The 72089-nt window shown below is 47.6% G+C and overlaps 1 protein-coding gene across 2 annotated transcripts; it reads left to right on the top strand.

Annotated features, from left to right (window-relative positions):
* The first annotated feature begins 41925 nt into the window (after positions 1–41925).
* On the top strand, positions 41926–62465 carry LOC144947856 (uncharacterized). 2 transcript variants are annotated; one of them, XM_078877217.1, is made up of 5 exons: positions 41926–42056; positions 52506–52603; positions 53068–53132; positions 54269–54515; positions 54838–62465. In XM_078877217.1, exons 2-5 carry the CDS (start codon positions 52531–52533, stop codon positions 58155–58157), a joined length of 3705 nt encoding a protein of 1234 aa, XP_078733343.1. In that variant the 5' UTR covers positions 41926–42056; positions 52506–52530; the 3' UTR covers positions 58158–62465. The 2 variants fall into 2 exon arrangements, with proteins under 2 accessions (XP_078733343.1, XP_078733342.1); XM_078877216.1 differs by having other exon boundaries at positions 52506–52753.
* Positions 62466–72089: the final 9624 nt, after the last annotated feature.

Here is a 72089-nt window from a genome sequence, read left to right as displayed (position 1 = left end):
TCTGTACAGATGTATCGACGTACACATTCCTTTGCAGGTATTCGGCCATCCTCTGGGCAATGACCCTAAAGAAGATTTTACCCTCGACATTCAGTAAGGAGATTGGGCGGAATTGGCTGATGTTCACTGCATCCTTCTCCTTAGGGATCAGGACCCTGCCTGCCCTACGCCACACTTTGGGTATTATCTTCTTTTGCCAAGCTGTTCTCATGAGCCTCCAGAGGAACCTCAGGATGTCTGGTGTGTTCTTATACACTTTGTACGGGACTCCATTTGGCCCCGGGGCTGATGCTGCTCTTGCCCTTCGAACTGTGTTTTCCACCTCTTTCCATGTCGGAGGGCTGGTCTCAATTTGATGTTCCGGGGGTTTAATGGGTGGGATATCTGATGGGATGGCCAGATGTTCATGTCGCATTGAGTCAAAGTTTGTTGTTCTCAGGTGCTCTTCTAGGTCTTTCTTTGTTGTTTTTAGAACTCCACTTTTTTCCTTCGTGAAGAGACTTTTAAGGAACTTGAAGGGATCTTTATAGAATCGAGTTCTAGTTTGTTCTTTCTTCCTTCTGCGCTTCCGTAGGTTCTCTGCTCTACGGAGGGATGCCAACCGGGTTTTGATGTCAGCCTGAAGTGCATCGATGCCCTCCTTTTCCACTTCCGAGGCTTTCTTCCACTGTTTCTTAAGCTGTCTCCTTTCTTGAACGAGGCGCTTGATTTATTGTTGCCTCCTGGAAACTGGTGGGGTTGGAACCTTTCTCCTGCCTTTTGCCTCTTGCACTCCAAAGCTTTCTGCCCCGTACTCATAGATGATGTCCCCCATCCTCTCCAACTTCTTCTCCACTGTGCCTCGAAGTTTCTCGAGGGTCAAGGTAAGGTCAGTATTCACTGTTTCCCACAACTTCTTGTCACTGGCGCCAGGCCACTTCACATACGGTCTGTGCCCTGGTAGTCTCCTCTCGACTGCATGTCTGGGAGGCTGGGTGAGTTCCACTCCTGTTGTTGGTTCCACCTCAGTTGTTACTTCGGTGCTTGAGTTTACGTCCTCCATGACAGTGGTACTGATGCACTGCAAACTATGGTTTGCGTCCAGTTGCTGTGCTTCATTCGACTGATTTGATCGCTTTTGCAGAAAGTAATCAATGCGAGGCCTCTGTCTCTCTTTACCCAAACACCCCTTCTTCCCCTGGTGGATCCTCAACCCATGGTGTGATGTAACTTTCCTCCAACCACAGACACATACCTGCATCTGTTTGTAGCCTGCTGTTGCAGCGGAACTTGTGACAGTTGCTGTGGTGTTCTCTTGTGCTATGCTCTCATTACTCGTAGTCGTTTTCGGTCCAGTCGTTACCATGTTGTCAGTCTATGAGTCATCTTCCGCCCCCGCTCTCGCAGACTCTAGGGGTATTCTCGTATGTTGACTTTCTGTAGCTAAAGCGGGTGTTTCCAACATACTGTGAAGCATGGGAAACTACAGAAATGGGAAGCTAACCCATGACCCCAAACGCACCGTACCCAAAAAACACCAAACAATCCACATGCACCAATTCCCGCACTCACTGAACCCCACACTCACCGAACCATGCACTCAATGAACCCCACACGTACTGAACCCAACACTCATCGAATACCACACTCATGAAGCCCCACACTTACGAAACCCCAGAAGCACCGACCAACTCATGGAACCCCACATGCACCGAACCCAACACGCACCAAACCCCACACGTACTAAACAACCCATACTCACCGAACCATACACGCACCAAACTACACATATACCAAACAACTCATCATCTGGCCACATGGCCGACCAGCTCTGAACCAATTCCTCAACCACATCAATTCCATACACCCAGCCATCAAATTCACCATGGAGGTTGAAAAGGATGGCAAGCTACCATTCTTGGATGTTTTAATCTAAAAGAGACCGGATGGCTCAATGGGACACTCTGTCTACAGGAAAGCAATACGGATGCCTACCTAAAACCTGACTCCCACCACCATCCATCCAGGAGAATTCCCTCATCAAAGCACTACACCATAGAGCTCGATGTATTTCTGACCATCATCACCTAACCAGTGAACTGGAACACGTACACCAAGCTCTCAAGACGAATGAATATTCAGACTACACAATCCGTAAATCTATCACCCCAACCGTTGGGAAAAAAACATCTGATGACCTAATCAAAACCATCCCCTTGCCATACATAGCAGGGGTCACCAAAAATATTTCCAAAATCATGAGCAAACACAATATCCAGGTTCGATTTAACAGAGTACGTAAAATTCGTGATCTGGTCGCATCTGTGAAGGATGTGATCCCTGACATGCAATATCCCGGCGTCTACAAACTAAGCTGTGTCTGCGGCAGTAGCTCCATTGTCTCGGACCGTGTTCGTGAACATAAGGCAGATCTGAAACATTGTTGGACCAATACCTCGGCCGTGGCTAATCATTGTTTTATTGCGGTTGGCTCACACGAAATTGATTTATCGAAGACGAATGTACTTTGCAAACCCACTGGCTATCAACAGAGTCGTTCATGAAGCCATTCATATATACAGACATAGACACAATTTAAACCGAGAAGATGGGTACAAACTCAGCATTCACTGGAAGGATGTTAGCAACCAGTTTGTCATAACTGGCTGTAATATTTCCATTTTAGACCTGGCAGACACTTTAATTGGTGGAAGCCCACCGTCAGCACCATCACTACCAACAACTAGCATCACCTCTAGCAGCCCTTCAATTGGTCGAATCCAACCACCAGGACCATTACGGCCCACTCCGTTTATTGATGGAAGCCCACCACCAGCACCATCACGATCAACAACTACCATCACCTCTAGCAGCAACTTTCCTTACATTAACATTAGCTACCCTATTTATGTGGCTGACACTGGAGCTACGCCCATTTTTAAATCCTTTATATTAAGTTCGCTTGCTTGCTTAGGACCGTGCAAATCTTTCGGTCGTTTTTTAACCCACTTCCCGTGATCCAATCGAGCTGACATTTTCCACACAGACTCGTTGTGCGTGACAATTAATGTTCGTGAAAAATTGTTTCCAAAACTTTACACTTTTTAGGACAAAAATATTATATTTAATTACCAATTGCTAAATAGTGCAATGCAATCATCTGACCCATAGGTGGCAGCCATCTCAAGCCAGAGGACGAGAGGACTCTAGCCGCCACGCATATAAAGGATTTATAGTGAAAAACTTTGTTTTTACGGGTTAATTTTTTAACCCTTTATAAACAGTTTGCTTTTAGAGGCTAACCTCCTTTTCCTGATGACAACCGCTTGTGTTGCGATTGAATGTCTTAGTTTTTTTGTTATTTTCTTTGAACCTATCTACGTCACTTCATCGAAACACCCAAAGAATATGAATTGCTGCAGTCACGACAGCTTTAAGTCAAGATTGAACTCACACTCATCAAAACCTACGTGGATCAAACCCCAGACGCACTGAACCCGACATGCACTGAACCCCACATGTATCGAATAACCCAATCTCACCTAGCAACCCACATGCACCGAAGGCCACACTCACCGAAATGCAAACACATTAAAACCCATTTGCACCAAATCCCACACGTTCCGATCGAACCCCAAACAGACCAAACAACCCACACGCACATAACACCACACTATCTGAAGCGCACACGCACCGAACTACACACTCACAGAACGCCATAATCAACCAAACAAACAACAATCACCGAAATTCAAACGCACCAAAAACCCCACACGCTACGATCCCCATACTCATTGAACCCGACACGCACCGAACCACATGCACACCGCATAAACCAGATGCACCGAACCCCACACTCACCAAACCCCAGACACACACTGGCTGAACCCCACAATCAACGAACTCCATACACCCCGAATCACACACTCAACTAACAACCCACTCCCACCTAACCCCGAACGCACCAAATCCCACACGCACCGAAATCCACGTGCACCGAACCTCACATGCACCGAACCCCAAAATCACCGAATTTCATATGCACCGAACAAACCACAAGCACCGAACCCCACGCTGACCGTTCCCTGTACGCACCAAACAACCCATACGCACCGAACAACCTACACGGACTGAACAACCCATTCTCACCATACCCAAACTCACCGAACCCTACACTGAATCCCACACGCACCAAACCCCACACTCACGGAACTCCTTAAGTGCTGAATACTACAAGCAACGCACCCCGATCTCAACGTCTACTACCGATCTCCACGTCTGCTACCGCTCTGCACCTTTACTACCGCTCTCCACCTCTGCCACCACTTTCCATGTCTATTACCGCTCTCCACGTCTTTACCAAATATCCATGTCTACTTCCGCTCTCCACACCTATTACAGCTCTCAGACTCCACTACTGCTCTCCATGTCTACTTCCGCTCTCACCATCTACTACCATACTCCACGCCAGCTATCGCTCTCCACCTCTACTACAGGTTTCCTTTTCTAATTATGCTCTGCACGTCCACACCGCTGTCCACCTTGACTACCACCCTGAATGTCCACTACCGCTCTCCACCTTTACCACCATTCTTCACCTCTACTCCCGCATCTCCACGTCTAGCAGCGCTCTCCACGTCTAATACGGCTCTTCACCTCTACTACTACTCTCCACCTCTACTACCGCATCTCTCAGTCTACAACCACATTCCGTGTCTACTACATCTCCACCGCTACTACCAATCTCCATGTCGATTACCACTCTCCACCTCGAAAATCGCTCTCAGCGTCTACTACCATTCTCCACCTCTACTAACCGCTCCCCACATCTACAACTGCTCTCCACCTCTAACACTGTTATCGACCTCTACTACTGCTCTCCATGTCTACTACTGCATATCCACCATCAATACCACATCTCCCGTCTAATACCACATTCCATGTCTACTTCCGCATCTCCACCTCTACTACCGCTCAATATGTCTACTACCTCGATCTGCTTCTACTACTGCTCTCCACGTCTACTACAGCTCTCCACCTCTAATACCGCTCTTCACCTTTAATACCGCTATCAACATCTACTACCTCTATAAACCTCTACCACTGCTCTCCAAGTCTAATACCGCTCTCCACCGCTACCACTGCTCTCCACCTCTACTACCACTCTCCAGGTCTACTTCCACTTTCCACGTCTACTACCGTATCTCCACCCCTATTAACACTCTCCACATCTACTGCCGCTTTCCACATATACTACTGCCCTCAACGGTTACTACTGCATCTCCATCGCCAATACCGCATCTACCCGTCTACAACCACTTTCCACGTCTACTACCGCATCTCCACCACTATTAAAGCTCTCTACGTCTAAAACTACTCTCCACCTCTACTATTACTCTCCATATCTACTAATGGCTATCCACATCTACTTCCACTATCCCTGTCTACTACTGCATCTCAACGTCTACTACTGCTCTCCACGTCTACCACCGCTCTCCACTTCTACTACCGCTCCCCACATCTACCACTCTACACATCCCTGTACCTCCGGTTTCCACAGTTGTCTGTGCACGGTGTCAAAGAAGTTCAACATACATATTATGCGTGGTAGAAAAGGACGCTGAAGCCAGTCGTGTAAGGATTGACGCCAAACCGTTTATTTAGGGCTTACGCCTAACTCGAGGGAAGGGGTTAACACAACGGCTATTAACTATGCTCCCCAGGGGAAGGGTACTGGGAGTTCCCTACACCCCACCATGCTATCGGGCTCTTCCCACAGCACTGACCGAGGGTTCATCCAACTCGGCCAGCCGGGTAAAGTAGCCCTTTAGCCTGGCTCTCCAACGCTCTATCCCGGAGCCCCCTACTTCCTAACCACTCACTCCTCTGACTCTCGGCGAAGACCCGTCCACGTCACGGGTCTCCCCTCAAATACCCCGGGGGGCATGACGTCACTTTACCCTGATGGCATTCCCCCGAGGCGAGTGTGACCTGACGTCAGCACTCCACTCCTCAACACATATGTTGTGTAGTGAATGACGACGCAGTGACAGGTCTTCAGGTAAGGGCTTGCGCTGGTGTATTAACAATGAAGGTGTTAAGTAAACACCAGGGGTAAGAGTCCTACACTCGGTCCTTCACGTGGACCCTTGGCTCTCTGTACTGCTAGCCTGGGCTGCCTCTTCAGGCTCTCTCACTCGAGTCGGGACGGGGGTTCAGCCAACACCACCCGACCGAGGAGAGCAGCACCTCCCGTAATTACAGCCGGCTTCTAGACTTCTTGAGCTCTACCCTGGCTGTCTTTTCGGCTCTATTCAACCGCTCACCATCCCGGGCTCGCACAACGACCCCGCTTTCATCACGAGGCCCCCCCTTAAGTACTCCCAGGTGACATGACGTCATCGCACCTCACAGCACGTATGACGTCACGTCTCCATACTACTCCTCTACACATACATACATACATAGAACAAACCAACTGATTCCTTACTGAAACCGCAATATAACCATGGAGTTTAATGTAATTAGCAACCATTTCTAAAGCCTTTTATGAATCAAGAAAGACAGAAGAGAGCTTTTTTGAAGTAACCTGAATATAATTCAAACGGTCATGGTAGCAGCTATAGGACTGCGTTGCAGCTCTATAATCTGATTGTCTTGAAAGTATTATTACATTTACAGTCAAATAAAAAATATTTTCAATACATTTCTGAGGAGTTTTGACAAACTGTATATATGTTGAAATTATTTTGCACTGTATGTAACCAACTGTGCTAATCGAAGGTACGGGGCAAGGACAAGCCAAATATAAAAGCAGTCATAAAGAAATGAGTTTACAATATAGAATACGTGAATTACATTAAGGATCGTAATTATGTTGGTTATTTGCAGTCTTTCCAGTAATCACGTAAACGTTGGGCCAATGCTGGTTGAGGTTGGCTCAATGTTGCTTATTTACCGGGTTTGTGCAAAAATTAAAATATCTTGGTGCCACGTTTAATGAAATTAATAAATGTAAAAGGTGCCCCCGAAGGGAGATACAGCTTTAAAGTCTGGCGGAATACCTTGACAACCAGCCGACATCGAGTTCAATGAGTAACAATGTGTATATACAGTGAGGGAAACAAGTATTTGATCCCCTGCTGATTTTGTACGTTTGCCCACTGACAAAGAAATGATCAGTCTATAATTTTAATGGTAGGTTTATTTGAACAGTAAGAGACAGAATAACAACAACAAAATCCAGAAAAACGCATGTCAAAAATGTTATAAATTGATTTGCATTTTAATGAGGGAAATAAATATTTGACCCCCTCTCAATCGGAAAGATTTCTGGCTCCCAGGTGTCTTTTATACAGGTAACGAGCTGAGATTAGGAGCACACTCTTAAAGGGAGTGCTCCTAATCTCAGCTTGTTACCTGTATAAAAGACACCTGTTCACAGAAGAAATCAATCAATCAGATTCCAAACTCTCCACCATGGCCAAGACCAAAGAGCTCTCCAAGGATGTCAGGGACAAAATTGTAGACCTACACAAGAATGAAATGGGCTACAAGACAATCGCCAAGCAGCTTGGTGAGAAGGTGACAACAGTTGGTGCAATTATTCGCAAATGGAAGACACACAAAAGAACTGTCAATCTCCCTCGGCCTGGGGCTCCATGCAAGATCTCACCTCGTGGAGTTGCAATGATCATGAGAACGGTGAGGAATCAGCCCAGAACTACACGGGAGGATCTTTTCAATGATCTCAAGGCAGCTGGGACCATAGTCACCAAGAAAACAGTTGGTAACACACTACGCCGTGAAGGACTGAAATCCTGCAGCGCCCGCAAGGTCCCCCTGCTCAAGAGAGCACATATACATTCCCGTCTCAAGTTTGCCAATGAACATCTGAATGATTCAGAGGACAACTGGGTGAAAGTGTTGTGGTCAGATGAGACCAAAATGGAGCTCTTTGGCATCAACTCGACTCGCCGTGTTTGGAGGAGGAGGAATGCTGCCTATAACCCCAAGAACACAATCTCCACCGTCAAACATGGAGGTGGAAACATTATGCTTTGGGGGTGTTTTTCTGCTAAGGGGACAGGACAACTTCACCGCATCAAAGGGACGGTGGATGGGGCCATGTACCGTTAAATCTTGGGTGAGAACCTCCTTCCCTCAGCCAGGGCATTGAAAATGGGTCGTGGATGGGTATTCCAGCATGACAATGACCCAAAAACACACGGCCAAGGCAACAAAGGAGTGGCTCAAGAAGAGGCACATTAAGGTCCTGGAGTGGCCTATCCAGTCTCCAGACCTTAATCCCATAGAAAATCTGTGGAGGGAGCTGAAGGTTCGAGTTGCCAAACGTTAGCCTCGAAACCTTAATGACTTGGAGAAGATCTGGAAAGAGGAGTGGGACAAAATCCCTCCTGAGATGTGTGCAAACCTGGTGGCCAACTACAAGAAACGTCTGACCTCTGTGATTGCCAACAAGGGTTTTGCCACCAAGTACTAAGTCATGTTTTGCAGAGGGGTCAAATACTTATTTCCCTCATTAAAATGCAAATCAAATTTATAACATTTTTGACATGCGTTTTTCTAGATTTTGTTGTTGTTATTCTGTCTCTCACTGTTCAAATAAACCTACCATTAAAATTATAGACTGATCATTTCTTTGTCAGTGGGCAAACGTACAAAGTCAGCAGGGGATCAAATACTTTTTTCCCTCACTGTATATATCCCCCTGCTTCAACAAGGTGACATATTACAACATGTGCATTTTCAAGATGAAGGTTTTCCTCCCAGCCAATATGATTAAAAACAGATATTATAACCACATTTTGATTGTGAGGATTGTTCATCAACTGATCAGTGAGATGAAACTGTAGCATCTGGCGTGGTAAACAATTCCATTTGTTTGGTTATGTAACGTGGTGGAGGACCTTTCGACATGAATCACCACATACAAAGAATTTTTTTATATGTGTAGTGGTTTAACGCGCACCAAGGGGGGTAATTGTCAACACGTGCGGTTTGGGAATAGTGGGGTCGTATCGGGACATGCTGGTGTTGCTGAGGGACAACGGGTGAGACGGAGACGGCCCGTTAGGCAATTATGGATGCAGGGCAGTGATTGGCCGGTTGTTGTTGTCAGGGACAAGGTGGCGCCCGTAAGTCTGGGAATGGGAACAGGGGGCCGGGGCCAAGGGAGCGGGGCATTGGGGGGACTCCAGTTAATTAATTGGAATTTAACAGGGACGGGGATAAATACGAGTGAGACGGGGTTGTTGTGCGGGGAGCTGGACGGAGACGGTCGGAGTAAAAGAAGAAGATACGAGAAGAAGTGTAGGATAGCAGTACAGTGGAAGAAGTATAGAGTAGCAGTGGAGTAGAAGAAGAAGTATAGGGTAGCAGTAGAAACGGAGACGAGGAAGATATGAGAGGTAGAATGGGGTAGCGGTGGAGCAGGGAAAGAAGAGAAGACGAGAGGACGGATAGGCTAGCAGTGGAACGAGAATGAGAGAGACAGTCGGAGTGAGACGGAGAAGTCTAGAGAGAGCGATGGCTGGAGTGAGATGGAGAAGCCAAGAGGGGGAGACGGCTGGAGTGGGACGGAGAAGCAGAGAGGAGAGTCGGGAGAGACGGAGAGGGAGGGGGAGGAATGGAGCGAGCGAGGCCGGCGGAGCGCGGCGAGTGGGCGGAGAATGCGCCGGGGAGTGGTGGTGAAATGTGCTGAGTTTGATCAAATAAAGTGACGACAAAAAAGGAAAAAATTGTCCGCGTAAAGTTCAGCACTACATCTGGTGTCGGAAGTGATTGCTGAACCGCGCCGACAGAGAAACGTACCGGCGGACTCGTCGGCCGACAGTAGCGATGCAGACGTGGTGCCCCCGTCGGGCAAGGAGGTTGCAACTCCCCGGGTGGACCCGGACGATCGGGTGCCTCCGGGACAGGAGAGCGAACCAGGTGACACAGAGACCCCGAGTCCGGCTCAAGAATGGAGGGCCATTCTGGCCCAGTGGGAGGCCAAGTTGGCGACGCTTGCGGAGGCGTTCAACCGCTTCATGGTGAAGGAACGAGAGTCGCCGACAGTGTCGGGCCAGTCCCCACATGCTCCTGCGCCACCGGTGGTGGCCGACAACGCGGCCACAACTCCCGTCACGCCGCGGACGGAGCTGGACAACACTGAGGCACCGGAGTCGCCACCCCCGTGTTCACGATGCCAGCTACATGTGGAGCGCTTCAAGGCAAAAGTCGGCGACTGGACGGCATTTACGCGGCGCTTTCGAGCGGCGTATCAATCGCTCAATTGGGCGGAGAGCGACGCGCTACGGACCCTGCCGATGGCCCTGGATGACGATGCGCTGGCGGCATTCTACGGCATCCCTGCTAATGTCTGCTCATTGCTGGCGGGGGCATTCACGGCAATGCAGGACATTTACGAACCACGGTCAGTCGCTAAGCGGAAATTTCAGTTGAGAAAGCGGGTGGACACGGAGTCTCCCCTCGCTTACCGCAGTGCACTGTTGGCCCTCAGCCAGGCGGCTTACCCGGCAATGGATCAAGCCGCTCTTGACTCTCTGGTCCAGGAGAAGCTGCTGCTGATGGCAAAGGAGCTGCAATTTGTCTTTGCAGATAGCCAGGAACATTCAAACCAATCTGGATCTTCGTGACGAACCAACGGCGGTGGTGGCGCAGCCTCTGGTGGTGTGCGCCGGAGTGGCCGGGTGCCCGGCGGAGTTGGAGGAGCCGGGTTGCCGCTCGCGAGCCTGCCCCGCCGCCCGGAGATGTACGGAGGTGGCGCGCAGCGGATGTGCGACGAGTGCGGGCAGCGAGGACATTTCGCCCGGGACTGCTGGCGACTCAGGGGCGCTTTTCCAAGGGCACTAGGCGACTACAACCGCGGATTTCCGCCGTTCCGAGGTCCACAGGCAAGACGCGACACATTCAATACACGGCCGTTTCCTCCACATCACCCATCCACGCCATCTCACCTTGTAACCACTCATTCGTATGGGTCACACGGCAATGTTGTATGGGGCGCATTAGTACATCGCGTTTTGGGTGCCGCGCCGGGTTCTGCGGACGTGATGGCGCTTGTTCAAGGGGTGGACGTCAGGGTAATTGTCGATACAGGGGCTTCAGCGACCCTCATCTCTTTGCAAACTTTTCGCTCGTTGCCAACCTGGCCCCAGGCCGTGGAACCAGTTGATGGCCCGTGTAGGACGGCTAATGGGGGTAGCCTGGGAATTTTGGGTCGCATGCTCGCAACGATTCAGATCGGAGAGGTGTGCGTGACGAGATACATTTTGGTTTCCACTGCCCTGGCTGTACCGTGTTTGTTGGGCATGGATTTTTTGCAGAGAATGCCGCTCAAAATCTCCGTAGATAAGGGATGTTTGGAATTGCCATCGGGGAAATGTCTTAAATTTTTGAGAACTCCATCTAAATTCGCAACTGCAAACGCCATGGTGCAGCCGGTACTTAGTTGGAAAACCCGCGGGAGGGTATATTTCTAACGCCTTCGAACGCTGTGTCACGGACGCCCTCCTTAGTCGGGGCTTTTACGATGGTGCCGGCAAATTGCGACCCATTCAAACAGATTGTTAATACGGGGCACGAGCCCGTTGTTATTCAAGAGGGGACTACGTTAGTGCATGCGTCAGCAGCGCAGAACTCAAACGTGGAGGTGTGCTTGGCAGCGAACGAGGGGGATGCACTGCCACGGTGTGACGAGGAACCGGGCTGGTTACCGGATTTATATGAGCAAAACGATGATTTGACATCCGAGTAGCGGTCGTGTCTCCGCAAACGGCTTTTGGAATTTAGGGATGTTTTCAGTTCGGAGAAATATGATGTTGGTCGTACGTCTTTGTTGCAGCATCACATAGAGACTAGAGATGCACCTCCGATTCACCTAAATTCCCATCGTATAAGTCCGCTGGAGAAGGATTGTATTCGGCAAACTGTTGATGAGATGTTGGAACAAGATATCGTTTCTCCTTCCTCCAGCCCGTGGGGAGCTCCCATCATACTGGTTAAAAAACGTGATGGGTGCCTGCGATTTTGCGTCGATTATTGCAAGCTCAATAAGATTTCGGTATCAGATTCGTACCCGCTTCCGCACATTGATGACTCATTGGATGCCCTGTCCAGCACGAAATTTTTCTCGACCCTCGACCTCTTGTCGGGCTTTTGGCAATTGCCCCTGGACGAAGAGTCTAAGCTGAAAACAGCCTTCCGAACACCGCAGGGATTGTTCCATTTCAACATGCTCCCGATAGGGCTACACTCCGCACCGGCCACTTTCCAATGGCTAATGGAACTCGTATTGTCCAGATTGCAGTGGGAGTCGTGTTTGATATACCTTGACGACGTCATTGTGTTTAGTAAAGATTTTGATGGGCATTTGCAGCGATTGCGTGCTGTGTTTGGCCGGGTGCGGGATGCCAATTTGAAGTTTAAGCCCCAAAAGTGCCACTTGTTGAGGAAAATATTTGGGTCATGTTGTTAGCGTATCGGGAGTTGTCACTGATCCGGACAAAACGAGCTGTGTACGCATGTTGCCAGTGCCCAAAACGGTGTCCGAGGTGCGTAGCTTCGTGGGGTTCACGTCGTACTACCGTCGATTTGTCAAAGATTTTGCCACAATTGCGAGGCCGCTGCATATGTAACGGGTTCCGGAGACACTTGTAGAGGTAACTTGTTTATTACAATACAACACTCCAACAGTCCTGATACTCTGTTACAGCCTAGGTACACAGCCTAGGTACACAGCCTAGATACTCTACTCTGGCTACGCTCTGGAACTCGTTCTCACAAGGTCGTAGAGTTGGGAGTTCCAGAGTCCCACCACTGGCTCTCACAGCGTCCCAGGGTCCTCCGATGGCTGGTCTTAGGTCTTGGGTCTTGAGCTACAACTGGCCCTGATCGTCCAGGGAGCTCCGCTTTTATGCCCAGTCCCCAACGAGGGGTGGGGCCCTGTGCGCCCCCAGATATCCCACAGAGCACACACAGCCCCCCCCCCCCCTTTGGCGGCGCCAAGGAGATTAAGCGCCTGGGAACTCAACGCCTGACGCCAAGAGGCTTAAGCGTCTGACCCGCCTGAGAACCCACGCCTGGCGCCAAGGGGATTAAGCGCCTGGCCCTCCCAGGGACCCAGAGCCCCCAGCAGCCCCTCCCTTCTTATGTCACTACATTACCCCCCTCTATGTAGCCTCCAGCCGTCCCGGCTGCCAATAATTAGAAAGTTTATATTAACGAAAGGGAGAGAGAGAAAAAAAATACGCGAGCCTCAACAGGAAAAGAAAAGAGAACAAGAAAGCAACCATAAATACCATAACCAACCTGTACAACTCTACACTATATACAAGCATCAATCAACAAAAAGGTGAAGCAATGACACGTGAACAAACGACCCGCGGCACACCTAGCCCTCCTCGGGATCCGCATAGAAAACGGAAAATTAACAACAACAAATATACAGATTCCGACGCGTTGGATGCACAACCACCGCATGGATGGCAGGGTTCCACACCACCCTGCCAACCTCCCATCCGTCAGGTGGAGAGAAGGCGAAGACCAACATGTCGAGCATCCCTCTACACACACTAATCCGGACGTCTGTCTACGTCCCGGGTCGAGAAGTCGTACTTCAGGGTCGACCCATGTACTGGCAAAGAAGTCGCACTTCAGGGCTGCTCCAGTATCTACATTTTTAAATATATATATAAAATTTACATGACACAAACAAAATAAATCTGCCTGCTCCTGCCCAGAAATGGTGGCCGCACGCGCGAACCGCATCTCCAAAAGGCTTGCGTCCCAGCAGCCCTCAATGAGGACCACCACCGACATTACATGTCAACCGTTAGCACCCCCCGCCTTTCCAACGTGGCGTCTCCATTCTAAAACCGCGCACGTCGGCCATATCGGGGGGCTTCAACCCAGTCTCTCTCCAAGACTCGCATCGCAGCATATAGCTGTACCGACCGAGCTGAGACCCAATCTCTCTCCAAGACTCGCATCGCAGCATATAGCTGTACTGACCGAGCTGAGACCCAATCTCTCTCCAAGACTCGCATCGCAGCATATAGCTGTACCGACCAAGCTGAGACCCAATCTCTCTCCAAGACTCGCATCGCAGCATATAGCTGTACCGACCGAGCTGAGACCCAATCTCTCTCCAACACTCGCATCGCAGCATATAGCTGTACCGACCGAGCTGAGACCCAATCTCTCTCCAACACTCGCATCGCAGCATATAGCTGTACCGACCGAGCTGAGACGACCCATCGTTCACTCCCTGCACAACATGCACCCTAACAACTGAGGGATACAGTCCCAACGTAACGGGACAACTACACCTGAACACCACGAATCTCCAGCCCACTGTTTCAACGCGCCTCGGAGTGTTTCAATCTCCGGGCCGTCAGGGCGAGCCTATTGCTCCAGACGCACCACGGAGGGTCTCAACCTCCGGGCCGTCAGGTCAAGCCATCAGTGATTCCATGACGGGACCACACTCTCCGAGCCATGTGAGCGCACAGCCCACTAGCCTAGACATGCCACGGAGTGTTTCAATCTCCGGGCTGTCAGGTCAAGCCGTCAGCCATAGCATGACGGGACCACACTCTCTGAGCCATGTGAGCACACAGCCCACTAGGCTAGACATGCCACGGAGTGTCTCTATCTCCGGGCTGTCAGGTCAAGCCGTCAGCCATAGCATGACGGGACCACAACCCTCGTGTTAGACACGCAACACCCGCTGGCCCATCCTGGTCAGGATCTGCACCCCAAGATATTTGAGAGCCAGCCTGACAATTCCAAATCCTTGGCAGCATGTCATCATCTCAAGATAAATGCCCCATACAGTCTATACATCGTTAACAATGACAGCACAAGCTATACATTAACAATCACGAACAAAGCTCAATACAAACCATACATTGTTAACAATCACAAGCAAAGTTTCGCACACACATTGACAACACTCACGAGAGAAGCTCCACACAGTTTACCCAACAACAGTCACGACTCCCCGACGACAACGAAGAGAATGTCAACAAAAAAATCATTAATCCGGAGCGCGTAAATGGACGAAGTGTCAGGGGCCTGGTCTCCCGACCTCCAACCTTTGGCCAGAGCAGCAAAGGCGGCGACCAGCGTGTCGGTCGATGTGCCGGCCCCGGCACCGGTTGCAGTAAGAATGGCGCCCTCACTGTCCGGTCGCAGCGCTGATGACGCGGTATGCTAGGTTGAAGCCAGCTGTCGTCCGGCAGTGAAGGTCGCAGCGCTGATGACGCGGCGTTGCTATGTTGCAAACAGCTGTCACCCGGCGGTGAGGGACGCAGCGCTGATGACGCGGCGTCTCCGGGTTGGCCCACGCTGGGCCCGGAAGTGACGTCGCTCCCAGCGGTCATTGCTCTTCCGGTGGAAGTGATGTCATTCCCGGAAGTATCCCTCACATCCGTGGGGGGGACGCCGGTGGCGGGAATGCGGCGGCGTCCACCATGTTTGTGGCGGCAGCAGCGGCGGGCTCGGGCGAGCGCCGCGCCTCCTCTCTCCCTCCCGCCATCGCCCGCGAGCACCACATCTCGCCCAGGAGGGAGGCGGTGGCGCAGAGCAGCTCTGCGAGGCGAAGCAGCGCCTCCTCCATACCTGCTCCCGACGCTGGAGAGGGGACGGTCGGCGGAGCTGACAGCTGTTCAGCCGGCGGTGCAGCGTCGCTGTCGGCCGGCGTTGGCCGCCCCATCGCTGCTTGTTCCTCGACATCTCCGTCAGGACTGAAGGTACGTGGCTTACTTCTTGTCTCCATAGCCACTTCTGACGCCAAATGTAACGGGTTCCAGAGACACTTGTAGAGGTAACTTGTTAATTACAATACAACACTCCAACAGTCCTGATACTCTGTTACAGCCTAGGTACACAGCCTAGGTACACAGCCTAGATACTCTACTCTGGCTACGCTCTGGAACTCGTTCTCACAAGGTCGTAGAGTCGGGAGTTCCAGAGTCCCACCACTGGCTCTCACAGCGTCCCAGGGTCCTCCGATGGCTGGTCTTGGGTCTTGGGTCTTGAGCTACAACTGGCCCTGATCGTCCAGGGAGCTCCGCTTTTATGCCCAGTCCCCAACGAGGGGTGGGGCTGTGTGCGCCCCCAGATGTCCCACAGAGCACACACAGCCCCCCCCCTTTGGCGGCGCCAAGAGGCTTAAGCGTCTGACCCGCCTGAGAACCCACGCCTGGCGCCAAGGGGATTAAGCACCTGGCCCTCCTAGGGACCCAGAGCCCCCAGCAGCCCCTCCCTTCTTATGTCACTATACATACATTGAACGCCAAGGGTAAAAAGTTCCTCTGGGGTGACGAGGAACAGCATTCGTTTGAGACGCTTCGGGACGCTTTAGCAGACGCGCCGCCGCTCGGATATCCGGATTTCACTGAGATGTTTATTCTTGACACAGACGCCAGTGATACTGGCATAGGCGCCGTCTTATCACAGAAAATTTACGGGGTTGAAAGGGTTGTAGCGTACGGCAGCCGCGTGCTGTCCCCGGCAGAGCAAAAACATTGTGTAACGCGCAGGAAGCTGTTGGCCATTGTACACTTCGTTCAGCTGTACCGACCGTACTTGTATGGCAGGGATTTTTTGGTTCGCACTGACCACGTGGCGCTGCAATACTCCTTGCGGGTTGACCAACCCTCGGGCCAGATGGCCCGTTGGCTTGAAATCCTGCAAGGATACTCCTTTACGGTCCAACACAGGAAAGGGGCGCGTCATGTCAATGCTGACGCTTTATCACAATTGCCTCAGCCGTCAGGCTCGTGCAAATGTACTGAGGGTTATCTGCGCTGCGGTCCACCACTGCAGGGCGTTCCGGCTATGGCCACCACAGCCGATTTGGGACCAGCTGATGGGGTCCCCGCCGAGGGGTCCGCCTTACTGGGGTTGTCGCTGGCTTGTTGGACTCGCCTACAGGTGAACGATTCCTCCTTGTCCAGAATGAGGCTTCGGGCCTCCCGCTCTAAAGGGTCGGAGAATCGCCCCTTCCTTCAGCTTGTCGACGATCTCCTCGTACGGTGGGACGTCGTACTGCAAAAACTATGTATTGTTGTTCCGTTGTGTTTGATGGGCAAGCTCATTTGTGACACGCATGAGAAGCTGATGCATTTGGGGGAGAAGACAACCACCCTGACCTTGTGTAATGATTTTTACTGGCCTGGTATGCAAAACGACGTTCACCTTTCCGTTAAGTCCTGCCACGAGTGCGCGCGGCGGAAGGCGCCGGCGCAACCATATCGGGTACCGTTGCAATCGATAAGAGTCTCCCGCGTAAACGAAATTGTTGCCCTGAATATTTTGGGCCCGTTCCCTGTCACCCCGCGGGTCACAAATATTTGCTGGTGGGTGTCGAGTATTTCACTCGGTGGCCTATGATGTGGCCACTGGTGGACCAATCGGCAGGGTCGATCGCCGAGGCTTTCCTGCAGGGATACGTCCTCGATAAAGGTGCCCCAGAGCACCTGCTCACCGATCAGGGCAAAAAAAATTCCTCCCGTCTACTGAAAGAAGTGTGTGACTCACTGGGTACGAAAAAGATTTGGACATACCCGTACCACCCGCAAACCAACGGGATGGTCAAGCGCCTGCATAGGACGCTGACGTCTATGTTGTGCCAGCAGGTTAATTCAGCACAAACTGATTGGGACCTATACGTTCCGGCGGCCCTAGCCGCTTACAGGTTGGCCCCACACACCTCGACGGGGTATTCGCCATTCTAATAGATGTACAATCGGTAACCGGAGGCCCCAGCCCTGGTCAGGTTGGGCGTGAAAGTTAAGGGGAGGTCATCGGCATTGCCTGCCCCCATGCAGGTGGCATTAGACCGTCTGAAGGAGGCTAGAGAGGCTTCGTTGGGTAACACAGAGAGAAGGCAGGCTGCCAATGAACGCCTGCACGGCACACAGTCTCCGCGAGAGCCCTGGCGTGTGGGGGATAGGGATTGGCTGCACTGCCCTATGGTGCCGGTGGGCACGTCGCCAAAGTTCCATCGACTCTGGCAGGGTCCCGTTCAATCGTGGAAACTCGTCGGGACCAGAGTGTATGAATTCGCTGCGGCCGGCGCTTATAGCATGTTCACCCGTCGCGTCTTAAAACATTTGTGTCTCCATATGATGCGTCATCTCCCATCCCGGAATGGCCTGTATTGGATGTGTCCGACGAACCTGTGGTGCGGCGGCATGTGAATGCACCTCAGCAGTCTACCCCCCATACTCTTAGGTTTTTTCGGTAAAGTCACGTAGGTAAAAAATAATAATAAAATAAAATAATAATACATGAAAATAACTAAATTAAATCACGACGTTTCGGAGGCAACACAAGTCTCCGTCTTCAGGTGGGACCGTCACAGCCAAATTTACTGTATCAAGTGAAAAGAAATCCAGGAGACAAGATCTTATATACTGGTTAAGGGGAGGGGGGAGGAGCTTATCTAAATGTGGCACTCAGGAACTGAGAGGGTGGGGGGGGAAAGGGCGGGGCTAGAAGGGAAGGTACAGCTGATACTCCTCCACAAGAATTACGGTCGATGTTGGCTACCAAAACCAAAAATAGCAGCACTGTTAAACGCTGGGGATGTCAACAACTCGGTAAAGTAGAATAGTACCTGTCAAATAAGATGGTACAAATATGCGTAGTTAAATCTTTTTTACATGGTTAATAACATATTTCCAATGATTGCTCAATTTGTACCCATCATCACGGTTGAAGTTATGTCTATGTTTGTATATCTGGATGGCTTCGTGAACAACCCTTTGATGGTAGCCAGATGGTTTGCAGAGCACCTTGGTCTCGGAAAAGACAATATCATTAGAGCCCATAGCGTTGTAACAATGATCAGCAACGATGGAAGAATCAGTTTTGCCGTGTTTCAGATCATCTGACTTGTGCTCGCGGACACGATCAGAGACATGACGTTTGGTTTCCCCAATGTAACAATCACCACAGATGCAACTCAGTAAATAGACTCCAGGGTATTGCAAGTCAGGAATAACATCTTTCATAGATGGGATTAGATCACGAATGTTATGTACTGTACTGAATCGGACCTGGATCTTATGTATGTTTAGAATTTTGGAGATCTTTTTGGTCACGCCTGCTATGTATGGCAACGTGATGGTTTTGACCATCACGTTGCCAAAAAGATCTCCAAAATTCTAAACAAACAAAAGATCCAGGTCCGATTCAATACAGTACATAACATCAGTGATCTAATCCCATCTGTGAAAGATGTCATTCCTAACTTGCAATACCCTAGAGTCTATAAACTGAGTTGCGTTTGTGATGATTGTTACATTGGGGAAACAAAATGGCATGTCTCTGATCGTGTCCGCGAGCACAAGTCAGATTTGAAACACGGAAAAACTGATTTTTCCGCTGTTGCTGATCATTGTTACAATGCTGTGGGCTCTCATGATATTGTCTTTTCCGAGACAAAGATGCTCTGCAAACCTTCTGGCTACCATCAAAGGTTTGTTCACGAAGCCATCCAGATATACAAACATAGACATAACTTCAACCGTGATGATGGGTACAAATTGAGCAATCATTGGAACGATGTTATTAACCAAGTAAAAAAGATTTAACTACGCATATTTGTACCATCTTATTTGACAGGTACTAGTCTATTTTACTGAGTTGTTGACATCCCCAGCGTTTAAAAGTGCTGCTATTATTGGTTTTGGTAGCCAACATCGGCCGTAATTCTTGCGGAGGTGTATCAGCTGTACCTTCCCTTCTAGCCACGCCCACTTCCCCCCACAATCCCAGTCTCTGACTGCCACATTTAGATAAGCTCCTCCCCCCTCCCCTTAACCAGTATATAAGATCTTGTCTCCTGGATTTCTCTTCACTTGATACGGTAAATTTGGCTGTGACGGTCTCACCTGAAGACGGAGACTTGTGTTGCCTCTGAAACGTCGTGATTTAATTTAGTAATTTTCATTCATTATTATTTAATTGTATTATTATTTTTTACCTACGTGACTTTACCGAAAAAACCTAATAGTATGAATCCTTGCAGTCACGAAAGCTTCAAATCTAGAGTCTACCCCCCGTGTGTCTGCAGGACCGTCGCTATTGACTCAGGAGAGGCTTTCTGGCAGGCTCTCTGTCCGTGTGCCGGTTGGCCAGCTGCGACCTCATGAGCCGCCCCGGGACACATGGGAGCGGGATGCGGTCACGCCAGCTGATGACCGCTGTCACGAGGGCGGGCACGCATCGAGGGCAGAACGTAGCCCAGTGCCAACAAGGGAGCGTTCCCCACCCTTGTCCCCTGTCCATCCATGTAGGGGTGATGGACCGGCTGCGGGAACCCGCTCTCGAGGAACGACTTTCCGTTGAATTCGATTGAAGCACTATTGTACTGAATCTGTTGTTGGTGGGACTCTTGTAATTGTGTTGTGGGTTTTTGCTGGATGTTCACCCGTCCACTGGTCGCACGTTACGTTGCTTGTGCTTAGCCGGGACGGCTAATTCTTTATCACGGGGGGGGGGGGGGGAGCGGGGGGGGGGGGTGTTGTATACTAAACCCTTCTTCCAAACTTGATATTTTTATATATTATCTTGTTACTTGATATATAATGAATGGAAACACCCCAAAGCGCAGCAAACTGCAAAACACCAGGTGTTGTTAAGTAATGAACTGGAGGAGGGCTGGGATGACAGAATTTGCAACCTTGCCTCAAGGAAAGATAAATCCAGGGTGAGTGGTCAAACGAAGTGGGTCAGCTCAAGGTTGTGTACACAGGGGAGGGAGCTGATTAACAACCCTGCGTCTGAACGTGAGGGGGCCTTTGACCTGAAATTAAGAATAACACTCCCAGAGCAGAAGGTTGGATGGCCACAGCGAGACGAATAAGAGCGTTGTATATCTCAAGGATGCAGACTCAGCTGAATAGCAAGGCTGCAGGGGTCACCAGAAGTTCGCGTTCGCCTAGTTAAGACGAAAAGCTCAATTATTCTGTATTGCTATTAAAGTAACGTTAAAGTCGGAATTTAACAACAGGATAGGCTAAAGTTATCGATATTCACACCCACTCCAATTAAACCAGGCCACAAGTTACGCCTACTGAACCATCACCATCATTAAGTCAATATGAAATGTTATTTCCATACTTTAATACTTTTTATACAACTCGACCCAAAGCATATGACAATCAGAACCTTCCTAAGTCAAAATTGAATCGCACCCAGACAGGAGCGAATAGTCGATATAAGGTTGAAGAGGGAAGGAAATTAAGAGCACGGCGAACTGCAAACGTAAGCAAAAAGCCGGGAACAACACACCAACCCAGCGACCCACCAGCCCAGCAACAGCGAGTCGGGCTTCGACAGGCCATAAAAGTAGAAATAATAACTCCCGGGGTCAGGGGACATCAGAAGAAGCAAGCAGACAAAAACCAGAACTGACTCCAAGGTTCAACCGCCCTCACCTACAAGGAGTGACGGAAATTAATGAGGCCTTGAGTTAACGGCGTCAGCTGGACAGCAACAACAACGGCGAGCAGAGACAGAGTGAGGCAAAGACTGCGAGGCTATGAAATGCAACTTCATGTCAGTAAAGCCCTGACCAACAAGTTAAGTTAAAGACATCACAATACATAATATCGTACATAACATCAATGTTAACGCTATTCACCGTCAACTATATTCCGCTTATATAACCATGCAGACACCAAGGAATACGAATTCCTAGGATCAAGAAACTTACCCCTTAACCTAAGATATCGGAAATAAATTAATAATAATAAGCCTATGCATGAAAAGACAAAAGTAAAACTTATGAAAAGCCAGGATAGCGGGATAAATCACCACCAGGTCGAAATAAAATACATAATAAAAGAGCGATGTTAAACCCAGGGTCGGAGAGAAAGGGAGATCCCGGCCGTCTTTGTATCCCCGCAGCGCGGGATGGGAGTGTGTATGTGCTCGGGGAGGCACCTCCACTTGGGTCAAGCACCAAGATGGGAAACGACACACCTTAGGTTACATACAGAATCATAACTGGGAAATGGTAAGGGACAAATGTTAATTTAAAACTTTTTAACCATGTCTGTGTGCGTCTGTGAGGGTCGGAGGGAGTGTGCCCCTCCCTCCAGGTCGTGCAACACGGACAGAGGCGCCTGTGAGACGATTTGTAACGTCTGTGTTTTGGTTCATGAAGAAGGCCAGACAAGAGATAATATTGCACCCAGACAGAGAGACGATTTCGAGGCAATTTGTAACATCTGATTGTTTGCTCATGGATTTTATGGAGGGAGTATGACAACGGAATATACCGTGGGTGATGCACACAAGGACACTGACGTACGGACACACACATGGACACACCTACCTACGGACAGATCCTGACACAGCAAAAATCGAAAGAAACCCCGCCTTGTGGGCAGGACCCAAAGGGATTTTTCGGCATAAAAGAAAGGACCCTGAGCATTGGAAACCAGTTCGACCAGGAGGGTCAACTCATCAGCCGAGTTCGACCAGTGGGTCGGCTCAGGAGTTCGACCAGCGGGTCGACTCAGGAGCGAGCTGCGACCAGCGGGTCGGCTCGACTCATCTTCAGCTCGACCGGGAGGGTCGACTCAGGAGCGAGCTGCGACCAACGGGTCGGCTCGACTCTTCAGCTTCTGGGACTCAGCCGAGTTCAGCCGGCTCTCGGGGCTCGACTCAAGCGGCTCCCCATCTCCTCTGCAGGCGGGCAAGACCCGCTTGACAGCTCAACTCGGCCTGCGTGGGTCAACCTCTGCCGAGTCGGAGGTCTCTCTGCAGCTGACGGTCGCGGTTTGGCGACGTGGCGACGACGCTGCGAGCGAGCTGTGGGCGCCACCTACCGACCGGGTTCCGAACTACGACAGCGTATCAACAGGCATCCAACCAATTCACCACGGTGACAGAGGAGCGACTAATACGTATGACGCGCACCGCCCCCTCACCACACGACCACCAGGCGTCTGTTTGACATAAAGAACCGACTCCGAACATTGACTATTCAAGACCACTCTTACCACTCAAACACACTCGAACCCATAAGCCATCCGTGGCTGTGAAGAAAACACTCGAGACCGAGTGATGGCCATCCGTCGTTTATAAGAGTATTCGTAATTTTATCTTTAATATTTAGTGGGCTGTACTCTTAATCGCATAAATTCCCAACAGATCCATCAATACGAATTGATTCTTGGCACCTCCTTCCGCCGAGCCACGCTCACGTGGGGAGTGGTGGCCGTGATCCAGATCCTTATCAGGTGATCTGGTCCCCAATTAGTAAACTTGATATAAGATAACGATCTTCGGAAAAGGAGCACCGTCGCAGGCTCTTACTCCGAGCCATTCTGTTGTCAGATAACCTGCCGATGTATCTGTTGAGATTGGTGCCTTTAAGAATAATAACTGTTTTTGATTGTGTTTTTTATCGCCGTATAATCTTTCAAGTATCTTTCAGTCATAATCGCCGCACGTACTCGCATCCTCTACAGAATATTCAACTGTCCCGTGACCCAAGGTGCTAACAACGTGATAAGGGTTGCGTATGATCAATAAGGAGGGCGGTACTGCGTGAACAATATTGAGTATAATCATTCATTAAAGTTAAGGTTTTTCTTAGCATAGTATTTGCATGTTTTAACGACTCTCTCCCTCACTAACAACCATCGCGTTATGCGGGATCTATGTGCCGTTGTCAAGTGAAATCAGACAATCATTGATGATACTGTATTGATGCCGTGTTGACGTTCCGGGATTGAGAGTTCGCATACTATATCATAGTTGAGGTTGAATTAGTAATAAATTGATTAATACAGAAGTGGTTGTGTGATTCTTTCCTGAAGTCTATGCATAAGATCTGCTTCTGCGTTGAGATCTGAACTTGGTGACCTTAATAAACACACATACATACTCAGTAAATGTTAAAGCGATAACGGGGTGAACCGGGGACCTAAAAATATAAGCGAGAATGAGACGAACCTAGACAACGATGCCGAGTTAATCTAAGTTAATCTTGCATACTTACATCACACCTGCATAACTGCATACGATTAATTGCCTTATTCCGATCGATAACCCACCCTCGTCACCGAGGCGGGGTCTGGTTATCATAACGACTTGCATTATCATAATTACACCCACTCGCATAATTACTACGATTACCTCTCGAATTGGCATAATTAAATGTGCATAATTACATAAATTAACATAGTTCCGGATAATTACACATTTGGCCAAATTTCATTTGATTATTATTATTTTCACTGAATATTCATAACCCACATATACGACATAATAATTTCACCCACGCATGCATACAACACATCAAAATTTTCATACCCAACATATAAAACAGGGGTGATGTAGTGGTTTAATTGTAAACACGTGCGGGTTGGGAACAGTGGGATCGTTGGTGTTGCTGGGGGACAACGGGTGAGACGGAGACGGCCCGTTAGGCAATTATGGATGCAGGATAGTGATTGGCCGTTGTTGTTGTCAGGGACAAGGTGGCGCCCGTAAGTCTGGGAATGGGAACAGGTCACGACAGGGGCCGGGGGCCAGGGTCGCGGGGCGCTGGGTGAACGCCAGTTAATTAATTGGAAATTAATAGGGATGGGGATAAATACGGGAGCGTCAAAGTGAGACGGGGTTGTTGTGCGGGGAGCTGGACGGAGACGGTCGGAGCAAAAGAAGAAGATACGAGAAGAAGTGTAGGGTAGCAGTGGAGTGGAAGAAGTATAGAGTAGCAGTGGAGTAGAAGATTAAGCATAGGGTAGCAGTAGAGACGGAGACGAGGAAGATATGAGAGGTAGAATAGGGTAGCGGTGGAGCAGGGGAAGAAGAGGAGACGAGAGGACGGATAGGCTAGCAGTGGAACGGGAACGAGAGAGACAGTCAGAGTGAGACGGAGAAGCCGAGAGAGAGCGACGGCTGGAGTGAGATGGAGAAGCAGAGAGGAGAGTCGGGAGAGACGGAGAGAGAGGGGGAGGAACGGAGCGAGCGAGGCCGGCGGAGCGCGACGAGCGAGCGGAGAACGCGCCGGGGAGTGGTGGCGAAATGTGCTGAGTTTGGTCAAATAAAGTGACGACATTGGATAAAGTTGTCCGCGTAAAGTTCAGCACTACATATGTTTAAAATATTTGTATTCCACATCCTCCCTCACATCATACATTTGTAATGGGTTCTGGAGACACTTGTAGAGATAACTTCTTTATTACAATACAACACTCCAACAGTCCTGATACTCTGTTACAGCCTAGGTACACAGCCTAGGTACACAGCCTAGATACACTACTCTGGCTACGCTCTGGGGTCCTCCGGCTACAATTACCCTAGGGGAGGCTAATTGACCCGACCGAGCCAAGGTGCGGGTCTGGACTCTGGCTTCCTCGGAACTTGCCTTTACAAGGACGTAGAGCCGGGAGTCCCAGAGTCCCACCACTGGCCCTCACAGCGTCCCGGCCGTTACAAGGACAAGCGGGATGAGGGGGTCCAGGGTCCTAAGCTGGCTGGTCTTGGGTCTTGAGCTGCAACTGGCCCCGATCGGCCAGGGAGCTGCCATTTTATGCCTCGTCCCCAACGAGGGGTGGGGTTGTGTGCGCCCCCAGATATCCCACAGAGCACACACAGCCCCCCCCGTTGGTGGCGCCAAGGGGCTTAACTGTCTGGGGTGACTGGGATCCTAGCGCCTGCTGCCGAGGGCTTATCTGCCTAGGATCCCAGAGCCCCCAGCAGCCCCTCCCCTCTTATGTCACTACACATTGACGTGTATTCTGGGCAGTAGTACCAAGGACATCGACGGTATCAGGCACACGGGACTCATCACAGCAGGCGGGGTGGGGGGATTTTCTTTGGAGGTGGGGGGAGGGGGTTCCCGGGTCATTGTCGTTCTGGGTTCAGGTATTTAAGTCTGGTCTAAGCTTCAGGTGTTTTAAGACTGGTCTCTGAGTTTTATAAATGAACCTCACGTATGTGTATACTCTTCTTGTTCCAGGGCCGAAATTCGGCCGAATGAATTTAGCTGTTGAATATGAGATGGGGGGAGTTCGTGATTCGTCCACATACTCAGGGCCGTATTATACAATAGGTACAGTAGGCACAGTAGGCCCTAGGCACTGTGCCTCGGGCCTACGAAATTTTTTTTGAAAAATAGGCAGTCATGTCAATGTAAATATTGTTTTTTATAAGGTGAGAGAAATACACTAATAATAACAATTTCTGAACAGATATACCAAACAGGAATATGTCAGACTAGAAAAAAAAGAAAAATGCATTTATACTAAAATTCTATTAAGTAGACCTAAGGGCTAAAGTGATAAAAAAAAAATCTAATTTAGCCTAACTAGCAGCCAATTAGCCCAAGTCCCTGCCAATTCCGAAATAATATTTGGCAATCTGGGGAAATACGGCAACTTGTGTTTATATCCAGAAATTTAGACATTTTGTATTTTATAAAAGAAAAACAAGTTAAATGTTTTTACATTCTTTTTTCGCTTAATTTCTTGGCTGGTCATTGCAATTTATTTGCAGTGGTAACAAGTGGTTAACTCATAAGTAAGGCATATTACACCTAAAATAAGTCAAACAATCTTTAAGCTTAAACAAAAGTAAAGCAATATGGAGCTCGCCATGGGTCATCCTGTCAGAACACTGAATGTTATCGATGAAAATGAACGCTATCCTTTTAAAGCTGAGTCATCCAATTTAATAATAGTAAAAAAAAATTGAAGACATTTTCAATTAAATTTGTTGGCTTACTTTTTATTTGTATAATTTAAATTTTAATCTGCTTATCTGCGGCACACAGCAGCACGCTGCCATCGAATGAGGGCACAGACTAAACAAATGAACGTATCGGCAGCAGCAAAATCTGTCCAGCGTCTGAACGAAGTTCCGCGTGAAACAAGCCGAGTGATAGCGGCGGTACTAATAGACACACAACACTAACATGGGACAGCAGCAGCAGCACCGACTGTAGAAACGCATACGAAAGAGCCTCTAAGAACCTTAATCCGGCAGTACACGTACTCAATATGGTTTCCTGGCCGCTGTACTGAAAGTCCTACAAATATTATTTTTAATAGCTATGTTTCTATATACCGAGAGACTGACCTCATTGAATTTGGTGAAAAATATTTGATCGAAATTCACTGTTTACTTACGTAAAATGTATTACTGTTTAAAAATGTACGGACCAGTATTATTTTCTCAAATACGTAAACATACTGTATGTGAATGGTCATAACTTTAACAGTGATGATTAATGACAATGCGGTGTTAGATTGGGATTTAGTGATGATGAGGATGATGATGAATAATAGTGATAATTACAATTGACTCATTGTTAGGTTGTTTAAAAGCGATCTATGGATGTTGAACTTCTTTCGCACCGTATGTAGCCAACCGCGCTCTTCTGAGGTGTGGGGGGAAGGATTTGTTATACAGTACTGTGCTAGGTGCTACTGCTAATTGTTCAATGGCAATGTATATTATTCCATGACATTAATCTCTTGTTGAAGATAAACATTATATAATGAATATTGATTATTTGCAAACTTTCTGATTTAAAAAAATATCTACATGACAGTATTACTGGATAATGTACAGAACTCTATGAACACTGTATATGTTTTATCCATGTAGTCGTGATTGTAGTAGACCGTATGCAAACTAAATACAACACATTCTGTGTTCCAGATCAAACATTTTATGGATAAAAGCGGGTCGTCTAAAATTACCGTACAGTACAAGACGGGCCGGACTGTACTTTATGCAATAGATCGCGAGACGCGTGTTTTCCCCCCTTTGAATATACAGCTGCAAGAGCATCGTCAACGTAAAGCTAAATTGCACGTTTGATACAGTGAAAGCAATGATTTCCACTTATAATACAAGTTGGTAAATCGCTGCTATGTACACCGTGATGTTACACCGCTGCATAATGTCCAATGGTGGGGGTTGCTGCATCTAGCCGTTCCATTGGTTTCCCCATTGACGCAATGTGCGAGCAGCATCGGACTGAATTGACGATTTAAAAACACAATTATATTATAACGCAGTGTTTAACAGACAGAGCGGTGCTTTCTAAATATATGTGGCGAGAATGCTAAATTACTAAGTCCATTTTTCACGTGACCGCGCCTAACGGCGACTGTATCGAGCCGTTCAACAGCGTTGCCCCTCCGTCGAAAATAAGTCGGTGGTGATTGAAGTTGCAATGGAGCTGTAAGATTTGCACCAATTAATCGGTAATACTAATACTACTACCACGGGTACTGCAGTAAATTCTACTGACCAAAGTACAGTGGCGTGTATTTTAGGGAACATCTTACCACCTTTGGACCGCAGTTCATGCGTTTTCAAGTGAAAAGCCACGCGACGACTCCATTTTGTGTTTCTAATTAATTGGTAAGAATTATTTTTGACCTTCAGGTACATTTTTGTTCGTGTGAGGTTTAGAAATACGATACCATTTGTTTTTTTCTTTCACGCATCTCTGGATTTCTATGTATCTCTGTCTCTCTATGTTTTTACTATGTATATGGTTTGGTTTTCATGGCCACAATTTTTCAAACAACACAAATGTGTCAAAAGATAACACGTGCGTTTTCACATATTTATTGATGGCATTCAATAATGTGGAAGGGGGGACTCCACATACTGTATGTGGTTTTTATTACACGATTTTTATTATTATTACACGCTTTTATTTAACTCACTCCGCCTGTTGTCGTATCCTTAAAAAAATATTGTAACTAAAATCTTTACCCACTTCCCAATGTGCTATCGACTGCAAACTTGGTATAGGTATGTCATACTGATGACAATACTATATTCTATCATTAATTTTGTTTTTAAATATATCTTTTTTTAAACAATATTTTTTACGGGTCTAATTGTCCACGCTCAACTCACGTTGCCTTAAATCACCACGGTCCCTTACGCTATGGCAAGCTGCGGGGCCACTTCTGGAGTCGTGGAGTTCTGCCATTACGAGTACGGTACATTTCATTAAAGTGTTTTGCCTCACGGCAGGGGTTTTGCCTCACGGCAGATGGGGTGGGGGGCATTATGTACACAGGAATTTCCTGTTTTTGATACTAATTTTGGTCACGTGACCAGGAAGTTGTGATTTAAAGTTCCCGCTCAACCACGCGGGCGTCGGCCATTACACACATAATTAAAGATGGCAGCACACATCGCGTCCCAGTTAAGCCAGCCGCAATTGTCCATTGTGGGACTTTAAGAAGCATTGTCTGTAAGTTCGTTTATGTTCTTATAATATTGGCAATAATGTTAGAATGACCGTTATAATGATGTAAATGCCTTTATAATGCTGTTAAATTGTTATGATAAATACGAGGCCTAGTTAACAACGTAGCCTGCAACTTTCCTTATTGTGAATGTTACTTGTAATTTAATAAGTCGAGTCAAACTTGTACCCAAATAACTATATTGCGATCCTGAGAGCAAGGATGACGAAATATCTCATCCACAATTTAGTGTTATGTGTAATACTGTACATTTGGCGTGCAGTGTGATGAATACACGATGTGCCTTTATGTAACACAGCAGCTTATGCTCTTGTATAGTTATTCAGTGGTAATGTAGGGGCCTGGTCCATCCAGGGTCTATTGTTGAGAAACATGTTATCTAAGACAATGTTCTGATGCTGTGGTGTTGATTCATTGTGTTGGTGTTTCCGGGTTATAGCAGATGCTGTATCTGTGCTGTTTTCTCACCAGTTTTACCTCGTTAAATTCAATAAATGACATTTGGAGTCGGACGTTCATCCTGGCTCTGAGGGTTTATTGTACATGAGGTTACCTACTCAGCTAGCGGTGCAACGCAGCGCACATCGAGGCCGAGACATAAAGCGTGTTATTTTTTAAAAGTTTTTTTAAAATATTTTATCAGAGGCAGACTTTACACCAGTAATACTTCATGGCAATGGTGTTCTGATGAGTCCAATGGAGTATGAAATCAGTCAGTTGTAAGTACATGCAGCCTTCGACTTACGAACACCTGCACTTACAAACCAGCTCCCATTAAATATTGTTTTACATCGAGTTAAAACGCGAACTCGCACTTGCAAAGTGTTTTGTTCAGCGGAGTGATCCTCCACAAGATTTCGTGAATCAGAGACCTGAGTTAGATTCCCGCTCATGGACAACTCTGGTCCTGGGCCTCCCCTAGATCGACTCATCTTCAAATGAGTACCTGGTGTGGTGTACAAACATCGCCACTGGGGAGACAAAGACGGCCAGGAGTGGTGTTGGCCGCCTACCCCCTCATGTGCCGTGCCAGCCTTCATAGGCGCTGCTTTGCAGCACTTGCCCCAACAGCCCTGTTAAGGCCATACGAAGGATTGATTGTTGTTGGGGTGTTAGTCTGGTGTTTTCTGGTGTGTGTGTGGGAGTCAGTACCCCCGTATATGTGTGTATGCAATTGTCGTGACTATTGCCCTCCTTCTGACAAGCAAGCCAGCATCAGGACGCAACAAAAAAAACTGATTTTTAAAAATTTACTATACAGTCTTTTTGACAGTGTTACATGCAAATGTACAATATTTCTAAACTTTTTTTTCTTACTAGGTCAGGCCCACTGAGCTCTATATCTCTTTTTCATAAGCGACCTGGCCACAAATGGCAGCTCAACGAAGTGGCTTATTATGTGAAAATGTATAAAGTCACGCACGCCCTTTTGGAACCATGTGCTTAAACTTCAACAATGCGAGTTCAACCCCGATGACGCTTGAGAGATCTGCATGGAGTGTAAAAGAACTCGCATACATCTTGTGAAAGACCCAACATAGAAGATCCCTAGGTTTCATCTTCCACGAAGCTCATGGTCCACCCTTAACTGCATCCACTGTACAAACCATGGCAGTAGATGTGGATCCCTGATGCACAAATGTAAAATTACAAATTCTCCAGCGTGCGACTGTAGTCATCCAGAACAGATCATACAACATAAAATGACGTAATTCACGATCCACAAATACGAAAGAAACATCACAGCCATATACTCTGCTGCTCCAAACACGATTATCTGGCTTGACAAACTGAATGTGAAATTGTAGTTGTTGCTGTGCATCTACATCAGCCATGTAGAAGAAGAAAAATAGATCAACTATATAAGTAAAAATAGATAAAGTATATCAGTTCCTGCCGATTTTTCAATACTAAATGCAAGCTTGGGCAAGGCAGCAAAACAACAAAAATAACAACAGTCCCAGAGCACAGCAAGACAACACCGCCCCTCAATAAATTTGCACGTTAAATGTAATTATCAATACACGGGTAAGGATCAAGTTACAAATCATATTAGCAAATGTAGTTGTATCCAGTAACTAATTTTCAGATTCATTATATTTTTTCAGGGAAGATTTACGATGTTGAGGGAGGAAACAAGGTTGTTCCAAAACGGTGCTGCAACAGCAAAAGCTTTATCACCTATTGCTATTCTTGTTTTTGGGATAATAAAAAGCAATTATATAAACGTCTTAGGTTACTTGAATTTGACAATTGGGTTGATGAATTAGCTAAGTATATTGCAGATTTACCAGTAATAATTTTAGGGATGAACAGGCCCAATGTATATTTCGTATTGCATCAAGTGATGTGAGATTGAATTTTAAGTAGAGGTCACAATCGTGGGTCCTGTATGGTACATATGTAGTGAGTCACTTTCTGAGACACTAATAGTTTGAGGCAACACACGTTTATTCTATACCTTTGGACACTGTTCACACACCGGATAACTATAAACGGGTTGGAACAGCCGGCATGCTGTGTGACCCACGACGCCGAAGACGAAGACATAGCACCTTGGGTTCTATTCCACCGACAGACAGCCCTTATCCAGCCTCGGGACTTCCCCTTTATGCCCCCCGGCGTGGCCTGGTTCCGCCCTCGGCCACGCCCCCTTCTGGAACCTACCAGAAGGTTCTGGGCCACCTTCCACGTGTCCCCTGCCTGGCTCCGCCCTTGGCTACGCCCCTTTCTGGAACCCACCAGAAGGTTCTGGGCTATACCTCACGTGTCTCCTCGGTCACCTTTGCCCCACATCCTTTACCCCAGCCTATCAAGTGCTCCACCAGCCGGCCGGGATGCCCCGTCCTCATATGCCCTCTTCTGCCAGCAGCCAGCGCCACGCACCCTAGTGCATGCTCTGCTGGCAGAACGGCTGCCACACCCTGCTCTGCTGGCAGGTCGGCCATTATGCCCACATTCCTTCTCTCTGTCAGTAACCAGCGCTACGCGCCATAGTGACCCATTCTATGTCACTACATCACCCCCCCCCCCCCCTTAACAAACACAGCCGTCCCGGCTGACCTCCACTCCTTGCGCAGCGGGACAACCCACCATCAACCAACAACAATCCCGACAACAACAGCAACAACAACAACCGTGAGCCCCCTTCGCGAGTCAACAATAACAACAACAAAACATTTCCTGAACGCACCGTAATAAACCCAACCCCCAGACTATATACAACACACGACGACCGCTGGCATGCCACAGCCCACAAACACAGGAAGGACCCAGTTCAAACGGCAAACACAGCTCGGCTTGTGTCTGACCACTTTCTAGATGCTGGCGAAATCAATAGGACGATTAGGGCGGTTATTTAAAACGCCGGGCCCCCGGGTGGAACAAGGGCGGGTTCCCCGGGGACCACGGGGATGACTTGAGGATGGTCTATGGGTGCGGCCCCTCCCGGGGGGGAAGAAGAAGCAGGTGTCGGTCGTTCCTCCCTCCTTGGATGGTTTTCAGACGGCTCAATGGGTGGTTCCATGGTTGTCAAGTGCTGGATTCTTGTGGACGGAGGAACAGAAATCCACTGAGGCACAACCTCTGTGGTCGCACACCTGGGCTTGTCAGGCACATTAGACACCCGGCCTTCGGGTAGTGATGTGTGAGTGAGTCAGCGTATGATGAGTGAGTCAGTGTATGATGTGTGAGTGAGTCAGTGTAAGATGAGTGAACCTCCTCCCCGCCATCACGGCCTCCCCGCCATCACGGCCTCCTCCCCGCCATCATGGCCTCTTCCCCGCCATCATGGCCTCCTCCCTGCCATCACGGCCTCCTCCATGCCATTACGGCCTCCTCCACGCCATCACGGCCTCCACCATGCCATCACGGCCTCCTCCACGCCATCACGGCCTCCACCCCGCCATCACGGCCTCCACCCCGCCATCACGACCTCCTCCCCGCCATCACGGCCTCATCCACGCCATCACAACCTGCTCCCTGCCATCACGACCTTCATCGAGACACCCCAATAGAGTGCAACAGTGGTCGGGCCAGCTTCGGTGCGGGGCTTTCGGCGAGCACATTCCAAACACCCCATAAATATATTGTGGACATCTTCCGACATCCCGGGCCAAAAGAAGTCGCGCTTCAAGGTAAACAATGTCTTCTGCACCCCAAGATGCATCAACCGCACATGGGCAGCTCTCGTAACTTTACCCTGCAGAGCAGTCGGCACAACGATGCAGTAACACTGCACTTCTGCATCCCATCTCATGAGCAGCCAGTCTCGGAGGACCACGGGGGAGATACCCCCTGGACCCTTCCTACTGCTCGTTGTACCGACGCAGTGATGTATTCTTAGAAGGGAGGTGTTCTCCCCCTGGAAGCGCCCCCACTCCTCATGTGTAAGACCGATGGTATTGTCGCACGCAACTGTCGCTACGGGTGGTGGAGCGTCCACCAACGCTACAATGGTGCAAGGCTCTCCTGCACCTACCGGCAACCGTCAAACACGCACACTGGTTCTTCGGCGGCAATCGCGACAAAGCATCTGCATTACAGTGGCGCAACTCTTTCCTGTAGGTGACTGTGAAGGAGTGGCCCTGCAATACCTCCAAACATCGTAAGAGCTGAGCTGCCCGGATGGCTGATCAACTCGCAGCGCATATTGCAGGGCCGCGTGATCCTTGCGTACCACAAACTGTCCAGAGGTACGGACGGTACTGCTGCCCAAAATTCACGATAGCCAACAACTCGCGGCACGTAACACAATAGCGCTGCTCTGCGGGGGACAACACCCGGCTCCTATAAGTGACTACGCTCTCCAACACGTTCTCCACCTGTGACAAAACGGCGCCTATTCCGGTGTCGCTGACATCCGTGTCCAGCACAAATGGCAAGGAGAAATTGGGGTACCGAAGGGGAGGTGTATTAACGAGACCATCGCGCAATGCAACAAATGCGGCCTCCTCCTCCCCCCACTGAAACCTCTGACCCTTTGCAGTGAGAGCAAACCCGGGCACAAAGCGGTGGTAGAATGACACGAGCCCAACAAAACTGCGGACTTCACCCACCGACATTGGGGTTGGCCATGTGCGCACGCACACAGTTTTGTCAGGGTCCATGGCAATCCCGGCCTCGCTAACAATATGACCCAGGTAGCGAACCGGCTTTTGCAGTAGGTGAATGCAGCTTAAACTTCAAATTTGCGGCCCGCATTTTAACAAACACCAAACGTAGCCGCTGCAGATGCTCCTGGAACGTGCATCCAAAGACAATTGTGTCATCCAAATAAATCAAACACGAATCCCATTTGAGTCCCGATAGCACTAACTCCATAAGTCACTGGAACGTGACTGGAGCCGAGTTGAGTCCCAACAAACCTTGCGGAGTGCATAACATTGTTTTTGGTTTGGAACTTTCATCCAAAGACAACTGCCAAAACCCTGACAAATCCAGGGTGGAGAAAAATCGCGCACCCAACAGACCATCCAATGAATTGTCCATCTGTGGGAGCGGGTGCGCATCCGCCACGGAGACCTTGTTCAATATTCGGAAATACACACACGGACTGATGGAAGGAGAAATTATATCAGCGGCCAACATCTCATCGACCGCCTGACGCACATGGTCCTCCTTCAGACTAAACCAAAATGAATTTTGACGTATGGGAGCAGCTCTACCCATATCCATATGATGATACATCAGGGATGTGCGGCCATTATCTAATTTAATTTGACTGAATACATCGAAAAATTCCCGGAGCAGTACTCGCAACTCGCCCCTCTGCTTCCACGACAAATTCGGATTCTCCGAACACAACGCATCCATCCATGAATCATCCGAAACCGCTCCCCATTCCACTGAAGCCACAACATGAGCGGCCACATCACTGGTCTTTCCACAACATACAGCCATCACGTCGGCCAAAACCGTACCCGCCTGTATAACCGTGGTACTCAACCCAGCATTCAACACCTGGAGGAAGGGTTCCTGATCCCCCCTCACTATCGTCTGGGCCCTCACCAAAGTGAGACCACGAACCGCTCTGTTTGAAGGGGTTAAAAGAACCCCCCTCCCTCAGTAACTTCCCAATCGAGCTGCTTCCGCAGTCGAAAGGGCACAATAATTTGTGCACCCGGGGGAGCTCGCACAGTTTTGCTCACCAGGGCCTAAACCGTAGTGTTAGCCATACACAACTGACGTGGGGAAGACAAAAACTCCAATCGATGTCCCGATGGCAGTTCAACACACCCCTGGTCAATCAAAATCTTGAGGGGCATCTTCTTTAAAAAAAATCAGTCCCCAACAAACAAGGCACCGCCAGTGACTTCGAAACCAACACTGGCCCCGTCATTTCAATATCACCAATCCATACTGTCACCGATATTTGGCTCACAATACCTAAACTCCCACCATTAGCGGCGACACATGGACTACGGACTGGACTAAGACAACCCAATTTTGGCGGCAAGGACCTATAAATAAATTCCGAAATGATCGTGGCGGATACTCCCGTATCGATGAGCACCTGCACATCAACACCCTGCACGGTCCCCACATCCGCGGATGATGCCGCCGCCACGGCCACGACCCGATGCACCAACGTGGTCCACTGCCCCAGACGCCGCGGCCATCCATCACCCTCCGAAACCCGACAATCATGTGCTGCGACACGACAAGGAGTGGCGACGTGCGAACCCGACACGGTCTGCAATGAAGATATCTGAAATGGCTGTGTAGGCTGGGTGTATGATGCGCCGCGACTCGCCTTTAGGCTCAGAGGAGCGGAGGTCGGCGGGGTGGAAGACGGCGCAGGTACAACGAACTGTCCCTGCTCGGCATGGCATCCCTTGGAAATGTGGCCCCGCAGACCACACTTGAAACAGGTGATGGGAGCCCTCCATGGTGGAGTGACGGTTCTCCTTTGCAGTTCCCGCTCCTGTCGCCGTCCTGCATCGACTTTCCCCCGCGGACTCCCAGCCAGTGATGCACAAATTTGAGGGGGCTCCTTATCCTCTGGCTCTTTCACTTTCCCCCACTGTCCTACACAAGTGGCCACCCCCACTGTCCTACACAAGTGGCCACCCCCACTCGCCATCGCAAATTACAATGTGCCTGTATGCATCGAGCCACTTTAATCGAAGTAAGGTCGTCCTCCTCCGTGGCAGGCAGAAAAACGTTAATTTTCCGAGCCAACCTCCAACAACCTCTCCAACACCAGGGAGTCCAACCCTGCGTGCTCCATCTTGGGGATTGCGGCTTGGGCCAGCGACATCAACGCGCTGCGGAAGGTGAGAGGCGTCTCGATCTCCCCCCGTCTTCGCTTTGCAAATTTTTGTCGCACATTGGACGGCGGATCGAAGATAGCTGCCATCTGGGCGTACATATAGCATCAAACCACCTTTTAAAGGCAGCCCCATCGCTCCCCGCGGCTGCAAACTCTCGTACAAATGAGGGTGAGCATCTCCACGCGCCAAGTCGGCGGCGAGTCAAATTTGGCGAGAGCCATTTCCCGCCCAGCCGACAAAATGGCGGCCACTCGCGCTCGGCTAATAGCGGGGGCGGGGCTGCCCACTCTCCCTTCTCGAACCACCACATCTTCCTTCAGCTCCTCCATGTCCATCTCCGCCACCAGCGCTGCGGCCGCAGACAGCAGATCCGCAAGGTGCGTATTTCGTATGCGGCGTCCTCCTCCTAACGGCCGCAGCGTGGAGTCGCAGTTTTTCTCCCGCTGCTCCGCCGGGAGCACCTCCTCGGGATGATTTTCCGGGGTCCCGGGTCCCAGGGCTATCTGGAGAATCACTTCCCCGCCGTCTTCCTCGTCCAAAGACACCACGGTGAGTGTCTTCCTCCGCGTCAACATCGACATTCTAATTTTTACCTTCCCTAATTTTATCATTTGTCATTAACACTTCTGGCACCAAATGTAGTGAGTCACTTTCTGAGACATTAATAGTTGGAGGCAACACACGTTTATTCTATACCTTTGGACACTGTTCACACACAGGATAACTATAAACGGGTCGGAACAGCCGGCACGCCGTGTGATCCACGACGCCGAAGACGAAGACATAGCACCTTGGGTTCTATTCTACCGACAGACAGCCCTTATCCAGCCTCGGAACTGTATAAACCCCAATTTTTTTATGTGGGTTGGAATGTATGTGTTGAATCAATGAGTAAACCCACGTTTTGATGCACTCCGTTTGTTCAGTAATGTTGTTTCTCATATCCGTAATAGGTGAAGGGAATGAAACTGAATTTTGGTTTGAATAATAGAGCATGATCTTTGTTTTTTGGGGATTTAGGAGTAGTTTTAGTGATGACAATTCATATTGAATTAAGTCAACCTCATGTTGGAGATTATGTTTGACAATGTTTCAGCCGTAATGTTTTAGAACGCTAGCTGCCCAAAATTTGGAGAAGGCCCAAAGTGATCGCACTTCCAAAGACAGGGAAGGACCTGAATGTTCCATCTCGTTACTTTCCCATCTCCCATCTGAATATGCGTTTAAAACTATGGAAGCGATAAGTACTCAAACGAGCTGTATTGGCTTCCAGGTTCTGAATGAATACATTATGAGGTCGGGCTCATCACACACAAAGTACCTACCACAAATAAACCATAATACCTTGCTGATCTCAAGGGGCATAAACAATTACATGAACTCTGGTCAACCTCTCATAGGCTTTTGGCGAGCCATCGAACAAAGATGGTGACTGCATCGCGTGCTTTCAGATGCCCTTCTGCAGCTGTCTGCAACACTCTTCTGATTTTATGAAGCCACTGTGCCCTTTTGAATCTCGATTGAAAACGAAATTCTTTAGAACATCTTCTTGGTTCTTTCGGTAAAGTCACGTAGAAGGGAAATAATAAAATAATAAAGATAAAACATTAAATAATTCTCACGTTTCCACCACAACGCAAGCAGCCGTCCTCAGGTGAAGAACAGGTCTGTCGGGAAGACAGCGTCGTCTGAATGAAACACCACCAGGCTTGGAGCATATATTTAAGCTGGGTTGGAGCGGGAAGAGCACCTTGACAACATAATTTGCATATCAAGAGGAATTTAGCATATTTATAGGAAATGCAGATGTGGGATTAGTCACTACTTGTGAATGCATAGGAGGTGGGCGGGGGGTTTCAAAGTCATATTATGCCCGTGCATTATGCAGGATTAGCAGCTTCAAAGGAAGGGGATAGGGGTAGCATTAATAAAGGGAAGGAATGTTAATAGTATGTAGCTGCAGTAACTAAACCACCACGTAAAAAACTAAAGTTTAAACTACATAGTATCATCAGTATACTAAATATACTCTCCAATAAGCTGAGCTACTAACAGTAAGTAATACATTACAATTCTATGTCGCAAAAAATATAATATGCTTCCAGCTAAACTTTTTTCTCTTACATCACACGGGTCTACCCCGTACTATATACTGCCATAGACAAACCCAACATTAAATTACATACTGTATTACTATACACCACCCTATACCTTCGACTATACATTGTAATATTACAGTATGTATTATTCTACTCACCCTACTGTATACCACACTGCTGTATATTCACTATACAATTACGATACTATATATTACCTTATACATTGTATTAAACATTACAATTTTATACTATGTGTAATGCGAGCAAGGACAGGGTCACGTGAGTGTGGGCGGAGTCAGGGTCACGTGCGGAGGAGGAGTCAGGGTCACGTGAGGGGGAGGATATAAGGGGAGAACCGGAAGGGGATCGGGAGTGGAGACAGAATAGAGAAGGGAGAGGCCACGCGGAGTGCTGGCGAGGAGTGGCGCGATTGCCACGAGGCAGGAGTCACGGCACCGTCGGCCAGCGGTGTTCGTGGAGCAGCGGGGGGTGTCTGCAGAATGTGCGGGAGCACACGGAGCAGCAGGGTGGCTGCTGGGTGTGCGGAGTCACACGGAGCAGCAAGGGGGCTGCGGAGTGCGCGGAGCACACGAGCAGCAGGGTGGCTGCAGAGAGAGAGCGGGAGCGGAGGACTCAGACGACGTGCGGAGGCACGAGGCAGAGAAGGTGCGGGTCGGAGCGGAGACATCGCGGGGTGCGAGCAAGAACCCAATAAAGGACAGGGAGAACAACATCGTCTGAGAGTCCTTTATTACATATGTATTATTATACAATCTGCTATACACTATACCATTGACCGTCGCGTGAAAGATACTAAGAGGAAGCAACGAAATATGTCAATGGGAGAGTGGGGGCATGGAGACTTGCAGTGGAGCAAAGACTCCATTCCCTGCGGAGAATACAAAATATATATAGTCAATGCCAGTGAGTGGACTGCGGTCTGAAAGTCACCATGAACGTGAACACAGTCAGTTAAGATCCGAAATGGTTTATTACGTCCTTCCAATGATTGCTGAGCCAGAATCCATCTTCTCGGTTGAAATTGTCTCTGTTTGTATATGTGGATCGCCTCATGAACGAATCTCTCATGGTAGCCAGATGGCTTGCAGATAACCTCTGTCTTGGAGAAGTCAATGTCATGTGAGCACACTGAATTGTAACAGTGATCTGCCACGGCTGAGGTGTTTGTCCTACCGTGTTTCAGGTCTGCTTTATGTTCACGGATGCGGTCCGAGACATGTCGTTTGGTTTCTCCAATGTAACTGCTACCACAGAGGCAACTTAGTTTGTAGACGCCAGGGTACTGTATGTCTGGAACCACATCTTTTACAGACCGGACCAGATCACGGATTTTATGTACTGTGTTGAATTGGACCTGAATCTTGTGTTTAATCAGGATTTTGGAGATATTTTTTGTGACCCCAGCAATGTAGGGTAAGGTGATGGTTTTGAAAGGCTCCTCAACAGGATCCTTCTTGATGGTTGGAGTGATGGCTTTGCGGATTGTGTAGTCGGAGTAACCATTAGCCTTAAGAGCTTGGCGTACGTGTTTGAGTTCACTAGCAATGTGTTCCTGGTCGGAGATGCATTGGGCTCTATGGTGTAGAGTCTTGATGAGGGAATTATTCTGGGATGGATGGGTGGCTTTCCTGTATACAGAGTGGCTCATTGAACCATCAGGTCTCCTTTTAATTAGGATATCCAAAAAGGGTAGCTTGCCATCTTTTTCGACTTCCATGGTGAATCTGATGGCTGGGTGTGTTTTATTTATATTATTTTATTATTTCCCTTCTACGTGACTTTACCGAAAGAACCAAGAAGATGAATCCCTGCAGTCACGAAAGCTTTAAATCGAAAAAAATTATTTAGAACAATGTTTTTGTTGACTTTGTCGTCCTTCCCCCGTACCTCTGATTAGCGTGGTTGGCTACATACGGTGCAAAAAGTTCAACAACCGTGTGAAAGTCCGTGTGAGAGACCACCCCACTGTGTGTGTACCCCACTCTGTGTGTGAGTGTGCCCCACTGTGGGTGAGTGTGCCCCACTCTGTGTGAGCGTGCCCCACTCTGTGTGAGCGTGCCCCACTCTGTGAGTGTGCCCCACTCTGTGTGTGAGTGTGTCCCACACTGTGTGTGAGTGTGCCCCACTCTCTGTGTGTGAGTGTGCCCCACTTTGTGTGAGCGTTCCCCACTCTGTGTGAGCGTGCCCCACTGTGTGTGTGAGTGTGCCCCACTCTGTGTGTGAGTGTGCCCCACTCTGTGTGTGAGTGTGCCCCACTCTGTGTGTGAGCGTGCCCCACTCTTTGTTAGCGTGCCCCACTCTTTGTGAGTGTGCCCCACTCTGTGTGTGAGAGTGCCCCACTGTGTGAGTGTGCCCCACTCCGTGTGTGTGAGTGCCCCACTCTGTGTGTCTGAGTGCCCCACTCTGTGTGTGAGTGTGCCCCACTCTGTGTGTGAGTGTGGCCCACTCTGTGTGTGAGTGTGCCCCACTCTGTGTGTGAGTGTGCCCCACTCTGTGTGAGTGTGCCCCACTCTGTGTGAGTGTGCCCCACTCTGTGTGAGTGTGCCCCACTCTTTGTGAGTGTGCCCCACTCTGTGTGAGTGTGCCCCACTCTGTGTGTGAGTGCCCCACTCTGTGTGTGAGTGTGCTCCACTCTGTGTGTGAGTGTGCCCCACTCTGTGTGTGAGTGTGCTCCACTCTGTGTGAGAGTGTGCCCCACTCTGTGTGTGAGAGTGTGCCCCACTCTTTGTTAGCGTGCCCCACTCTTTGTGAGTGTGCCCCACTCTGTGTGTGAGAGTGCCCCACTGTGTGAGTGTGCCCCACTCCGTGTGTCTGAGTGCCCCACTCTGTGTGTGAGTGTGCCCCACTCTGTGTGTGAGTGTGCCCCACTCTGTGTGTGAGTGTGCCCCACTCTGTGTGTGAGTGTGCCCCACTCTGTGTGAGTGTGCCCCACTCTGTGTGAGTGTGCCCCACTCTGTGTGAGTGTGCCCCACTCTGTGTGTGAGTGCCCCACTCTGTGTGTGAGTGTGCTCCACTCTGTGTGTGAGTGTGCTCCACTCTGTGTGTGAGTGTGCCCCACTCTGTGTGTGAGTGTGCTCCACTCTGTGTGAGTGTGCTCCACTCTGTGTGAGAGTGTGCCCCACTCTGTGTGTGAGAGTGTGCCCCACTCTGTGTGTGTGAGTGTGCTCCACTCTGTGTGAGTGCCCCACTATGTGTGCGAGTGCTTCGTCTTGTTCTGGGTGCCCCGGGATCGAGCCGCCGCCCGCACCCCGGGAAGTGATCGCAGGCTGCGAGCCGACTCGAATTAAACAGTGAAATAATTAAAAACAAGCGATGAAAACACGACCGATGTAATTTTAAAGCACAGTTATACGTGGACGGACGAGTTTATCGTCGGCTTTGTAAGTTTCGTGAGTTTTTTTATAAGTTGTTTTTCTATTTTTTACGTTAGCGTTTTTTTGCCGAACGCCCACCGCTTCTTTAGAGCTCTCGTCGGTCAGCGTGGGGAGGGGTGCGAGGGGGAAGTTGTGATTTTGTCATTTTTATAGTTTTTTTTAAAATAATCACCCCTGTTTTAATTACAGAATGTGTATAACGATGTCTTATTCTTTGCCGTGAATTAATTTCAAATTTGTTGGAGTTTTATCTGCGAAGAGGTATATTTATTTTTGGCGCGTGTGTTTGTATACTAGTTGTGCTTCTTCGCCAGCCGCCGTCGTTTAACTTTTTTTTTTAAATTCTTACGAAAATCGCAAGCGTTGGTTAAACTAATAATCGTTACAAGTTTAAGGATATTTTAAAGTGAAATGTAAAAATGTTTACACTTTAATTTGTCCATTACATATTTTTTGTGTGTTCTTTACAATCCGGTACAGTCGGACAGGCACGGATGATGGGCCACGATTACTTTAACACGGCGCTTATAAAATAATTACGTGAATAATATTTATATTTTAAAAAATTTAACATCGTTGAACACATTATCGAACACATTTAAATTTAAACAAAAGTAATTAACAGATGTAATACGAGTTTCAATCCCTATAAATCATTACAAATATACATGCAAGCCTGACTGTATTACTACAGTGGACGGTATTACCGCAGGTACAAGGTTATTCAACCGAAAATGTCACTTTTAAGCTTATACGTATTCACTTCGTAATACAACTACACAGCAATAAGATCATGAATATAAAATTTTTTATCAGTTGCAACACGTCGAAAATATGATACACTCCATGGGTTATAGTCACAGTGGGGTAGGGATTAGATACAAACATAACCCTCATCTTAACTTATTCATCTTAACATTCACAAATTGTCACATTTCATTCATCCTTTGTCCTTTTCTTCCTGTCAATGTGTGGTAATTATAGCGATTGTCCCTGCGCTAAGATTGACTCTCGTCACAAGGAACGTGGAGTTTCCACAAATGGCTTAGGACCGCCAGCAGAGATGACCACAACAGCATCTGTTTGTGTTATTACGCGCTTTCTATTATTATTTTACACGCTTTCTATTAACTCACTGTCTGTTGTTGTCGTAACCTCAAATCTTGTAACTCAATTTTAACCCACTTCCCAATGTGGTATCGACTGCAAACTTGGTATACTTATGTCATATTGATGACACTACTATATTCCAGAGGTGGGACAAAGTCATTGTTATGCAAATCCAAGTCGAGTCGCAAGTCATCAAATTCATGACTCGAGTCTGACTCGAGTCCAAGTCACATGACTCGAGTCCACATCTCATAGGTGGGACAAAGTCATTGTTATGCAAGTCCAAGTCGAGTCGCAAGTCATCAAATTCATGACTCGAGTCTGACTCGAGTCCAAGTCACATGACTTGGGTCCACACCTCTGCTATATTCTATCATTAAAAGTAAAAACATATATACTTTTAAACATTTTTTATGTTATGTTGCGGCTTGGGTCTAATTGTCCACGCCCAACTGACGTTGGCTGTAAATGGAGTCGTGGAGTTATGCCATTACTCGTACGGTACATTTCATTAAAGCGTGTTTAAAAAAAATTAATATTACTTATTGCTCGTTTGGTTTGGGACTACTTCTCCCCCTTGTACCGGCATTCAAATCCTAATCTCGGGTTGACTGCCACTTCTCACGAACGTCAGAATCGTCGAGCTCATCGTTGTCATCGCAATGTCGTGATGGTTTTGCAACCGTGTATGAGTTTAATCCTTGTCGCAATCAACGTGAGCATCATGTTCGTAACATCGGAAGTTCGAAGATATAACCTGGGTCACGTTTTTGTCGACTACTGGGTGAAGGCCTTCCCATGCCCGCCGCATCTCTCGCGCTCCCAGAAATGGTCTCCACCTACATGAGATTAACTCGCTTCGTTTATGGTCGCCACGGTGGCTATGATATGCATCTCCCTCGCCTGGTATGCAGGAGATATCGTGGGTTCGATATGCAGGAGATATCGTGAGTTCGATCCCCACCCTGACGCCCTTATTATATATTTGGAGTTTGCATCTCTTTCCCAGCGGTCGAGTGGATTTGTTCTCAGGATCTTGCCTCCACATTTAGAAACGTGTTTCGACTTTAGGAGTATTTACCTGCTATAGATTTGATTTGTTATAGCCAGGTTGCTTCTGGAAAACAGCTATATAGCAGCTCGGTGTGCTTTACCTGGTAAAATAAAATAAGTTTAGTTTTTAGTTTAATATCTGTGATGGTTGTCGTCCGAGGTGTGAATTCTCCTATGGATTCCATTTTGTCACGAGTCTCATCAGGCACCAATTCGCCCCTTGTGCTGTCTCCTGCCCAAGGGCCCATTTTACTTTCCTCAACAGTGAACGTAACGTCCCTAATTTCTGTTGTTTTTCCCCCGGGCAATGTGTTCCTTTTCCTGTCAATGTCATTCTTAACATACATCTGTCCATGCTTCATTATCACTATTCTCTATTTAAATCCATGAGAACCCGTCGAGACTGAACGTCGCCTTAAAGGCTTAAACTGTCATCGAGTGAGTTTGTACGCCTTTTGGCGTCATCTGGTCCAACACCAATGGAGACTAGGCTCTAAGAAAAGCTGTCTCGGGTGTGAACCAATCAACTTCAAAGACAGTGCATATCATTATCAGAGTTGTTTCTTTTTGTTTGCATTTTGACTGTGTTGTGGTTATTGCAAACATTATTTCTTGTATAAAGGTGTCAGTTTTTGTACCAGATGATACAGCTAATCTGGCTGTGACGGTCCCACCTGATGACGGAGACTTGTGTTGCCTCCGAAACGTCGTGATTTTTGTTTTTATTTTATTTTACTTTCTACGTGACTTTACCGAAAAAACCTAAGAAGAAGGGTAAAACCCTATTACTATGTCATCGACCTCTAGTAATTCCAATAAGGCATCTTTTTAATCTGTCAGTTACAATAAATGGTATGGCAATTTAATGGAAGATAGATCATGTAGATATTTTACACATTACCAAAATATAGTCCAACATTTAATTTGTGTATTTTATTAAAGAATCTGTAAACATTGATAATTATGTAACGTGTTTCTAGTATAGGAACTTTACCTAAATTCAAACCAATAATGACGAGATCATGATGACAGTTACGGCAATAAACTTTGTAAAGACGATAGGACTATTTGGACAAGAACAAAATGTGCTTGGATGTCATCGATTAATCTATGACTTTTAACACAAGTGTCCATCATTCTAACCTCGAGGTAGATAGACTGGGACACTGCCAACATTTTTACATAGTAAAGAGGATGTCTTTGCCGGTAACATCGGTAGTTCTCCAGCACTGATTAAAGCAAGTATGACTGCTGATGAGACACTGTATCCATAATAGAGGGGTTTTTTGGGCTTAGATTGTGTAAATATAAATGCATCATTAAACCCGCCACCGCCCGACAGCCAATTAGTAAGGTTTGTCACTTAACAAAACGATGCCAAAACAAAGTTTCGTGTTCAGCACTAACCGGTGTGTTGCAGAGTAAACCCACAATATTTACCATTCGAGTACTGTGATGTTTCACTGGTAATTACAACTAGCATCATCAGGTGACAGAATTGTGGAGAAATCCAGTTTCAGTCTTAAATAGAGGGATAAATGTGATGTCGTCACTTGTGAACCTATTAGGGACAAAGACCATTGGGGCAGGGTTAATGTCATATAAATATCAATGGATATCTATTATTGGTTGTGTTATGAACAGTTTTTGGTTTGCAAAAATTGCAAACCTATTCTTGGCTGCTCGCGTTAATCACCATCGACGTATAGGCGTGCAATTAGACAGTGTATTACTTGACAATATGCTTCGAAGCAGAAATACGTCTTGTAGCTATAAGAACAGTTTAAAAAATATATATTTCTCTCAATTTCAATAGATTTTCCAATTAGTCTTGACCAGTGGTAACTATTTTTGCACAAAAGTTTAAAATTATCAATCAATTGAGTGTGTGTTCTGCAACTGCCTACAGTTGTGTTTGGGAGTATTTAATATTTAATTGGTGTTCTTTTAATCTCATGCTGATCATTCGTCCCTTCTGACCAACATAGCATTTTCCACAGGAGTAATTAATCTGGTACACACCTTCTGTTGATAGGTTTGGCGATACATTGAAGCTATCAACAGATCGCAATACCTAAAATAATAACTTGCGATTTATGGGGCCCAAAAACGGCATAATGTACATACGTTATGTATGTTGATTAGCTGTGAATAACCCAACCAATAATAGATATCCATTGTAATTTACATGACTACAGTAACCCCCCTCTCGTCTTCACACCTCACGTGATGACATCACATTTACCCCTCTCTTTAAGACCGAAGCAGGAGGATTTCTCGACAATTCTGGCTGTCGCCTGATGAGGCTGGTTGTAATTACTGCTGAAACGTCACAATACTCGACTTTTAAATGTTGTGGGTTTACTCTCCAACACGTGAGTGTGCTGAACTAGTAACTAATTGGCATGTTTTGTTTATCTTCTTGGTTCTTTCGGTAAAGTCACGTAGAAGGGAAGTAATAAAATAATAAAAATAAAACATAATAAAATAATTCTCACGACGTTTCGGCCACAACGCAAGCAGCCGTCCTCAGGTGAAACCAGGTATGTCGAGGCGACAGCGTCTGAATGAAACAGCACACGTGCTTGGAGCATATATATAAGTTGGGTTGGAAGGGGGGGGGGGGCGTCTTGACAAAATAATTTGCATATCAAGAGGAATTTAGCATATTTATGGGAAATGCAGGTATGTGATTAGTACTACTTATGTCCGCATCATGCAGGATGCACGGACATAAGTAGTACTAATCACATACCTGCATTTCCCATAAATATGCTAAATTCCTCTTTATATGCAAATTCTTTTGTCAAGATGCCCTTCCCCCCCCCTTCCAACCCAACTTATATATATGCTCCAAGCACGTGTGCTGTTTCAGACGCTGTCGCCTCGACAGACCTGGTTTCACCTGAGGACGGCTGCTTGCGTTGTGGCCAAAACGTCGTGAGAATTATTTTATTATGTTTTATTTTATTACTTCCCTTCTACGTGACTTTACCGAAAAACCAAGAAGATGAATCCCTGCAGTCACGAAAGCTTTAAATCGAAATGTTTTGTTTACTTGACAAACCTTACTAATTCACTGTGTCGGGTGGTGGCTGGTTTAACGTCACATTTATCCATAACAGAGGTTTATATTTGCGCGACATGACCAACATTTTTTAACCTTTTATGGATAATATTGGTTGCAAAAGCCTCCTACGTGTTAAACTGAGACACTATGTTGAAACCAGTACAGAGTTGTCTTGGCTTGAATCAATGCTGCTGAAATGATTCGCTCCCAGGTTGTGTTAGTAATTCTTTTTTTCACGGGGAGAGACGAATTTTTGAAGGGGATGCGTCTAATTATTATTTTTTGCAAAACAGTGTCTGGTTTTCCAATAAGCTTGAAAGAGCAATGTATGAGGTTGTAACCATTTCATAAGATTTCTGGATTTGTAATGTATGTATGCTGAACTTCTTTCGCACCGTACGTAGCCAACCACGCTAATCGGAGGTAATGGCGTTTCCCAATGCCCAATACTCAATACTCGGTCTCCTTTTGTTCTCCCTGTGGATTCGGTCGTTTATTTAAAAACATACTGAAATTACAGCTCTAAATAGTCAGGACTCAGTTTTGCATTTGGCCTTGCACTTTATATGAAATGAGAACTGCCCTCTTCTTCTTCACTGTGATTTATGTGCCAGGACCGGCCCCGTCAGGCAATATGAAGAGACATACTTTGGTCGAAGTTAATATTTAAACCCTTGGCATTTAAGATGTGCCATAACATTCTTATTGTTGGGAGACTAAAAACTATAGGTGATGACTAATGTTATTTAGACTGTAATGCACCTCCACCCATGGAACGATTTTACATCTCTTACAATTTAAAACATTTTCACTCACTTTGTGATGTTTTCTCGAACATTGTGATTACTCGTGCTTTTCAGTCCTACATCCCACCTCATTTTAAGTCCTAGTTTTGATAATCTTTAGAAGTTATAATTTAAACTTTCTGTTGGTTAATTGCTTTGTCAATTAAAGTTACACGGATTGAGGGGTATTTTCTGTTTTGGTAATGTTTGTCCCTGAGAGCCGTTGGTCATGATGGATTGTTCAGTATTTCTGTATTTGTTTTGTGACTAAGATCTCTCGTTAAAAAACGATTTAATCTCATCAGGCTCTCAGTCGTTATAAATACATATTAAAATAAGACAACTTTTCTGAGGTCAGTTAAAAAATACGAATCATATAAACATTTCACTCGGACGTGAATGTCAATTGGTCTTCATTAGTAGTAAACACGTCGGACACCGTTTGGTCGCAAAATGACCTCTAAATTAAATTTTGCTCTGTTAAAGAAGCAAATAAAGAGAGCGAGACATAACGCCCTGAATTACCTCGTATTTAGGTGAACTCTGCTTACAGGAAAACTTGGCCTCTTAACCTAAAAAGCATCCACACTTTGCAGCTAATTATAAATGACAGAGAACTTAGAAACTTAAGTACAAGACAGATTTGTGCTTCCAAGTCTGGTTATTTCAAGCAAGTGACCGAAGAAGTAGAAGATGAGCCCTGTAAATGCTGGGTCGGCCAATAAAATGTGTTCAAAATAGTAGATCACAAAGTCCATTCCCAATTAGTATTTCGGTAAATGATTAAAATTTGTTTTGGGTGGGGAGAAAAGTGCAACATATACCACGCATTGCCTTTTCTACAGCGGAAAAATGCAATTGAATAACCACTATCACGTAAAAAAAAGTCTCAATCCGTAGTCCGATCAAATGGAGTCCGAAGAACCTCCCTGACATCTTTTTTTATTTCAGGTAATTGGATTAAGTAAGTAAATAATACTACACGAAAAACATTGGTTCACTAAATTCGACAAATTCAGCCAGTTCTCATGACATCCTGCCATTCTTTTTGACAAAATTCTGTACTCGAGATTTCTGGCAATACCGGTGAGGCACATTTCCTGGAATATTTAGTCTTTGAATCTCCTTGAGTTCTGCCAAATAGCAGGTCTTTGACTCAAACGCCCTCCATCCTGCCCCATCCTTTGTTTCGAAACGCCAAGCAGCATTTATATTTTTCTAATGATCCTTCATACTAAACTGAACGATTTAAAACTAAACCATTTTTTGTTTTACCAGGTAAGGCCCACTGTGCTATATAGATATTTTTCAGAAGGGACCTGGCCACAAATAATGGCCCAATGAAGTGGCTTATCGCGTGGAAATTTACTCTAAAAGGGTGTTTCTAAATGTGGAGGGAAAAACCGGACACGACCATGGGGAGAACATATAACTGCCAAATATACAGGCATTGGGGTGGGGATCGAACCCACGTCTTGTATACCAGGCGAGGTAGTCAATATCTTGCCACTGTGACGCCCCGTATACTTTGGTCTGTAGTAAATGAGGTAAAAACTGACCTGTAAAAGGATTTCATGAATGAAGAAATTTTATTATTTAAAACTATTATTTAATGTAAGTAAAATAAGTGCATGAGATGCCATCTATTCCAGTGTAAACCTCTGTGGTTTTAAATTTTAAACATGAAGATCTACTGTGGACATGTCCAAATCTTACACGTGTGTGTTTGGATAACATCTAAACGATGATACATACAAAATATTACAAAGAAATGCAAAGTCACACTCTATACAAGCGAGTCACTTTTGTGCCTGCTAATCATCATCTGGCTGCCTCTAGCTTCAAGCTATTAATTGACTGTGGCAATGTGGCTTAAAAATTAGCTCATGCTACATACAATCAAACTAGGCCCGGTCTTCCAATTGATAATTTGGATTTACCTTGAGAAGAGTGTATGATTATGAGCTCTATAAAGCAACCAAATAGAAAAGCGGACAATGTATGCTCCATTTGTCTTGTCTCCACATAAGAAATGCCAAGCCTCATGCTTTCTGGGAGTGAAAAGATTCTCCGGACTGGTTTTGACATCCAATGTCTGGCTACGTACTGTGTGAAAAAGTTTAACATACATACATCATCAGAGTCAGGTTTGCTTGAATCAATGCTGGTGAGCTGCCAGATGTTAAAGGGAAGGATGCATTTTATAACATATGGGTCCCAGTTCAACGCAAAGTTAATTGGCCGGTTATCCGTAAAGTTTCTGGCTATATAATTTTGCCAATTAAAACAACATATTGGTAAATATTTGTCTTTTGGGCTCTGTAATACATTCTTTTCACAGTTATCTTGATAATATTTGCCCGGAAAGCCATAGGCTGATGGACTAAAACATCTATGTTACTCATAATTGGAGGCACATTGTACCCGCTCATGTTTTCTTTCACCCACAATGCTCCACGGCACCGTCTGATGAGTTTTTATACGGTGACATCGCGTTTTGCTTTGAAGGGGGGGGGTCCCATATTCCCCATGCAGTGCGCTCGTGCCAATAATATATACCATTCCGGAAATATTTGTTGAACAACTCTGCCTGCTGATGAGAGCCAGAAAGTCAAAAACCTGTCCAGAGATTGCTTAAACAATGCCGGTTGATAATATTGACCTGGAAAGCCAATAATACGCTAAAACATACGTTTAGTTTATTCACTGGTGGAGTTCTGCTTTATTTGATTTCAAAGTTAGCTGTATTGTTTGCGCTACATGTAACAACCTTAACACGAAAGACACACCTTGAAGTATACGTGTGCCATGTTTCCTAAAAGTAGCGCACACTTCGGCAAGCTATCTTTAGCGTGTGTAGCTCATTGTACGTGGGTTTTGAGTGCTTTGATGCTGCATTAAGAAGCAATGCTACCCAAGTCAGTTCTTTTGCAGCAAGCAATTTTAGTCTTTGTAAATTCATGAACGTAAGTGTTGTTGATTAACCTTCATTGAATGCACACCAGAGGTTTCATCTTTCAATCCCACCATTGCCTCCTTTTCCATGCACATTAATGGTTTATTTTTCTTATCCTTTCATTATAAATCCTGGTTATTGAAGGTTGAAGTATGACGTTTTACTTGATAATTTCTTTACATTCAATTTCATCTTAACTCTGTGCCTCTGTGTTTTTGTTTGTTTTGGACTTTGGTTTCATTCAGTGTTCAATTTGCCACGATTTGCAATTCATACGATGGATAATTTGTGTGTCCTCGTTTAACTCGGAACTGCTTTGAAAACATGCTCAATGGGCTCTCGTCCAGTTAGAAAAGAAGGATTTCTAGTTTTTAATAAAAAATAATAATGATCAACTAATCACTGCACTTGTCTCACTAATTTGTCTCGAAATGGCGTTTGATGCCCTCGCAATACGTTGAGAATATTACGTGTATCATCACATATGAAGCGTGAAGAGATGGCATGACTGAAATTAAACTGAGAGCATATAGAAGAGGGACACGTGGATTAGAGAACATAGGCACGTTAGAGACATTATGATATTGACTCTTAAGGAAAGCAAGTCGGCTTGGATAAAATTTGTATTTTTTTATTTTACTAGGTAAGGCTGACTGATTTATGTGGCTTTTTGTCAGAAGCAACCTCGCGACAAATAATAGCCCAATGTAGTGGCTTATCACGTAGAAATTTATAGCAGCCAAATAGTCTAAATGCATGTTTCAAAATTTGGAGGGAAAAAACAGGACCTGGAGAAAAATACACGCGACCATGGGGAGAGAGTGATGCAAACTCCAATTATGCAGGCGTTAGGGTTGGGATCAAACTCACAACCTCCTGTATACCGGGCGAGGTAGATAACATCGCCATCGCGGCACCCACAAAATGTCACCAACAATGGAGTGGCAGCGGTCGCCCTCGGAGATGGAGCAATGAAATCAACTTGCATTCACGTGCCGTATGGGTTTGTGCATTGCGGACCATAGCTGATGGCTACAGCTAGGGGAAGCCTTCATCCAGCAGTGGCTTGATCATGGCTGATGATGATGATGATAAGAATTGGACTCATTTTCTGTGCATGATTTTGCTTGTCAAATGAATACGCTTTCATTGATCAATTGTTACACCATGAATAATTATTGTGAGTGTTGTAGCGAGGCAGAAATGTTTTGGTTTTGACAAACCGAAACAAACCAAACTGAATCTGAGCACACACACGTACCACTTACATACCTGCACACGCATAAATGCACGCAGATATATGTACACACAACTATGTACGTGCACAATCACAAGCACAAATGTATAAAAACACTCACGACTCGCATTGAAAGATGCACGCAAACCCCCATGCAGTAAGTTCTCTTAGGTTAGTGCCTTGCTCAATACCGCACCGTGGTTCAAATCCAAAATCAGAAATGTATGTATTTGTTTGTTATTAGTCCGTTAGGTTTGGGAGGAAGAACCATGGCTGATAGTGCCACGCCGTCGTCGCCGCCTGTGAGTCTCTACCAAGACTCTGCTGCCACCGCTACTCTGGGTGAGCTGACGGCTGCCGACAGTGCGCCCATGGACCTGTACACAAAGGACCTCCGCAGAAGCATCATCGCCGCTTATCACGAGACGGACCGGGAGCACCACTCGACCATCAACACTTACAGGGCCCTCAGGCAAAACCACATGTGGCCGGGTATGTGTGGTCTCTGTAGGTACTTTACCACGAAATGATGCTTCTTGTTGGAATTATTTTGATGACGAACGATGATGATGATCATGATGGTGACGATGTGCTTAGTCGACAAACGAACCGGACGTGAACTCACAAACTTGAGATTGTAACGTTAAGGGCACTGATCACAACGTCATCTTGTCAGCAGAACAGAACCCCAAAGTACTTTTGAACCTCGGACATTTAGTCATGCGACAGCGCGAGTGGGCTGTGGACGATACGTAATCGTGACATTCACTGCCGATGACTGAAACTTTGGCTTCTTTGTTTTTCAGGCATGTACATGGATGTGCAGGGTTTCGTTTCGACGTGTGGCCCGTGTCATGACAGCAGTACCAAGGTGGGAGTGTTTTTTTAATCGGTGGGGGTCCCATTGTACGTTCTCCGCAGCTCTTTGTGTCCGTCCACCGGCGAGCCTCGCAGCAGCTCTTGAAGCGGTCGCAGTAAAAGCGGCCGCAGGGGTTTTCAGCGTTTGTGGCAGTTGGCAGCGCATTTTTATTTTTCACTGTGTTGAGACGTTTGACAAATTTCTAATCAAGTTCTTGTACGTCTGAAGGTGGGGGGAAAACCCCCAAGCACACAGAGAGAAAACCCATTCGTACAAGAGGATGTAACCCACAAATACTTAATCACAGATCAGCAACCCATTTGCTGTACTCCACTTTCTGGCCACCACGCAACCTAGCAGGTTGGGAGTCTCACAGCGCACAGTGATCTCTGCGTGATCCACTCGCCCCACGTTCAAAATCTGTGGATTACACATGGATAGCACCGCATCTATATATAGAAATAGATCCTGATGGCCACTTCGGATGGCCCGGAGCACATTTGATTAACTCTTTCATGTTGACGGTGTTTGAAGTTTTACCATTTTGTGTCTGTGGTTGTTTGGCCAGCCAAATTATTCCTGTGGAGAAAGGTTCACACAGGGGTGGTCCTTGAAACGGAGTACAATTGATTGGACCTGATATTCAAAATTAAATATTTTTTTAATGCCATATCTAATTTCGTTTATTAAGATTTGTGAATTGGTGCTAGTGTGCTGTTATGTTTGTGAATGTTGTATTGATGCTGCTGTTGTTGAAACGACTGCTCTTGTGTATTCTGCTTCTGTTTATTCCACCGATTCTACTGTTGCTGATATCACTGGTGTTGATGTTGCTGCTAATGTAGTAGACGATGATTACTTTACATTTGCTATAGATGCTGCTGATTCCATTGGTAGTGCTGCTGCTGCTTTAAGTTATTTTGATGTCATTGCTGCTGCTATTGCTGCTAATAACCATGATGTCACTACTGCTACTGCTTTTCGTAATTCTGATGTCATTACTGCTGCTTTTGCTGCTGCTAGTAATTCTTATTATGCAGCTACTATTTTTTATTCAGCTGTTAATGCTGCTCATGCCGCTACTGCCGCCAATAATTATAACGTCGCTGCCGACATTGCCGATGGGTCTGGCTACGTCACTCACGCAGGATGGTGCCAGCAACGACCACAGCTACGTGAGGGAGGAGCACGTGTGCAAGAGCGACCCGTGTCACAGTGCGTCACTACTCGCGGCGCTCGACCGCCAGCGGCAGGACGGCGGTCAACCGCTGAGCGACGTGACGCTGCTGGTGGAGGGAAGTGCGCTGCGCGCTCATCGCTGCGTGCTGGCCGCTTGCAGCGGCACTCTGCAGGAGCTGCTCGAGCGCAACCACGGCTCCGTCGTGCACCTGCCAGGTAATGCGGGTGGTGGCAGCAGTTCAAACAATAACAACAACAAAAAGGGTTCATGCAAAGGCGAGCTGGCAGAGTGGAAAACCCTGGTCGTTCATCTTGGTCCATTAACCGATATCACATGGGTCTGTCCCGTGATCTTCTGCCAGTGAGCGCTCGACAATTCACTGGGCCTCAAAGTGCAGCTAAGCTTTGTTATGAGCTTTGTGGTGACGTCACTGCCGTTCGGTAGCAGGTTATCGTCTGTCACCATTGTAATGAACACGTCGCAGGGTTACTTACGCTAATCTGCACTCCGTACCTGTCGCTCTTTCTACCCCCCAAGGCTTTCCGAAGCACACCTTCCTGCCGCTGCTTGACTTCTGCTACACCTCCAAACTCTCCTACCCCATCAGCCAGCGCTGCGAGGTGCAGACCCTGGCCGAGATCCTGCAGATGGACGGCGCGCTTGGGTTGTTTGAGGCCGGGGCCCCTGCGCGGCACCCCGGTCCCGACGTCTCACGCTCCGCCGAGTGGGTGGCCTCTCCGCCTCAACAGCCGCCTGACGCCACGGTGCCTGACAGGCTGCATCACACAAACCGCTTGCTTGGCCTGGACTCGCCGCCTCGCCCGCCACTCTCGGTGTCGCGTTCGGTGCAGACGGAACCCTGCGACTGGCCTCACTCGATGCACTCGTTCGGCACGGCCGTCGAGGCAAACCCGACCGCCTGCCCATGGCCCGGCCGTCTGGCCGGTAAGAGGCCATTCGACAGGTCCGGCCCAGAACGACCGTCACTCAAGCAGATGAAGCTGGAGGTGGAGAGAGTCTGCCTGAAAGACGTCAGAATATCGAGCGGGGCGGTGCCGAGCTCATTGCCCGTGGTCGAGCCGGGCCGGGTTTCTCCAGAATGGAGCGTTCGGTCCCTTCCGGAAGTAGGGCTATCCGTTCAGACGCTCAAGAAGCACAGGCTGCTGGCTGCTCTGGGCCTGCGGTGCAGCATATTGGAGTCTCCAAAGTCACCGCCGTCGTCCCTCGTGTCGTCGTGCGCGGGTGCGGTGCCAGGAACGTGTGGCTTCAGTGCGAGGCAGCAGCAGGAGCTGATGCCAAATGGTATGTGGCGCTTCAACAAGCTTCTGCGCAGGCGCATGGTGCAGGGATTCATACCGCCGAGCGCCTACCTGCAGAAGAAGCAGGGCAAGGTGCCGCTGAAGCGCAGGCAGGCCTTCAATGAAGGCGCCCATGTTGGGCCAACGCAGCAGTCGGTTCTGCAAGCTCCCAAAGGTGACGCCGTTGTTGTCGCCGCCGCCGCCGTCTTGGCAGCGGCGGCGGTGCACAAGAAGAAAGGGCGACCGCGCAAGACACCGCAGCAGTCGGCTGCGGAAGAGGCCTTGCCCAAGCAGAAGCGCTCCTACACGAAGAGGCAGATGTGGCCGCCACAAATGAGGCACGCGGCCGGGGCGGGCGACGGCATCCCGTCGGTTCCCGCTTTGCCAAGACGACGTGGACGCCCCCGCAAGTACCCGCCTATGCTCGAACCAGTCGGTAACAACGCGGGCCAGCCCGTCCCTCACATTGTGCCAAAGCAAACGTCGGCAAGCCCCGTGCCGAGTGGTAACCGGGCCCCGGCAACTGCCGTCATTGGCGGCAGTGACAAAGATTCGACGGCGTGCGCTTGGAGGAGGGCGCAGATTCATGATTCGGTCTCTTGCCTGGGTGAGGCAGACGGCGTGGCTGGCGAATGCGTGGTCGTGCCGCTGGAGCACTGTGCCGGATTGAGGGCATGGTCCGGGGCTCTCGCGGGAGCAGTGGTGGTCAGCGAAGGGGAGGCGCGGGCCGATCCAAATGGCGCGCAGTCCTGCGAGGGTTCGGAGCCCCCCGCGAAGAGGAAGAGAGGCCGTCCTCGTAAAGCGACACTGCTGACACCGTTGGGAGAGAGGTGGTCGTTGATTGGGAGCGGTCGCTCCGAAAAAAGCAGCCACGAGGATGGTGCCGAGTTTGAAAATTCGCGAACAATTGGTGAGACAAATGGAGGAGCGTTTAGCTCTAAAATAATTGCGAGCATGCAGGCAAGTGCTGGCAGTAAGTTGAATCTGAAACCAGAAAAGGTTGTTATTGATGATAGCGGAGCTGTAGAAATCCAGGAAACTAAGCAGCCACAAGTGAATAACTCGGCGGGAGAACGTTCAAATGAAGATTGTCGTTTTTCTGGACCCAATGAGGAATGCAAAGATGACAATCATATTGTTAATGCGGAGCAACTGACAATGGGGAGGGGAAAATCTCCAAAGAAATCGCACACCTCTCCCAACACAGGCTCGGAACAATCATCACAATCCCCAAAAATGAGTCTGCGCTCAAACAGCGGCTCCTGCATGGAATTTATCAACAGGATTATTCCCCAACTCCTCCTCTTTCCACTGCCACCCTCGCCCATGGGATCAGTGGCAGGAGGGGAGAATGACCACTGTAGCGTGGAGAGGAGCCAGAAAGAGACCGCCCAGAGCTCCAAAGCCGATGCCCTGAGTGTGCAGATGGGTGAGTTTCTGCAAAAACCCAGGGAGAAGAGAGTGCCGGAGAAGAGAGAGACGGGGAAGAGAGAGGCGGAGAAGAGAGTGCCGGAGAAGAGAGAGGCGGGGAAGGGAGAGGCGGGGAAGGGAGAGACGGAGAAGGGAGAGACGGGGAGGAGAGAGGCGGAGAAGAGAGAGGCGGAGAAGAGAGAGGCGGAGAAGAGAGAGGCGGAGAAGAGAGAGGCGGAGAAAAGAGAGGCGGAGAAAATAGAGGCGGAGAAGAGAGAGGCGGAGAAAAGAGAGACAGGGAGGAGAGAGACGGAGAAAAGAGAGACAGGGAGGAGAGAGACGGAGAAGAGAGAGGCGGGGAGGAAAGAGGCGGAGAAGAGAGAGGCGGAGAAGAGAGAGACGGAGAAAAGAGAGGCGGAGAAGAGAGAGGCGGAGAAGAGAGAGGCGGAGAAGAGAGAGGCGGAGAAAAGAGAGGCGGAGAAGAGAGAGGCGGAGAAGAGAGAGGCGGAGAAGAGAGAGGCGGAGAAGAGAGAGGCGGAGAAGAGAGAGGCGGAGAAGAGAGAGACGGAGAAAAGAGAGGCGGAGAAGAGAGAGACGGAGAAGAGAGAGACGGAGAAAAGAGAGGCGGGGAGGAGAGAGACGGAGAAAAGAGAGGCGGGGAGGAGAGAGACGGAGAAAAGAGAGACAGGGAGGAGAGAGACGGAGAAAAGAGAGACAGGGAGGAGAGAGACGGAGAAGAGAGAGACAGGGAGGAGAGAGGCGGAGAAGAGAGAGGCGGAGAAGAGAGAGGCGGAGAAGGGAGAGGCGGAGAAGAGAGAGACGGAGAAAAGAGAGACAGGGAGGAGAGAGGCGGAGAAGGGAGAGGCGGAGAAGAGAGAGGCGGAGAAGGGAGAGGCGGGGAGGAGAGATACGGGAAGGAGAGGGGGGGCGGCAGTGACACCGGTTATGGCGAGGAAGAGTTATTACATGAGGCGCAGTTCGGAATCCGTAACCGCCAAGCCCGAATGCAAGGATTCGGAGCGCAAGCGGAGATCCAAGAAGATAAACATGTTATGCCTGAAGCCCATCAGCAGCTCCGTGTCTCGGGAGAAGAACACGTTGAATTTGCAGCCGAGGAAAGAAACCTTGGTATCGAAAAAGATGCTCTGAAGATGAGCAATGTCCTGCTATCGCTTGATAAATGTTTTAATTGTGTTGCTCTGGAAAGTTACGTCCATTATAATAAATGGTTGAGAATTGTATTAGGCCGCTTTGTTTAATCACTGGAAGGGATTTTTTATGAATACTACGTAATGTATTTTACTTTCCATCCTCTTCGTCTTCAGTCATCTTCAATGACAAATCTTAGGTTCACACTCCATCTGTCCCCAACGTGAAACTTTCCTCACTTCACGCTAGTGCCGCCATTATGTAAAGTTGTCAAATAGTAGCTCTCCTCTCTACTTCTTTCCCAATATTCCTTCAGAACTTTCTTCAGCCTCTTGCATCTCAGTAGTTTGTGGAATCACACCTTGCTGCTGATCATGCTAAGTAAAGGTGAACCTGTTGAAAGCGGTCTTCATAAATACAGTACAGGGACTCCTCTACTTACGAACATTCGACTTACCAACTTTCAGAGATACAAACAAACCTATCCGCATGTCCAGTTGCCTGTTCGGACCGAGAGTCGTAAGTTCAACCGCCGTGCAATAGATGACGGCGGTGGCATCTACATCTGCAGAATGTGAAGAACCAGTGGCATCTACATCTACAGGAGATTATACAACTCTTAAAGCCATTCCCCGTGTTTAGTGGACATGCCGTACAACATGTTTGGAATCGACAGGAGTAAAGTTGGACTCGCGAACAAATCGACTTACAAACAGACTTCTGGAACCTAACTCGTTTGTAAATAGAGTCCCTGTACAATATCACATATCTGACCGTCCACATAACCGCCCTGACCAATAAATTGCTCACAACCAGTGCAGGATTTGTGGATGCTGTCACTATTTAAAGATGTTAGCTTCTCTGCCCTTTTCACAGATCCGCCTATACCTTAGTTTGCCAGGGAGTCAGATATACGACATTGCATTGTGGGTAACGCCACTGAAATCAACGATCTGAAATAAGTCACGAGAAGATGCATTAATGATATATTATTTCCTTTCAGTGACTAAATAAACCTTCCTACTTGCTTATTTAAGTTGTAAACGTTTTTGGTCAGTCATTATATACATGTAACCGTAAATATATTGACGTTAATCCTGTTATAATTAATTTACCTTAATATTTTAACAACCATTTAAATATATCACTGTAGTTAAACAAAATGTTACATTTTTGACTGATAATAAACGTGTATTGTGCATTCACACACGGTACATTATCATTAAGCAATTGTTAGAAAAAATGGGTACAATATTTGTATTGTACTTGATGGCTTTCCACCAACAAAGTAATTTGAGGTGTGATTGCAAGTCCTTGAGTTGACGTTTGCCGCTATTGTGATATTCGGGTTCTGAATGTGAACGAATGTATTCGGTTAAAAGTTGCATTTATTTTTAGACATTGCCAAATTTCACGTAAATAGATTTGCATTATACTCCCAAGGAGCCCGCGTTGAGAACCAACACGGGATTGTGGAGTTATGGCACAGTGGGGCTTGCACTCTGCATAAGGAACCAGGCATCCAAACATACTCATCTGTTTTTTTTATTTTACCAGGTAAGGCCCACCGAGCTGCTGCATTGCGTTTTTTTAGAAGCGACCTGGCTATCACAAATGACAGCTCAAGGAAGTAGCTTATCGCGTGGAAATGTATGGCAGCCTCTCTATTCTCCGTCTGTCTGCTCATTCTAACTGTGGGGGGGAAAACCAGAGGACCTGGAGAAAAATCCACGCGACCACGGGGAGAGAGAGCAACATGTGAACTCCAAATATACAACAGGCATCAGTGTCGGGATTGAACCCACTGCCTCCTGTATACCAGGCGAGGTAGTTAACATCTTGCCACCGCGGAACCCGAGTTCGATTCCCAGCCACAGCAAGCATCCGTGGCAAGTGATATCTGAACCCCGTTCCCTTCACCAACTTGCACTGATCAGAATGGGGAAGCGTTGTCAAACAACCTCCGTGACTAATACGGCATGGGTAGGACATCGTCCGGTATTCATTCCCTTTGTGTCCCATCAGACCAACTTAAATCAGTGACGACCATTCGTAGGTGTACAGGCGCTTGGTCAGTCAGCTGTGCACGGGTTCACTCACGAACAATACCAGAGCGGATGAGGGATCGATCTTCTTTCATACAGCAGACGCGGTTCATCCAGCAGTGGATTATCGACAAAATACTGAAAAAGTGCAGCCTTTGGTTGCTGTGTCAGGCTATGGGTTTTCCCCTTGACCTGGTAGTACCCGTTTCCCAAAGTGCACGATCTCGTGTAGAACCCACGTGGTTCGACCTGCGTCACTGCACCCAGTGTACACCTGCCTTAATGATAAACAAAAGTACGAGTGTGCATGAAGTGGGAATTTCAACGTTCCTATGGCAGGAGCCCAGTTACTCGGTGAAGACATGAGCTGGGCCACTGTTGACGTTCAATCAGTTAGCCTCACTCGACGTTCGTTTTAGCGACTCCCAGAGGGGATCCATGATTTGTGCACAGTTTGAGGTATTTTAGTCTTCCGACTATAATCTTTCGAGTACAGTACAACGTCTGTATATCAGTCCCGTCACTGCTCATCTGCCTTGATCGATGAACTGCCCACCACACCCAGTGCAATATTTGTGCACTGGTGACTAATTTTCTTCAGATGTTCACTTATCTAAACTTTTTCACGTATCCAGCTACTGTATACCGTTCCCGAGCGAGTCGGATATGCGACGTTGGACTGGAGTGTCACTTTGCTGCCGTGTTTATTGGTGACGTACTTATTTCTACCTATTCCGGATAAAATCATTGTAAATGGCTATTGCAGTTGTATTCTGGTTTCCAAGTAGATTAAAACAAGTTGAGTCTTGAAGAAGAAAAAAAAAACGGAAAAAAATAACTTAAAAGCCATACAATCAGCCATGTATTTAACTTTAAAACGTGTACATTAAATTATACTATGAAAAAATAACCCATGCTTCGAATGTGTTGGCTGGCTGCTGGCTAGGTGCATCGCAGCCTCAATAGTAGCTGTGTGGATTTTTACCCATTCTGGCAATAAAATAGGTGTTAAGATGTTCAAACACCAAATAGATAGCTTTTACAAGGAATAAAGTCTGCATTAATCACATGCATTTGTGGTGAGCATGCAAAAAACATGCTCTGATAAATGCATTGTCCTTGAAATTGATGGGCCTACACCAGAGACAGCTAGTCTCTTCTTGCAAAAGGTATATATTTGGTGTTTGAACATCGTAACACCTGTGTTATTGCCAGAAAGGATTAAAAAAACTTTTATTTTTCATACTTTGATACTGGCAAAAAGGTCCCATGATGTAGTTATGTTGTTAGTGGCTGTGGGCCCTTGCCTCCAAAACTAGCTGGGTAACTGGCTACACGGGATTTTCGGTGTAATAAACAAATATTGAATTGACAGCCCGGAAAAAGACAACGTTTGTAAGACAATCGATATCGGACAATGAAGAGCTGGGAGTAACAAACAGAATACTGGCATGGATCATATTAAATTGCTCTAACTTATCCATTTTTGCTCCAAATCTTAATTTCGCCAGAATATTATTTAAATCTGCAATTTTTTTTAAACCTCTTATCTTGGCATTTTATATTACGTAAAAAAGCAGATTACTTTTTATGCTATCAAGTGCATGATTGTGAGAAGGGTATGCAATGACAGCCGTCTCATTTTCCATTCAAGAGCAACAGTTTCTCTCCTCGTAAGAAATATTGCGTGAACAACTTTTGGCAATACATGTACAAGATAGATACGTATATATATAAAATTGTGTGTGCTGGCTATTTGTACGTGCAAGCTCGCATATAACTGATAATGCTTGAATTCAATAATTGTATTTGCTTTGACCGTTTCTCATTAAATCAATGCCTCGATTGGTTGAGTGTGTCATTTTCATCTCATCTTATTCTTAAAGAATGTATGTTGCGCCTTATCGAAGGCACCTTACAAAAACATTAAACAATAGTACAACATTAATATAATGGTGGAGATGAGGTGAACTAAATAGATGAGAGGATGAGAGGAATCAATGGGTGGCAAATCTGTGATGCGTGAATTCGGTGAAAGCGAAGTTGATGATGGTAAACGATGTATTGAATGAATGGGGAATGAGTGAAAGCCATATAAAGAGAATATGAAGAGCGTTGTATATATATTGTCTTGAAAAAGTAATACAATTTAATGGAAAGTGACATTTTTATCAATTTATGGTAATTTAGACAATTATGCAAATGTATGCAATTATTCTAATTAGATTCGGCTTCGTTGTGTAATAAAAGACTTCGTCAGGCACTGCTGGTCTCCGTTGGTCTTTTATTTAGTTTCCTCCTCGCAACCCCACTGGTCCTGACCGCGGACCAGCGTCTCCTCGCGCGCGCCCCGCACGCGCTCCCTCGTCAGCTCCTCTCCTCGCGCGCGCCCTGCACACGCTCCCTCGTCAGCTCCTCCGCTGTTCCTCGCACCCCGCTGGTCCTGACAGCGGACCAGCGTCTCCTCGCGACGTGCCCCGCACGCACTCTTCCGTCAGTCTCTCCAGCTCCCCCGCTCCGCACACCGCTGGCGCACGGTGTGCCACGTGGCTGATGGTGCGGTGGCCACCCAACGTGGTCCCGCTTCTTCACTCCAACAACTGACCGGGATCCCTTCCGGGCTCCCACCTATATCCTCTTTACCACGTGACCCTGACTCATCCCCTTCCGGATCGTCAGATCCGGCCTTTCCATACTGGCTCCGCCCCCCAATATCCCGGCCCGTGTGATTGGGCCAGAGCCCAGCAGCAAATCCCATTTACGATCGCATTACATGAACACCCCCCCCCCCCCCCTGATGTAAAAGGCAGCCGTCCCGGCTGAAATAGGATAAAATAATGCGAGCGACGGCAACACATTCAGGAATCACAACCGACACAACGGAGAGCACAAAAACGACGAACATAATCAATGAAAGGGAATGGAGGATTAGGATCCGGTACGGAACACCGGCCCATCCTCCGTGCAACAAGCAAGAAATAATTAAGGAATGGAAGGCAATGCACAACAACGGTAACCGACACGCAAGAACGGCCGACGCGCATAAATCAGGAATGCGGTGTCTTAGAGCGTGTCCGTGTAGCTGGTCCATCCGCCTGGCTCAAGTCTAACTTCAGAGAACAACTGGTAGAGCAGGAGTGACGAACAGGCGCTCCACTCCCCCTTCAAGTCCACATCCGGTTAGCACAACCGGTGACACCCAGTATGGCAGGCGCCGAAGATCTGTGACGAGAAGGAGAACCCAACCCCCTGAGGCACAGCACCACGAAACGCACATCATCATGTCGTACACGACAGCCACCCGGGTCCCAGGGTAGTGGAGATGATCGTAATCCGCCCAGCGTAAGGAGACAACCAAATAAAACACAAAAATCGATGCGTTGGATGCACAACCAACACCCCGAAGCGAACTGAAGTCACACACTGACACAGCATGGATGGCAGGGTATCACACCGCCCTACTACCGTACCACCCCGCTGGTGGCAATAGGGCAAAGACCGATAGACCAACACCCATAGACACATACCCCTTAACATGCCGGACGACCTTCTACGCCCCGGCCCGAGACGTCGCACTTCAGGTCGAACCCTATACCTGGCAAGAAGTCGCATCTGGGGGATTCCCCAGTATCTACATTTTAATTAAAAAATATAATTTGCACGTGACAACAACATTTTTCCTGCTCTTGCCCATCAGCAGTCCTCCCTTGAGGACCAGCACAGACATCTCACGTACACAGCATCTACCCACTGTCACTCTCAACACAGCCCCTGGCCGCATTCCTTCGCGTGGAGAGAGCAACGGTCCCCAGCGGCAACATTTAACTTGCCTTTGCCCGCACCGTGGTCGTCCAACCACAGCAACGTCCACTGGCCATCCACTCGACCAGTGCAATTTTGGGGACGAGACAATGGCACATTGCAACGACTCAGCCACGCTCCATCCCGTACTATACCATCACCAATGGACACACCCCAGCATCTTATAGTCTGACGCTTTACAGACAAGGGAAGGTTCGTCCCTTGGCAAGGCCAGACCCCATCGACCCCCACGGGGCAATGTTCCATAGCCAATATCTTGACGATATGGAGTCGCACTCCACAACACGCATTCCGAACAACTTAGGCTTACTATCACCCATAGGCTGAACCCGCTGTCCAGCATGTGTCCTCACTGCCGTCCTAGCAATCAACCCGGACCCGTCGCATTCCGCTAACCTAGGCCATATTCCATTCGCTTGAACCCCCACAATATCCATATCCCCGAATAGGATCTGCAGGACTAGTTCCCCTATACATTCAATACTGTTATAACCCAGAGCGGAACAAGTCCGTGGCCCTTCCCGCTGGAGGACCCGCAAGGGGAATCCCTGCCCCATGCTAGCCAGGTCTCACCGTTCGCTGCAACGTAATGGAACCCCTACTCCTGAATTCCGTGAGCCTCCAGCCCCCCAGGTGAAACAGTCTGCCACCGCACGACGGAACCCCGACTCCCCGAGCCATATGAGCACACGGCCCATTAGTTTGAGACATACCACGGAGTGTCTCGCCTCCGGGCTGTCAGGTCAGGCATCGGCCATAGCCCGATGTGACCACAACTCGTGCATCACCCACTCAACAATGGCAGGCGTATACTGGTGAAATCTGTGCCCCAGAATAGAACACAGCCAGCATGTTTAACCCATTCTTTGACCAAGACACATTGCTCATACACACCAACTCGCAATGCAACCCCTGGCCGCACGCAATCAACGTGTAATAAGACTCCTTGAGACGACTTCTGGAATCCGTCTTTTGTTCACTTTGGGTTACATCTACTTCACGCTGCTGGTAGATAACGTGAAGGGACAGATAGACCGAGAGAGACGCACTGCCAGGTGGCAACTCGGAGCCCCGCTCTCGCGTGGCTCCTTCCTCCGTTGGTTCCCGTTCTGACCACGTGTCATTCCTCTCTACCACTATTTAATCCCCGGGTCACGTGGTACGCTTCAGCCAATCCTCGTTAGCCTGCGTCGAATCTTCCAGGCTCCCTCGTCAGCTCCCGGGACCACGCCCCTGACTCATCTCCCCATTGGCTGAGGCCAAAGCCAGCAGAACCAATCTCCATAGCTGTCACCCTTCCATCACGTCAGGGCCATGCCCCCAGGCTTCCCCCCATTGGCTGTAAACCAGGACCGGCAGAGCCAATCACCATGACAAGGTGTGATACGTCAGTGAGCCGGATATTCTCATATTACAAACGGAAGAGCGACGCCACTTGGCGGCAATTTACGGCCCCACGCACCCTTGACGGCAGAGCCACCAACAACGCCCTCATCCCTCAACAATCGCAATTTCATATGAACACACATGCAATCTTGTGTGCACGAACAGGGTCTCCCAACGAATTGACCAATTTCCGAACAGGTACGCATAACTAATAACAATCCCGAACCCAATGGTCAGAACAATGCACCGCACTCCGTATCCGTACAGAAAGACAGTCTATACAGTACGTGCAGTCAGCATATCGCGATCACAAGCAGCAAGTTCCATACAGGTCGTACATTATGAACAATCGCGAGCAGAGCTGCAGGCAGACAACACACCGTTAACCCTGTCGTACCTTGCAGCAAAAAAAATTCAAATCATAAAAAAACACGTCGCACACGACAACCCACGGGATGGTAACGGGCTCGGGACACTCGACGCAACCGAATTAATAATTAACTTCGCCATCAAGATAACATCCCCATGCCGCAACGCATAAACACTATTTGACACAGAGCAAACACAAGCAGACAGCGCGTCCATCCTCAACACACACACACAGCCCGAACTGCGCTCCGCAATCTCGAGCCATAACGCAATCGCACCCCGGCACACGCAAGATGGGTGAGGTGTGTGTTAGGGCTGGGTGCGTATCGTCACGACTCACCCAGGGGCTGCGGCGAGCAGAGGACGGCAGGGTGGTGACTTGAGACGCCTCGAAAAACTCGGACGGTGAGCGCGGCGTCCTCTTGCGACTGCTCCGGTGTCTCGAACACAAGCCAGGCGGGGGTGCTCCCACCCAGGCAGCAGCAGCAACGGCGGCTTCCCCCGTGGCTCCGGCGCTCTCTCGTTGAAGGTGGTGAAGCAGCGTCGGCGTCCTATCCCTGCGGCTCCTCGCGCGCAAAACAGCTGCTCAGCAGCAGGATGCACACCACGCGGCGCCTCCGAGATGGCAGCGCACGGCCGCCTCTCCGCCGCGATGTTCAAGATGGCAGCGGCCTGCCACGTGGTCGCTGGAGGACGTGTGCTGGCGGCCGTCTCTTCGTCGTCGGAAGACGTAACAAGTGGGTTACGCTTTTTCAAGAGCTCGGCCATCTTCCTTGATGTTATTTTTGCCTTGAAAAAGTCCACTTCTGACTCCAATGTAATAAAAGACTTCGTCAGGCACTGCTGGTCTCCGTTGGTCTTTTATTTAGTTTCCTCCTGGCAACCCCGCTGGTCCTGACTGCGGACCAGCGTCTCCTCGCGCGCGCCCCGCACGCGCTCCCTCATCATCTCCTCCGCTGTTCCTCGCACCCTGCTGGTCCTGACAGCGGACCAGCGTCTCCTCGCGACGTGCCCCGCACGTGCTCTCCTCGCGACGTGCCCCGCACGCGCTCTCCTCGCGACGTGCCCCGCACGCGCTCTCCTCGCGACGTGCCCCGCACGTGCTCTCCTCGCGACGTGCCCCGCACGCGCTCTTCCGTCAGTCTCTCCAGCTCCCCTGCTCCGCACACCGCTGGCCGACGGTGTGCCGAAGCCCCATCAGCCACGTGGCTGATGGCGCGGCAGCCACCCAACGTGGTCTCGCTTCTTCACTCCAACAACTGACCGGGATCTCTTCCGGGCTCCCACCTATATCCTCTTTACCACGTGACCTGACTCCTCCCTTTCCGGATCGTCAGATCCGGCCTTCCCATACTGGCTCCGCCCCCCAATACCCCGGCCCGTGTGATTGGGCCAGAGCCCAGCAGCAAACCCCATTTACGCTCGCATTACAGTTGTATAGGGTTGTATTAACTATCGTGAATGGACAGTGATTCTCGCTTTAGCTTTTACTGATTATGTTTTAGTGTGTTTGTGTCAGGTCGCAAAATTCAGATCTCACTGCAGGATACAGTTCTTATACTTAAGATTATTACGCATGACCTTAGGAAGGAACCACTCAGACTCTCTCTTCTGTGTGAAGCAATTTTAATATCTAAAAACTCTAAAATGCAAAAACTCTTATGCTCGGAATTGTCACCACAATACTCCTGGAGATGTCCTACTCATTGAACTGCACAATTAACCCTCTGGTTACGTTTGTTAAAATTGAGCAATAGAACAATGGGCTAGCTTCTCAGAGTAGATCGACCATACATGGCGATAGGAAAGGTCCTTAAAAAATTAACCCGTAAAAACAAAGTTTTTCACTATAAATCCTTTATATGCGTGGCATCGGTTTCATTTTATTATTCATTTCTGTTTTTCTTGAGTAAGCAAGCAAGCAAGCAAGTGAACTTAATATAAAGGATTTAAAAATGTAAGATCACCTCTTGACATGCCCCGTATATTCCCGAGGGCACTAACGTTGACCCATTTTACCACTTTCAAGAACCTGGCGGCTTCAATTTAACTGCTCTATAAATAGTCTCCATTGTACAGCGTGGGGGCAGGAATTTCATGCCATGTGGTTAGTCAACATTTGCGTCATTATTACGATGGTGACAGTTTTGTGAAGCAAAATCCATCAAATGAGAACGAACTGTAAAACAGCAATACATAAAATAGGCACACGTTTATTGTTGTTTGCTTTCGATTGGTTTACATTACATTCCATGACAGGAGGACCTTGCTGTGTTTTCAGTTTCTTACAAAGAGCAAGACAATAAATTACAGTACGTGTTCAATGGGCCACAACCCAGCCCACATTGGTCTTTGAAACGGGCGGCTAGAGTCCTCTCGTCCTCTGGCTTGAGATGGCTGCCACCTATGGGTCAGATGATTGCCTGCCACCATTAAGCAATTGGTAATTAAATGTAAAAAAAAATTCCTAAAAAGTGTAAAATTTTGGAAAATAAATTTCACGAAAATTAATTGTCACGCACAACGAGTCTGTGTGCAAAATGTCAGCTCGATTGGATCACGGGAAGTGGGTTAAAAAACCACCGAAAGATTTGCACGGTCGTAAGCGCGCAAGCAAGCAAGCAAGTGAACTTAATATAAAGGATTTAAAAAGAGAATGACTTCATACGAACAGTGATAAAAATGTACCTAAGGCAATAGTAAACGTCAATGAATTCATTGGTAAGATTATGTAATTAATGTGCGAGTATGTTTGGCTCACAGATGCTTATCAATTGGCTAATGGCCTTCAATGAGAACAATTGGCTGCACCTCAGAGTAGCGTCACCATACACAACGTTAGAATCACGAAATGTCCTGGAACAATAGTGTGTGCGGCAGGGTGCCTGTATGCCTAGCAGATGCTTATCAATCTTGATTTGAAGCTTTCGTGACTGCAGGAATCCATACTCTTTGGTTCTTTCGGTAAAGTCACGTAGGTATAAAATATAAAATAAATCACGTTTCGATCGCAACACAATCGGTCGTCCTCAGGCGGAGAAAATATAATCCAGCAGTGGAACTACTGGATTTATTTTATATTTTATACCTATGCAATTTTACCGAAAGAACCAAAGAGTATAGATGCTTATCAATTGTCATCACTGAATTCGCGGGCAAGATGCTGTGATCAAAAGAAAAATCTCAACAATAGTAATCCTGTTTGGATAACACAGATGCTTATATATGTTTAGTGTGTCTCGATTTAAAACTTTCGTGACTGCAGAGATTCATCTTCTTTGTTCTTTCGGTAAAGTCACGTAGAAGGGAAATAATAAAATAATGAAAACAAAACATAATAAAATACAATTCTCACGACGTTTCAGCCACAACGCAAGCAGCCGTCCTCAGGTGAAGAACAGGTCTGTCGGAAAGACAGCGTCTGAATGAGCACCACCAAGCTTGGCAGCGTATATTTAAGCTGGGTTGGAGGGGGAAGGGCACCTTGACAAAGGAATTTGCATATCAAGAGGAATTTAGCATATTTATGGTAAATGCAGATATGGGATTAGTCACTACTTGTGGAATGCGTAGGAGGTGGGGGGGGGGGGTTCAAAGTCATATTAAAGTAATAAAGGCAAGGAATTTTAATAGTAAGGAGCAGCAGCAGCCAAACCACCACGTAAAAAACTAAAATATAAACTACATTAATATCATCCATATACTAAATATACTCTCCAATAAGCTGAGCTACTAACAGTAAGTCATACATTACAATTCTATGTTGCAAAAAATATAATATGCCTCCAGCTAAACTTTTTCCTTGCATCACACGGATCTACCCCGTACTATATACTGCCATAGACAAACCCAACTTTAAATTATATACTGCATTACTATATACCATATACAGTACGCTGGCGTCTACAAACTAAGTTGCCTCTGTGGTAGCAGTTACATTGGAGAAACCAAACGACATGTCTCGGACCGCATCCGTGAACATAAAGCAGACCTGAAACACGGTAGGACAAACACCTCAGCCGTGGCAGATCATTGTTACAATTCAGTGGGCTCACATGACATTGACTTCTCCAAGTCAGAGGTTCTCTGCAAACCATCTGGCTACCATGAGAGATTCGTTCATGAGGCGATCCACATATACAAACACAGAGACAATTTCAACCGAGAAGATGGATTCTGGCTCAGCAATCATTGGAAGGACGTAATAAACCATTTCGGATCTTAACTGATTGTGTTCATGTTTACGGTGACTTTCAGACCGCAGTCCACTCACTGGCATTGACTATATACATTTTGTATTCTCCGCAGGGAATGGAGTCTTTGCTCCACTGCAATCCTGACACCATTCTCCCATTGACATATTTCGTTGCTTCCTCTTAGTACTATATAATGTATAAGGTAATATAGAGTATCATAATTGTATAGTGAATATACAGCAGTGTGGTATACAGTAGGGTGGGTAGAATAATACATAGTGTAATATTACAATGTATAGTCTAAGGTGGTGTATAGTAATGCAGTATATAATGTAATGTTGGGTTTGTCTATGGCAGTATATAGTACGGGGTAGATCCGTGTGATGTAAGGAAAAAGTTTAGCTGGAGGCATAATATATTTTTGCGATGTAGAATTGTAATGTATGACTTACTGTTAGTAGCTCAGCTTATTGGAGAGTATGATGTTGATGTAGTTTATATTTTGATGTAGTTTATATTTTAGTTTTTTACGTGGTGTTTAGCTGCTGCAGCTCCTTACTATTAAAATTCCTTCCCTTTATTACTGCTAACCCTACTTCCTCCCTTTGTTGATGCTAATCCTACATAATGCACGGGCATAATATGACTTTGAGACCCCCCCGACTCCTCCCCCCCACCTCCTACGCATTCCACAAGTAGTGACTAATCCCATATCTGCATTTACCATAAATATGCTAAATTCCTCTGTTGATATGCAAATTCCTTTGTCAAGGCGCCCTTCCTCCTCTAACCCAGCTTAAATATACGCTGCCAAGCTTGGTGGTGTTCATTCAGACGCTGTCTTTCCGACAGACCTGTTCTTCACCTGAGGACGGCTGCTTGCGTTGTGGCAGAAACATCGTGAGAATTGTATTTTATTGTTTTATTTTTATTATTTTATTATTTCCCTTCTACATGACTTTACCGAAAGAACCAAGAAGATGAATCCCTGTAGTCACAAAAGCATTTAAATCAAAGCTTTTTTTGGCCGGATCGGGCGCGGCACGGGCTAGAGAAGAGATGGAGTTATGTGGTACAGGAGGATGTGGAGCTGAGTGGACTTACCGATGACTGGTACCAGCGGTGTCAAGATAGGCCTCTGTGGAGGAGACTCGTGAAGAACGCTACTGGGCAGTTGGAGGCAGTCGCCCTCCAACAACAATGGAGGGCAGAAGAGCGACGCTCACAACGAGCGGAGCGCCGGGTGGCTAAAGCATAGCAAGTTGGCACAGTAGGGGGCACAGGTGGTGCATCAGCCACTCATCTCAGTCGATCCGTGGCACCTGGGTCTGTCCCGTGACCTCGTGCCAGCGGGCGTTCGACACTTCACGTGGCCTCAACGTGCACATAGCCTGGCACAAGCATCGTAGTGACGTAATCGCCACTTAGTGGCAAATGGCGGTTGATGTTCTAATTTATTGAAGTAAATTGTTAAGTAACATCAAGGCCTGGTTCCTGTCCTCTTCCTCCAGCCATCTCGCTGTCTGTGGAAACATATGCTTTAAATTGCCCCTAATCTATTCCAGTTTTACAATTTTATTCCCGCAGCAATTAACCTGGAAAGGGGGGGGGGTCCTTGTACCTTTTGTCTGGCTGTCTTTATTATCGCCATGTATTCCGTTCACTCTTCACGAAATAGTTAAAAGAATTAAAATATATATTTTACACCTCTTATAACTTGGTAAGGGGCCATCCATTTAGTACGTACGCAAAAATGTGTCAAAACTTGACCCCCCCTCGAATCCTATAGAACGGCCGATATTTAATCCATGCAGAAATGTTCAAGGATTCATAATATTAACGTGTTTAAGCAAACAAATAGTCCACCGCCAGACTATCTAACTAATTTGAAGGCCAATGGAGACAAATTATTATCGAGGCTTCACCCCCCCCCCCCCCGTTTCCTATGCGTACATTGTCAGTAGACCCCCCATACGCAAGCGTGCGCATTTGGGTTAACCCCTCCATGCGTACGTACTAAATGGATGGCCCCGTACCGTGCCACTTTCCGCAGTTTTGACTCTGCAAGTGACTCAAAGTACGTTTTGAGCAGTTTTTACAACACTCACGTCGCG

Source organism: Lampetra fluviatilis, chromosome 47, assembly GCF_964198595.1.
Source record: "Lampetra fluviatilis chromosome 47, kcLamFluv1.1, whole genome shotgun sequence".
Classification (NCBI taxonomy): Eukaryota; Metazoa; Chordata; class Hyperoartia; order Petromyzontiformes; family Petromyzontidae; genus Lampetra; species Lampetra fluviatilis.
Note: the sequence above shows the minus strand (reverse complement) of the source record. Positions and strands in the feature narration are given on the sequence as shown.

What these genes read in the sequence shown, in the direction of transcription:
- LOC144947856 (XM_078877216.1), top strand. Translation starts at nt 52,531, where the DNA reads ATGGCTGATAGTGCCACGCCGTCGTCGCCGCCTGTGAGTCTCTACCAA. An exon ending in GCAAAACCACATGTGGCCGG is followed by an intron (nt 52,754 to 53,067) that starts GTATGTGTGGTC and finishes TTTGTTTTTCAG; the next exon opens with GCATGTACATGGATGTGCAG. An exon ending in CTCCGTCGTGCACCTGCCAG is followed by an intron (nt 54,516 to 54,837) that starts GTAATGCGGGTG and finishes CTACCCCCCAAG; the next exon opens with GCTTTCCGAAGCACACCTTC.